This window comes from Prunus avium, chromosome 7 (assembly GCF_965620075.1).
Source record: "Prunus avium chromosome 7, drPruAviu1.hap1.1, whole genome shotgun sequence".
In the NCBI taxonomy this organism is placed as follows: domain Eukaryota; kingdom Viridiplantae; phylum Streptophyta; class Magnoliopsida; order Rosales; family Rosaceae; genus Prunus; species Prunus avium.
In genome coordinates this window covers 21,573,059-21,634,006 of record NC_142290.1, presented here as the reverse complement: position 1 = coordinate 21,634,006, position 60,948 = coordinate 21,573,059, and the positions used below count along the sequence as shown (strand labels likewise).

The 60,948-nt window shown below is 38.0% G+C and overlaps 5 protein-coding genes and 1 long non-coding RNA gene across 8 annotated transcripts; 2 read left to right on the top strand and 4 right to left on the bottom strand.

The window, feature by feature from the left end:
• Positions 1-433: 433 nt before the first annotated feature.
• LOC110748790 (uncharacterized) lies at positions 434-1,508 on the bottom strand. Its single transcript, XM_021948742.2, has 3 exons — positions 1,209-1,508; positions 1,063-1,119; positions 434-526 (listed from the first exon to the last, which is right to left on the bottom strand). Exons 1-3 carry the CDS (start codon positions 1,506-1,508, stop codon positions 434-436), a joined length of 450 nt encoding a protein of 149 aa, XP_021804434.1.
• Positions 1,509-7,499: 5,991 nt separating this feature from the next.
• LOC110748792 (transcription factor TGA2.3) lies at positions 7,500-15,819 on the top strand. 2 transcript variants are annotated; one of them, XM_021948745.2, is made up of 12 exons: positions 7,500-7,840; positions 8,064-8,234; positions 9,698-9,801; positions 10,756-10,832; positions 10,977-11,120; positions 11,355-11,432; positions 11,518-11,577; positions 11,782-11,859; positions 11,936-11,987; positions 13,475-13,746; positions 14,377-14,625; positions 15,277-15,819. In XM_021948745.2, exons 2-12 carry the CDS (start codon positions 8,137-8,139, stop codon positions 15,421-15,423), a joined length of 1,359 nt encoding a protein of 452 aa, XP_021804437.1. In that variant the 5' UTR covers positions 7,500-7,840; positions 8,064-8,136; the 3' UTR covers positions 15,424-15,819. The 2 variants fall into 2 exon arrangements, with proteins under 2 accessions (XP_021804437.1, XP_021804436.1); XM_021948744.2 differs by having other exon boundaries at positions 7,502-7,840; positions 8,087-8,234.
• Positions 15,820-19,219: 3,400 nt separating this feature from the next.
• LOC148293124 (uncharacterized) lies at positions 19,220-21,383 on the top strand. Its single transcript, XM_088244600.1, has 3 exons — positions 19,220-19,971; positions 20,056-20,144; positions 20,472-21,383. Exons 1-3 carry the CDS (start codon positions 19,669-19,671, stop codon positions 21,298-21,300), a joined length of 1,221 nt encoding a protein of 406 aa, XP_088100726.1. The 5' UTR covers positions 19,220-19,668; the 3' UTR covers positions 21,301-21,383.
• Positions 21,384-21,737: 354 nt separating this feature from the next.
• Positions 21,738-25,578, bottom strand: LOC110748775 (glutathione S-transferase zeta class-like). Of its 2 annotated transcripts, none has more exons than XM_021948726.2 (10): positions 25,429-25,578; positions 25,228-25,333; positions 24,999-25,055; positions 24,668-24,753; positions 24,407-24,478; positions 24,049-24,102; positions 23,856-23,931; positions 22,887-22,948; positions 22,555-22,614; positions 21,738-22,168 (listed from the first exon to the last, which is right to left on the bottom strand). In XM_021948726.2, exons 1-10 carry the CDS (start codon positions 25,450-25,452, stop codon positions 22,070-22,072), a joined length of 696 nt encoding a protein of 231 aa, XP_021804418.2. In that variant the 5' UTR covers positions 25,453-25,578; the 3' UTR covers positions 21,738-22,069. The 2 variants fall into 2 exon arrangements, with proteins under 2 accessions (XP_021804418.2, XP_021804426.2); XM_021948734.2 differs by having other exon boundaries at positions 25,228-25,327; positions 25,429-25,536.
• A 9,358-nt stretch (positions 25,579-34,936) lies between these two features.
• LOC148293123 (uncharacterized) lies at positions 34,937-36,233 on the bottom strand. The gene is made up of 2 exons (XR_015825806.1): positions 35,434-36,233; positions 34,937-35,140 (listed from the first exon to the last, which is right to left on the bottom strand). It is a non-coding gene; the product is annotated as an uncharacterized LOC148293123 (long non-coding RNA).
• Positions 36,234-44,878: 8,645 nt separating this feature from the next.
• LOC148293122 (uncharacterized) lies at positions 44,879-45,772 on the bottom strand. Its single transcript, XM_088244599.1, has one exon. The coding sequence runs from the start codon at positions 45,770-45,772 to the stop codon at positions 44,879-44,881; it is 894 nt and encodes a 297-aa protein (XP_088100725.1).
• Positions 45,773-60,948: the final 15,176 nt, after the last annotated feature.

Here is a 60,948-nt window from a genome sequence, read left to right as displayed (position 1 = left end):
CATTTTAATATCAACCTCTAGTACTAAACCACGAATAAATTAAATAAAAATCATTCCAACCAAAACCGAACTCTTAGAAAGTAAATACCATAAACAATTCATTAACTTAACTCGACCATGAAAAATCCTTCAGAACCGTTCTCAAACTAAATTCAAATATGCATAAAATACTATTTAGAAAACTGGAAATCATAAATTATCAATTCCATAAAACAAAACAATTAATAATCACAATCCAAGAGTTTCATAAAACTATTTAGAAAACAAATGTCCACTCGCACACGGTCCAAAGCACACACAACCCTCTGCGGTTTTGTTCGGAGCGATTCGTAGTGCAAAAGAACCTATTTGAGATGGCACAATTGAAAAATGTGTATAACTACTAACTATTTGAGAGAGTATATCAAGAGTTTTGAAAACTTTCCATACATGTTTATTCATCAAAACCCAAATCAATTTTGATCCTTGGAGTTGAACGCTTCAAGAAAAGCTTCTTCTCCCCTGATTTCGGCTGATTGTTGGTTCTCTATACACAAAAACCCAAAAAATCAAATCAATAATTCCAAAACCCTAAATCTAAATACAAGAAGTCTCAACGAATCAAACATCAAATTAACAAACCCAGAACCTGAAATCAACTTAACTCCATAACCCTAAACCTAATTTTCTCAAAATAGAATAACCAAATCCCAGAGCATACCTTGGTAGGTTTTGTTGAGTTGTTGGATTTCTGGGAAGGGAAAATGAGGTTCACTTCGTGTTCGTTTCACTACGACTAAAGAAGGGAAAACACCTATTTGACCGTATTTTGATGACCTTTTGTCTTATGCGTAAATATTTGTCAATTTTGCCGTTGAGGACAACTTTGGGCGGTGTATGCTTCTAGTGGGTTCCTCTTTGGGCCATTTAGCTTTTCTGCCTTGGGCTTTCATGGAGAGTTATTTTTAGAACAAAAAACCCATAACCTTAAAATCCCAACCAATTCTCAAAAGACAAAGAACATAACTTCTAATAACAATTTGAGAACCAGAAATCAAATTGAAAAGCCCAAGAAATGCTTACCTGTGATGGGCCAGCTTTTTTAGTGAAGCTTGATGGTCCTTCTTGGCCAAAAATTTTCTGAAAAAAGAAAAAACCCCAAAATTCTCTAAGGCCCATAACCCTAAACACAATTCTTCAACCGAATATCAAATTGAAGGAATACATACCTGTGGGTTTTCAAGGATGAATGCGTGCCTCAGTTGGCAAGCCATTGCAGTACGGCTGCTGTTGAAAATCTCTGAAATAGTCTGCCACTGAGCTGGCATTATTCTAGACAGCTCCCGAAGCTTTGTATCCTTCATTTCACTCCATTCGTCTCTTCTTATTTGGGGGTCGAGCCACTCAGCCCACAGAGATTGACATTCTCTGCGTGTTCTTGTTCCAAGAAATCTGGCTACAGCTTCCCATATGTGGGTGCCGTACCCGTACCTCTCTACAACCTCTATCAAATCTTGATCTTCTACCATAGTCTAGGGTTGGTTTGAGATTCTGAACTTCATCCTGAAAAAGAGAGAATGAGTCTTGTTTTGTCAGACGAAGAAATGCAGAAAAAATTTTGTTTTTGTCAGAAGAAATGCATAAAGTAAAAGAAAGCTCTAGTCTTTTAGAGAAAGGCTCTGGACTTTATATAACTTGTTTGACTAGCTCTGTGTTTATTTATTTATTCTTTTTTTCAATAACTGTTTTTTCGGGATGTGTGCGAAACATTTCATGCATAATGCCTCGCCAGTGTGAGTCTACGTAGCCTATGCTGCCATTGAAGGAGAGAGAACGTGGGCATTTAATAATCAAACTCAACACTAAACTTTAAATCGAAACCCTAGCTCTCTCGACTCACAGTGGGTGCATGTCCTTTAAGAAAATCCCTAAGGCCATTTTAGTACTTAACAAGGGATGAGACGGTCTCAAAAGACCCTTGGTCAACTATCCGGTCAAACTAGTCATATTGATCAACTGGGCCCACGGGCCCACGACCTCCGATTTACATTCTAAAGGTTCCTACAGGTTCGACAAGGTCTACTTAACACGTCCTGCAAGTTTGGTCTCGATCGAGCAGTCGGATCGTTCCCGATTGCATGATCGGACGGTCACCATTTTCTGTAACCTTAGAATCATTGATTTAGAGAATTCGGGACTCTGATTCTCGATCCGTGAGTTTCTACATGATCCTATAGATACAGAGAATAACATACTTGGAAATGAGGCCGATCCAAAGGTCCGAACATATCGAACCCGGATATCGCCTAATATGCGTAAATCTGAGACAGTCAAACGATAACGAAATTCGAATCTGAGCATATCATCGTGCTCGGGACGACAAGGGGATTATTTTAGGACATAGCGGCCCGCCACAGAGGGGTCCATGCGCCGGCAACGTGTGGGTGATTTGAGTAAATTCCGGCGATTGGAAAATCTCCAAACCACCGGTCAAGACTAATACCAATACGTTCAGGCGAACTTGGGGATCAACTTTTGTTCTTGGACCAAGGCCAAAAACTAACCGGGACTAGTCGAATCGAAGTCGAAATCGTCGATAAAAAATGAATTTAAGAATCGATCTATAAAACCTCACAATTAACCCAAACCAAGCACATAAACAGGCATAGCACAAAGAGTAGATGAAGTTTCATACCTAGTTCGACAATTTTGGCCGTTGGAATCGCTGGAAATCGCACGAACAGTTCTGACGACGAACAAGAGTTTTCAGCTTGAAGTTTCGAAGGTGGAAATGGGTATAGACGTGTAAAGGAGGAAGAGACGAAGATTTTGCAACTTGTGCCGTCCAATTTGGTGGTCGAACGGCAATGATATTGCCGGTTGAAAATCTGGCTGTGCGTAGAGGAGAGAGAGAGAGAGAGAAACGAAATATGACCTGTACTTAAATTTGAACTTCGCGATATTTACGGTTGTGCCACTACACTTCCGTACATCATAATTTCTTCGTTAAAACTCTGATTGGAGCCAACTACGTGTTTATGAACTCATATCGACGAGCTCTACGCAACCATGCCACTCGTTTCTCCAAAAACCTTCAAAATTTAAAAGTGACCAAAATGACCCTACCTCCCAAGGCAAAATTGTAAATTCCACAAATTAATTAAACAGTAATTCATTTGGGTTGGGATGTTACACTAGACCCCATCATCGACTACTTGGTGAATGAAAATTTTCCAAAAGACAAGTCCGAAGCTTGAAAGGTCCAACAGAAAGCCGTGACAACATGCAAGGCAACAAGCTCATTCACATATCATATTCTGATCCTCATCTCACATGTATAAAATATCCTCAAACACTTGAGGTGCTCTACCAAATTCAAGACGGAGAGTGCAACAACCACTCTAGAGGTAGGTCACTCGCCCATAAATCTCTAAGTGTAGGCTACTTCTAGCCTACTATACGCCATAATTCCATGGAGTATGTCAAAAGATGTGATTGATGCCAACTATACAAGCTAGTTCCTAGTCTACCAGCCGAAGTTTACCATTCACGGAACAGTCCATGGACATTCATGCAATGAGCCATTGACTTAGTGGGTCTTATGCCGGCAACACCTACTAAGAAGGACATGATGATCATCACTACCGACTACTTTATTAAATGGATCGAGGCCGAAGCACTATCGTCTACTAAAGAAGTTGACGTGGAGCGATTTATTTGGAAGAACATCATCTGTCGGTTTGGCTGCCCACAGTCGCTGGTCACCGACAATAGGTCGTAGTTCACAAGATTCTTTGCGAAGTATGGCATCAAACAACACTTATTTACTTCATGATATCTGCAAGGCAATGGCCAAACATAGGCATCTAACAAAATTTTGATGGACTGCCTAAAGAAAAGACTATAAGGCGTTGAAGGGAAATGGGTAGATACGCTCTCTGGAGTTCTATGGGCTTATCGTACTACCAAAAAGAGATCAGCTGGCGAAACCCAATTTTCCTTGGCATATGAAACAGAGGCGATCATTCCCCCTCATATCACTATCCCTTTCATGAACATTGAGGTGGGCAGCATTGGCCAAAATTCCAAGCAGATGAAGGAGGAAGATCATCTAACTAACTTAGGCATCGGAGGGCCTTTGGCCAACACCCCCCGGATGTGGTCTATTTACCTCTGTTTATTTTGCTTGGATGAAGGAGGAAGAGAGAGAAGGAAGCTAGAAGGGTGAAGAATCTCTTGCGAATATTCTCCCATGAGAAATTTGCACTATCAACCTCTCACCAAAATCCACCTCATTATACTCCACATACTGGACTTGCTTGTCCATGGGCCTTTTCTTAAGACAAGGCAACTCTACGAGGCTTTCATGTGTAGCATGGACTTAGGCGGAACCCGTATTCACGTGGTTTGTCATAGACACAGTTCATCCCTAATGCTTGAAATGTGTTTGTACCATATCTGATCATCCACTCATCCATTGACACGTGGATCGCTTAAACTCCCCAAATGCCCAAAGGCTCCGAACAATCGGCATCGGCTACCGATGATATTGTCTCAAAGCAGCAAAAGATCGCTACAGGCCCAACACAGCCTACAATCGGTATCCCTTACCGATTCTGCAGAATCAACCTCGAAGCACCCGCCCGAAATATCTAAGGACTCGTGTCAACCTCATAGGGCCCTCCCACGAGTCCCACATCGAAATTAAGTACTAAGAGCATACGAAATGCCCTCTATAAATAGGCCCCTCCACTACAATACAGGGGTAAGACTTTTCAGTTTGACTTTTATACTTTTATATGGTCAACAGCAAGAGCTCTTAGAAACAAACTTACTTTGGCATCAGAGGGTCTTAGGCTAGTTCCACACCAGTTCCATAGACCTTACGAGTCTCAACTCTCTTCTATTCAGGATCTGCATCCAAGGACAAGAAGAATCTGCATCTATCATTCAATCGATCTGCTAGATCGTCCTCACCACTTGTAAGTTGCACTCATCTCTATCTGTTCAGTTTTAGTGCCAACAAAATGAGAGTTCTAATTCAAGTATAAAACTGGAGGATTTTATAAGTTAATCAAAATCTACCTTATAACAACCTAAAATATTCCAAATTCCAATAAAAAGGTGACAAGCCCAGTAAAAAAAATTAATTTTGTCATGTTTCGATTTACCAATGGACTAGGCATTATTGAACCCGAATGTTTTTATAGGAACTTTTGATTCAGATCAGATTGTCACAAAGTATAAAAATAAATAAAGATTTTCAAACCAAATCAGATTTGTGGTTTGATATGGTCGGTACTTGAATTTTTCCAACTCATATGCCTACTCCTATACATAAATAACTGCGGGAGCAAATTACAAGATGCCACGTGGACAAGAAGAATATCTTTTATGTTAATTAATTGAGCTCATTTATTCGGTCAATTAGTTAATACTAAAAATAGGGATAATATCTTAAATATGGGATACTATCTTTATTTAATAAGATAATACCACCAATTTAGATATTATCCTAATTAAGAGTTATTATCATCATCAAATTAGGAGATTTGATCTCAATCAAATCCCTAATGGACTCAATCTCTACAATTTGGGGAAAGAATAAACTCCTTCCTAATAAGAGTTTATTCTTTGCAAAACCCTAGCCTCCGAGGCTCCTATAAACACTAAAGGTAACTCTAAACCTAGCTCAGAAATGCTGCAAAAACAGTCGAAGCTCCTCTCTCCCTCTCTCCTAGCCGACGGCATCCCTAGCTGCATCCATTTTTGTCTCTCCACATGGCTCCGGCCACCCGGTTCTCACCCTAGAGAAATCTCCGCACCCTTTTTAGCTATTATTTCACATAGATTCAATCGAATTAACTTAGGCATCGGAAGGCCGTTGGCCAATACCAGCTGGGTGTGGTTTATTTACTCTGGTCTTTTTTAAAGAGTGAGAAAGAAGTTCAAAGGGCGAAGAATCTAAAAGCGAATATTCTCCCCATATATTATTTGCACAAACAATAACAAAATAAATTTTGTTTATCTTTTTATTTATACAACATAATTTTCCTACAAAAGTAAATTTTTTTTTTTGGGATAAAGAAGAGAACAACACAAAATATGATTTGCAAAAGCGTCAACTATATCATAGGTGGTGGTAGTAAACAAGCATTTTTTGACTCGAAGATACCAATTTGGACTTTTGCTTTGAAAGGGTAGACAAGTCATTGCAGACAGTGAGGCAAAACTTATGAGATCTTCTAAATGGGCAACTCGAGAATTGAAGGCTGCTATTCGTTGGACGACAACATACATACATTTTATTCACATTTTTCCAACAAATAGACATACGCCCCTTAAACTTCACTAAAACTAGGAAACTACCATTACTTGCTACTACAACAGATTTTGGAGCAGTAGAAATCTTGTAATATAGAAAGGGTTGCTATTAAGGACTTGGAGTGGCCTAGTGGTTTGCCCTCCCCCTTATCACCCAGTTGTTCTGGGTTTGAAACTCCTCTCGAGCCCTTAGAATGGAATATCGTTGTAACTCAAAAGAAAGCGTTCTTACCGAAGCACTAAAAGCTTTTACTTCACACATTAGGGAGTTGAAGAGAAATTAGAATGTAAAGTTTCAAATTTTGAAAGCAACCACTCAAGTTCCCTAAATTTTAGTAGCTCCCGAGCTTACCTAATCTTGTAGAACAATTAGAAGCAATAATTGACTTGCTTGTTGTGAGTGGTCATGCATTCACATTTACAGCCCTATCCCTACAGCTACAATGTACAACTACAAGGACAACGTATTTTACAAAGCAGAATTCCACCTGCATAACTTTTTTCTTTTTAAAAAAAACATTAAATTCCCTTTTTTTTTGGTCACTGGTCTTGAAAAGTTTTCATGTAGGAAAGTTATCAATTGTAAGTATAAATAAAAATATATTGAAGAGAAAATCGTATTTTTTTTGGTGAAAGAGAAAATCGTATTCTCTTACTAAAAAATTTAATTTCCTATATTGCATGTAGTATTTTGTAAAATATGCACATTAAGATAAAATCTAACTTAATCATTAAATATAATTTTTGCTCTCATTTCATTAATTTTATGATGCATTTGCGTTGAGACTTCTGAACTAAAATGTGGTATGATTAAATGTTTGAAACTCAATTGAAATGAGCTTATAGTTCAAGTGGTTAAGAGCAATCATTTCTTCACTCGAGGTCCTGTAATCGACCCCTCCCCCAAAATCGCTTATGTAAAGATAGTTTGAAATCTGGTTACCAATTTAAATGAAGTGAATTGGTTAAGAAAAGAATAAGCTGAAAGGAGATGGGGCAGTGTGACATTTTGTCAAACTTTCGCGGAAGTTCTAGTATTTACATAAAATTGAGGAAAAGCTAATGCTTCAAAGCGGTAAAATAAGACAAAAAAGAAATGAAAGAAATTAAAAAAAAATGGCGAGCTTTGAAAGATGGAAAAAGTTGCAGAGAAGAAAAGGACGTATGGAAGAGATTGGGATGATCTGGACGTCACGCTTCTTCTACTCTCTCTCTCCAACCTCTTCAAGAAAATTAATAAAGTTAAAATATTTGCTCAAAATTCAAGGTGGGCCTGTTGAATTTTCCAGCCTTAGAGAGAGAAGTGATGGTATATAATACTATATTACGATCAAAAGGTCAAAGGGACTTGGTATTTATCCTGTTAAAGCTTCTCGGGTTAGGGTTTTGTTGGGCTATTCCTTCAATTTTAGCTTCTGGGTATTGCTTAATTTGTGGAAATTCAGTGTCTTGAGTTCTGATTCTTCATCTACTTTGGTGGAGTTGGCCTTGGTTTTACTTCAAACTTGGCGGCTTGTTCATACAGTTTCTACTATTGGTAAGCTTTGGGTTAACTGGGCTATGTTGTATTTCTGCTTGTGGGGTTTCTGAAGGTTCAATTTTCCCGTCAGGACGTGGCTTTTGATTGGGGTTTGGGTTCTATTTGTGTATATGTCTTTGTAAAGTTTTAATCTTTCTGGTAATTGGGTAGATAGGAGTTTGTAGTTTAGGAGCTTCAGAGTGTTGTGTTTTAGTTAATTTTTTGAAGGGGGTTGTTCAAGGGTCTCTTTGGCTTTGGGATCAGGTGGTTCTGGTGGTTTGTGGTGGTGGTGGTGATGATGATGATGTTGATCCATGGGCAGTAGAACAGTTAAAACTGGTGCAAATGACGGTAATAAAGTCGTGACCGAGATGCCGAGCTTTGTTCCTCCAGTACCCACTTCCAATCCCACGTCAGTAATCTCTTACACTGTAATTAATTTCCACTTATTTTTTCCATTTTTATTTTAGTATTCTTATGTTTTAAGTTTTCATAGGCAGTACAGCTCCTTTGGTTTTGAGTGGTTTGTCTTTTCTAATGGTAATTCTGTCTGAATTAGTTTCCTTGGGCTTTCAGTTAGTTTTACAGCCGCGGTCTGGCTCTGCCTCTCTGCTAGTAGAACATGAATTTGAGTTTTAATGTAGTACAAATGTTGGTAGCATATGCCGCTGAAATTAGAATATCTTGCTTTATTTGCTAGTTGGTAGTATCCGGAAAGGAACAGAATTATTAAGGTTTAACAAGTGGAATGGAACCACAATCACTTAAGTAATGTTAGGTCTTTCTCCAAGTCTTCTATAATGTAACCTGAACAGCGTATAACATCAGTATCTGAAGTTAATCCATCTTTTCCGCACCATGCACAGCTAAATAGAAAGCTAAGTTACAAGTTATCTTTGGGAATTTATCGGATTGAAGCTTTAACCAGCTCAAATTTGGTCAAATAGCGCACTGATTTTTTGGCATAATTGTGTATGAATGGTCTAGATAATGATTTGAGGAAAGGTGGCTGTATCTGTGATTTGTCAGTATATGTAGGATTGAGTAGTTAAACATAAAATACAGCCAACAAAGAGGACTAAAGAAAGAGCAACTAGAAGCTATTGCTGTATTATGGAGAGGAGGAGTTGTTCCCAATTTCTGTCAAAAAAATGTCTCTGTTCAATTAAGCAAACATAGTTACAGTATTTTTTAATATTACTGGAAATTTCCTTCTTGTCATGGTGGATTATCTTTTATTTAGTATTAATTTTGGGACTGAAGTCTCATTTCCTTTAGTTTATTTTCTACAAGAGTATGATTAGTGATCCCAAAATCAAAAAACAGGACATATGCTATTTAAGATGGCTCTCATGGCTTTTAATTTGTTAACAATTCAATACTGAAATGAAATGTCAAAATTATTGTAGATTTTCAGACAGTACAAGTTTCTTTGTTTGTTTGCATTATGGAGAGTTTTCTTATGCTCACATTTGTCTCTGAGTGGGCAGTTGGATTATGATTTGTGATGGTACTTTTTTGGCATTATCATTCTGGGTAACGACATGGATTTGATGGTTTGTTGGTTGAATTGCATTTTGTTCAATTTTGGTGCTCATGGTTATTAGGATCTGTTAATCATTCAATCCTGATATGAAATGTCAAAATTAGTGTATATTTTCAGACTATACAAGTTCCTTCATCTGGTTGCATTATGATTGAAGATGGTTTCGTAACATTCTCACATTTGTCTCTCAGTGGATAGTTTAATTACAATTTGCAAATATGCCTTTTTCGTCTTACCATTCTGGCTAATGAACATAGCTTTAATGGCTTGTTTGTTGAATTGCATCTGTCAATTTTGGTAGTCGTGGTTCTAACTATATGTGCTTTCAGTGGTACAGAGGGGAGCACCATTCGTTCATCTCGAATTTCAGACTTTGGAACTCTAGAGCAAACTCTTGGTTTTCGCATAGAGGATGCTGTTGACATTGGGAGAAGTATGTAACAAATATCTTGGTGTTTATCAGAAGTAGATTGGAATACTGGCATTTTTTTTTGTATGGATGTTTCTTCAAGTTACTGATTTCATTAGTATTTTCTGACGTTTTCCCTGATTCTAAGATTCATTTGCCCTATCGTGCGTAGAATGATTGTTCATTTCGTATCGTATCTATTAATTTTGCCACGGCTAACCTTTATTTTGTCTTTTCCTGTCCATACTCAGTAAATAAGGTTATGAATAAGATTTGCTTAGTGCTTTTTCTTGTGAATATTTTCTAGTCAACATCTAGGTTCTCATTAGAACGGTCAATTAATTGAGTTGTACTCCTACTTCATGCTTGAAAATTACTGTTATATTCGAAATTCTAATCATCTTTGGTTTTCTGAAGTGTGACTTCAGAGGCACATCTAACTTCTAGCGTGGGAGTAAGATACAGAAATATGATTCTAATTGTGTTTGTGTTTAAATTTTTTTGTGTGAAATGCGAGCATGTATATATATAAGTTGAGGGATTCCTCAAATAAGCTTTTTTGAGGGACACCCTTGTAGGGCTCACTCCGTTTTGTATTTCACTAATCCAAACTGTTCATTCAATGATTATCTCTACAAAAAATCACTTGAATTTGATATCATTTGACCACTCAATTGAATTATTGAAATTTAAGTGCTTCACCGTGTTCATTGATTTTGTAGGATACAATTAGATGTTGAAACGGTTTCGGATTTGTCTAATTTTTTGCAAGGATGATCTATATATGTAGACTTCAAAAATAGATGGTTTGGATCTTTGGAAAAAATTCGTAGGGGACCCTAAAGGGTGTCCCTCAATAGAAGGGGACTGTATGTATATATGTGCAGAAAGTTTCTGATCATATTTCATTCTTGTTGTACTATGGTATTTACTTGCTTCGGACTCCTTTTTCTGATTTGATTACTTTGGATTTCTTAGGTCCTGTATTTAATCAAAATAAATTAAGTAGCCAGGCACTGGGGAGTAGTGATGCCCAATTTGGCTCTTTAAATAAGGTAATTGTTTATCACCCTCTCCTAAAGTAAACAAAACAAAAATAAAATAAAATGATTGCAAGACCAATAAGGTTGAACACATTGTGGAATCCAGTCTTTTGCATCTTCAGATATAAACTTATCTGTTTGTATTGTGGATCTCAGCTGTTGCCACTGCAAAAAGAGGCACAACCAAATTTGCCTTCTGTATCTCGTAGCAATCACGAGAACTGGGGGGAGTCCAGTATGGCAGATGGAAGCCCTAGGACTGATACTTCAACAGATGACACAGAAGATAAAAATCAGAGGGTAACATCTCTTGGTTTCAGTTTTCAGTATCTGCTGCTTATAAATTCTGGTTCATCTCGTCTTTATTCATATAGTTTTCCTCTAAGAGTGCCTACTTCTTTAGTTATTTTTGTATCCAGGATTCAAAGTGACATATCCCTTATTTTTCCCGTACGGAAATTATTTTGCATGTGAGAACATTGTGATTTTCAGCTGTTTTTTGGTGGTGAATTTAATTTTTTTGTTTTTGTGCAGACTGAACTGAATCAAATGACTGGTCTTCTAGTTTCGGATTCGAGTGACAGGTCAAAAGAAAAACCTGGTGATCAAAAGGTTTGATAATTTCAACTGAATATATTATTAAAGTGTTGTCTTGCATGATTATCAACTTACCCTAGTTTGAATCAATGTTTTACAGACACTGCGAAGACTTGCTCAAAATCGTGAAGCTGCCAGGAAAAGCAGATTAAGAAAAAAGGTAGGTCACCAAATGTTATAAATTTATTATCTGTTACCCTTTTACATTGTTGTCATTATTATTAGACTAACTGCGATTGTTAGTTCAGTGCACTTATGTGTTAAGTGCAATCTTTCTCTATCTCATTATAAGTCGTAGCTACTGGGAAGTGACATTATATTCGTGTATGCCTTTACATTATTTCCATCTGTTTCTTCTATTCAGGCATATGTACAACAGCTCGAGAGTAGCCGGCTGAAATTAACCCAGCTTGAGCAAGAGCTTCAGCGTGCCCGCCAGCAGGTTGGTTTCCTATATGCATTTTTCACTCGGCAGACAATGGATGTTTTGTATCATACTAATGTTTTACATTTTGTAGGGAATATTCATTTCAAGCTCTGGAGATCAATCTCATTCGATGAGTGGAAATGGTATTTGAACTTATTAATCTCATCTACTGATTCTTACTTTTTCCTGGACTTAATAACCACAGTTGTGTATATTTTTGTAGCCTGCCTTGAAATGCATATATATGTTTAAGAAGTTTATTTATTTATTTATTTAATAGAAACTTTATAAAATCAAAGAGATAAACAAAGAAACAAGCAAGTGGATAAGGAATCCACAAGAGCAAAACAAAAGTAAACAGCAACCTCAAGACCAAAACAAACAAAGGAAAAGAGGACAAAAGCAAACAAAAAGGCCACCCAGGAAAAAAGAAAAGAGCAACACATCACTTCACAACCCCTAACTAATCTCGCATAATAGAAGAGACAGCCAAATCCTTTAAAAACAGGAGTAACCAAACCCATAAATTCCAAAACACTGCATGTACCAAGCAACCCCACAGAACTTTAGCTTTCTTCCCCCTACCCAGCGCATCAATCTTGTAGGATAACAGATGAAAGCAGCCTTTAGGAATTACCCAAGCAGCACTAACTTCCTGCAGAAGTAATGACCACACACACCTTTAAGGAGTAGGGACAGTGAATGAACAGATGATCCGCGCTTTCCCCGTCCATATTGCAAAGAGTGCACCAGTGAAGGGCACATAAAGGGGCGATGCCTCTGCAAAGTGTCACAAGTATTTACTTTTCCAATGGCAACCTTCCATAGAAGAATTTTAACCTTTGGGAGGGGGGTGGTCTTAGCCTTCCAAATTTGAGGGTAAGGAGGGAACTCCTCCGCAGAACCATTATCCTGAATGAAGGAACAAAAAGAATGGCATGAGTATAACCCAGAGTGATCCAACTTCCACCTTCTGTTGTCCCTCCTAGAGGGAACCAATCTAACGCCATCCAGGATAACCAGTAACCTAGTCATCTCATCAATCTCCCCCACAGTACATTTAGGGTTAGGTATTCTCTCCATCACCATGTGTGTAGTAAGTTGATTATTTTTGGTTAGATACTTCTACAGCTTCCTTGTCTTGGATTTTTCTGTTATTTGGGCATCCCGATCGTTTGCAATTGGGTCTGAGTATCTGGGGTTAAATGTTTGTCCTGTAGATTTCTCTATGTTTGTCATATTAAATATGGATGTAGTTGCTAACATGATAAATTAGATTATTTCATGTGTTTTATGTTCACTTTATTGGGGCTAGTGAAGCTAAGATGTATAGATATGTATATATATACATACATGTGTGTATAAATGTGTATATAATGAGGTCATATTCTCTTGCCAGACGGTCTGGAAACACAAGATTCATATGTTGTCAGACTGGATTTGGACCAGACATTTAGGCAAGAATCAAGCTAATCAATGGTCTAAAATCATATTCTGGCAACAGGAGCATTATATTCCTAAACTGCCTGGCATAAGAACACGCCCGTATATTTAACATGTGTATATATGTTCCCACTTAACTGATAATTGATGGTAAAACATTGTTGTTTTAATTGTTTGTCTTCTGTAGGAGCTCTGGCATTTGATGTGGAATATTCCAGGTGGCTAGAGGAGCACAACAGGCAGATAAATGAGTTGAGGGCTGCTGTTAATTCACATGCGGGTGACACTGAACTTCGTACCGTTATTGACAATGTCATTGCTCACTACGATGACATTTTTAGACTGAAGGGTACTGCAGCAAAAGCTGATGTTTTCCACATCTTGTCAGGAATGTGGAAAACACCAGCTGAAAGGTGTTTCATGTGGATTGGTGGCTTCCGCTCATCCGAGCTCCTTAAGGTGAAAATTAGTTTCAACTCTCCTTTGCTGTGGTTGAGTATTTGATACAGTTGTAATGCATTGTAGCAACTTTTCTCTTGATCTTCTTGGAACTTGAAAAAAAGAAGAAAAGGTTTTGTCATTTTAGTTTCAGGCGGTGTTTGCATAAATCCTTCTATTAGTGTATGAGATGTTATTTTAACATTTTTCTTCCTTGTTTTCTCCAAGTGTGATAATCTCCGGACATGAAACCATTTATATTGACATTCTGAGTTAGGGCTGTCTTGCTGACATGCTGTCTCTCCATAATACGTTATACATGATGGAAATAAGGGACATGTTGGATGTATATGGGTTCAAATCCACATATTCTATGTTGTGAGTCACTTGGCTATGCCCACAAAACCGTGTCCATGGAATGAACAATACATTTATTCCTTGATTGCAAGTAATGGAAATTCTTGAGTGCTCAAGTTTTAACTTAAAAGAATGTGTCATCAAAATTGATGTTTTATTCTCTTAAAGAAAATGAATAATGACCTACTCAAAATTAAATTTGAATACCATGTGGGCATAATGTATTTGTTCTGTCCTATATTTTTCTAATTGTTTTAGATCTCCGCATTTTAAACTGTATTGGCTTTGGTGCAGCTTCTGGTGAATCAATTGGAACCATTAACTGAGCAGCAACTGGTGGGTATTTACAACTTGCAGCAGTCATCCCAGCAGGCTGAAGATGCTCTGTCACAAGGGATGGAGGCATTGCAGCAATCCCTGGCTGAAACCTTGGCCAGTGGCTCACCTGGGCCATCAGGATCATCTGGAAATGTAGCAAACTATATGGGTCAAATGGCCATGGCCATGGGAAAGCTAGGAACTCTTGAGGGTTTCCTACGCCAGGTGAATTCCCTTAATAGTTGATTCCACTAGCTTGCTTATGCAGTGTGATCCCAGTGAATTTCGATGATTGCAAGAACTATAGATAAAACTCAATCATGAATATGCTGGTATTTCTGAGTGACGCATCTGGAACTTGCATGTAGTATGGTGCTGGAACTTGTGGGTGGAATGGAACCAAATTGTTTTTGTTTCTACAGTTTCCTTAAATAAATAAAAAAGGCTCTTGTTTTCTTACATTACTTGATTCTTCATTTGTTTTCGTCGGCTGTTCTACCTAAAGTTTCATCATTACAATATCTAGTCTTTCTTTATTCTTTTTCAAACACTAGAAAACTGTTGTCCTCTGAGTCTGTAGTCTCTGTATTAAAAAAACAAAAAAAACCTAGAGTTCTATTATTGAAGGCAATAACAATTTTTTGTTTCAAAAAGTTTGTTTCGTGGAAGACGTGCGGCAGAAATGGTTCACAAATTTGGGGACTTGGCTTGAGTTTAGATTGCTATGCCCGTTTGAAAATTTTTGCTTCTGTAATCTTGCCTTGGGGACTTGACTTCCCTTAAAAACATCTGAAAATGCCACTAGTTATTTATGTTTCTTTCATGTGTATGCTACTAACGTCAATTTTTTGTAATCTTATTTTGGTCAATTACCAGGCTGACAATCTTCGCCAACAAACGCTGCAACAAATGCATCGTATACTGACGACCCGACAATCAGCTCGTGCACTGCTTGCAATAAATGACTATTTTTCGCGTCTTCGAGCCCTGAGTTCTCTTTGGCTTGCCAGGCCCAGAGAGTGAGAGGCATTAGATTCTTTATCTGAAGTTGATCTTTAGGGTCCAACTAGAGCAATTATATGGTTAGATGATAGGAGGACTTCTGCTATTCTCTGGTGTTCGATACCCTTCGCGGACCTGGTTGAGGTGCAGTGAAGTTGCATGATTGTTCATAGACTCCATTAAAGTTGTGGTTGTCACATATGGTCGTCTAGATGTTGTATTTTATGTCAAAAAACAATAGTATGAATAAATCTGATTATGCAAGTTATTTAATAGAACTGAGAGGGAATAGAATAGTGCTATTGTTGTTGTAGGTTACAGATGTCAATTTGTATACCAAAAAATCAGATGATGTCAGACTGAAAGGTTTGCATTTTCTTCTTCTTTAATCGTGTATATACATATGTTGTCTCTGAATGTTATTGGCCTACGATGTTTCATTGGTTTGCCATTTTAGGTTTTACTGTATAATTTTCATTGGAATAAACTAACAGGTGGAAAATCGTCTCCTTTTACTAAATATGCTTTGAGTCACTATAATGAATCGCCGCCTTTCACTCCTAGAAGGCATATATTCTCTAGTATCAGTACCGGTGGCATGCATACTTCCTCTTTTTTTTTTACTATATACAAGTGATATTATGGTATGGGGAGGAAGACGGAAGTCCGCGTTCCGGATGGATTGTCTCTTTGAAATTTCCATGGGGCGTGAGATTATAAATGTTAGTGGGGAAATAAGCCCAGGGGTGGGAACATCAGAAGAGGGTAAGACACCACCAAAATGCGTATATTGAATTATTAAGGGGCTGTTTGGTAATGTTTTCGGAGAATGCGTTTAGATAATATTCTCAGAAAATGAGAACACAAAACGAGTTTGCATTTTCATATATTGAATTATTAAGGGGCTGTTTGGTAATGTTTTTGAGAATGTGTTCAGATAATATTTTCAGAAAATAAGAACGACAAAACGAGTTTGCATTTTCAGGATTCAAGAATGCGTCGGGTAACTTAATTGGAAAACAGTTTCATAAACAAAAATAGTGAAAACGTCTCATTCTCTCTCTCTCAATAACTCTCATGTCTTACGGCAAACCTCTCTTCTTTTTCTTTTTTCTTTTTAGCTTGATTATCAAAGCTATGGTATCCTCTCCATGCACATCGCCTAATGGGGCCACGGGTTTTGATGGGTTCAATTTCCAGATCTTTGGTGCCTCTCTAATGAAACCTTCCGTATTTTGGGCAATGATTGTGGTCTCTATGGAGGTTGAAGACAGAATTTTCATAGAAGCAAAAGCAGAGCAACGAAATAGAGAGAGAGAGAGAGGTTCTAAATCTGCATGTATAAATTAGAACTAAAAAATACGAATTGGAATCCTTGTAAAATAAATCTGCTTGCCCTAAGGAAGGGTGACGATGTGGGAAGGGAGAGAGAAGAATTCCTCTGTTTTTCTATTCGGTAGAAAAATAAGCGGATGTTGTTTCCTGTGTTTTCTAAACTGGAAAACAGAAACATGGAAACGTCTTTTTGTTGTTTTTCAACTTGAAGAGCAAATACTGAAAAAAGTTTTGTAAATTGTTTTCTGCATTTTGCTAAGTGCACCACCGAACACGTTTCGAGGCGTTTTCTCTTCCAGAAAATGAAAATGGGGGTTTGAAAACATAATCGAATGGGGGGCCTAAGGGTTCAACAAACTGAAAAATAAAAATAACACATAATTGGAAATGAAAAGGCGCCCCATACTTTTCCCATTTCTATCTCATGGGCACACAGGATCGAAATATGGGGTTAATATACGGTGTTGTTCCCCTTAACTATATCATAATTGTCAATTTACATCATAGACTTTTTTTTGGGGACAAATTAAGGACTTAAAACTATATGAAATTGACCAATTTGGGACTCGCCGTCAATTTTTTGAATTTCATCTAAATTTCCATCAATATTAAGGGCAAATTCATAATTTTTGTAAAAAATACTCTATATTAAATAATAATGAAAAGTCAAAAACAAAAATAAATAATAAAATAATAAAATAATAAAATAACAAATTAAAATAATAAAAAACCCAGCACCTCTCCCTATACCCAACCCAGCCGCATGCTCCCCTTCCCTAGGGCCGGCCCTGGGTGATTGAAGGCCCAAGGTAAAATTTTAAGAGTGTGCCATTTATAGATAAATTAATAAATATATTTTTTCATTAAATAATTAATTTTATTAAAATTAAAGATTTTACAAAAGGGAATGAAGAACATTTGGGCCTCATTAAAACCTTGTTTGAGGAAAATTCCATCGAACAAAACCCCAGACAATGGAAAAAAAAGTACCAAAACATTACATTCAGCAAAAAATTAAACTTCAAGTGTCCACATTCTTCACCACCAATATCCTCCACAATTTAGCAAACCAAAATCATATGCATCTACAAAATAACAAAAGATCATTTAAAATTTATTCTTATTGCAGTTTTAGAAGCAAAATCATCAATTATATTATCATATTTAATGTTTTCTAACATATCCATTTCAATGCATAATATTGCAAGAATTTTAATGGATGCGCATGATTTCTCAATTTCATATGTTTCTCTTGGTAACATTTGATGCTAAAATACTTTGTTTCTTTAATTTTTTTAGGATTAACTACATAAAAGTATCCAATTTTTAGGGGTCGTTTCAAATTAGTATCCAACCTTTTAAATTTTTTATCCGACCTTTCGTAAAACATACAAATTAATCATTATGTTAGTCAGACCGTTAGTGGAGGTGTTAAGTGATGATGTGGCTGCTCCAATGTGGCTTTTTTTACTGAGGTGAATACCACATGGATTAATAAATAAATAAATAATTTTTTAAAATTTAAATTAGTTAGAAAAACTCAAAAATTAAGAAAAATAAATTTCAACAGCCAATAAAATCACATCCCTCTCCAGATCCTCCATCTACCTCAACTGCACCTTCTTCATCTCCAGATCCTCCATCGGCACTCTCATTGGCTTCACCTTCTTCATCCTCCATCGACCCCAGCAACCTCACTTCTCATCTCCAAATCCTTCTACACCACCCATGACCTCTTCTCTAAGCCCACCCATTAATCCTGACGCCATCCCCATCCCAAGCCATCACCAACCCCACCCCCCCACCTCCTTCCCAGCCCTACCCCTTCACCGTCACCACCACCTAGCCATCCCTAAAAACCACCACCTAGCCATCGCCAAAAACCACCGTCCACCGACCACCACCTAGCCATCGCCCACCATCCATAAACTTTCTTCTCCGACCAAACAGAAGGGAAAATGACCTCATCTCTGTGCCAAAAATTTATCAAGGCACCCATGCCTCCTCCGCGAGTTTGACAGAGAGAGACAAAGACACAGAGAGAGAGGGAGATTGACAGAGATCCGACCCTTATCCCCATCGCCAGCCCCAGCTAACCTCCTTCTCTTTAGATCCGACTAGCTCCACTCTAGATTCGTCGCCGTCTTCGTTGCCAAGGCCACACCATCTCTTCGTCGCCAAGTTCTTCACCCGGCATAACCCACAAATCTCTCTCTATGGAGGTGACAGCTGGGTTCATCGTCGAAGGTGGGGGGCTACGTTTTTGGGTGGGTGGGAGAGAGAGAGAGAGAGAGAGAGAGAGAGAGAGAGAGAGAGAGAGGTGGAGAGAAAGGGAGGGAGTTGGCGGCGGTGGTTGGTTGGTGGTCTGGTGCTGCGTGGTTTGGGGGTGGGTGGGTACGGTGGATATTAGTTAGGATGGGGTGGGGTTACGATGGGGGATGGGGTACTTTTGTCCTTTTATTATTATTTTTAAAAAATTATTTAAGTTTATGTTATTTTAATCATTTATATTATTTTATATAGTTTATTTTAAAATTTTAAATTAATTTAAAAAATAAAGACTTTTATTTTTTTTTAATCCATGTGGCATCCACCTCAGCGAAAAAAGCCACATCGGAGCAGCCATGTCATCACTTAACGCCTCCACTAATGGAGTGATGAATTTGTATATTTTACGAAAAGTCAGGTATGCTCGTGAAAAATTTAAAAGGTTGGGTACTAATTTGAAATAACCCCTAAAGGTTGGGTACTTTTATGTAGTTAATCCATTTTTTTATGATTGCAATTTTAAGATTTGATGCTAAAATAACTATCAACTTATTTTGAATTTGAATAATTTTCATTTGGTGGTAAATCTACAACTAAATTTTCAAGTGAACTATCAGTTTGTTTAAGAAAATATTTTCAAGTGAACTAAATTTTCAAGTGAACATGAACATGGAGCGTCCAATGTGTGCAAAGCGTTGTGGCTTCTATGGCTCTGTCGAAAACAAGAACATGTGCTCAAAGTGCTACAAAGGTTATGTCAAACAAGAGAAAAGTAATGCTCAGTCGTCGGTCATGGTGGTGGCTTCATCAATGGACAAACTTGATCGAAGTGGAATTTCCTTGCCTTCTTTTCAAACTGCAGATGATCCAGTTTCTAGTAATAATAATAGTGGATCGAAGAAAAACAGGTGCCAAATCTGCAAGGGAAAGGTTAGAGTGCTGCTGTGGTGGAGTGTTTTGTGGAAAGCATAGACATCTCATGCAATATGGATCTCAAGAAGGTTGGCAGAGATATTTTGGCCAAGCAATAACAATGGAGACATCTAACAGGAATCGGAGATTTGCAGCCTGAGTCAGAGCATGTCCACTACCACCATTACCGGAGACGACGATGAAGAGGTCCATCAAAGGGTGAACAGGTATCCAATGAAATAACCGAAGAACCGCGACTCATTAGTCCCACATCGAGAAGAGACCGGGTCGTGGGTAGTTGTAGCTGTCCCACATCGACTCTAAACAAAAACTTCAATTTTTTTAACTTTATAAATATCTTCACCCCCTCCCCATCTATTTTATCTACAGTGATTTGAAGGTCCTGTTGCATTACTTGTTAAATTCTTCCTGGGCTACTTTTTGAAACCCTAATTGGGCTTTAAGTAGAGATTTTTATTTTAATCTCTAAATAGTTGGCCTTCTCATTAAACCCTCAAAGTTGGGCTTCTTTAAACCCCTAGGTTCTAATTAAAATATCTTAACATTTCTATTTGGACGCGTACAAATTTTCTTAACTCAATTATGGCAAACGTTAACGATTTTTTTGAGTCCCTTGCACAACTATTAGCCTCGAGTTCTAATCACAACGCTGCCGGAATTGCTGCTCAAACAGAATCGAGAAGTGTGGCAGAGGAAGGTGGAGAGAAGCGGAGAATAATTGGAGGACCCAAAACGTCGCCGTGGGTTGGAATTGGCAGCGCAAAAGGCTCTCAACGCAGTGAACGGAATCGTGAATACAAGATGCTTCAAATGGAAGCAATAAAGAAAACCCGAAAGTCAGTTATCCTGTCATATGCCGATTATGCTAAGTTCTTTGAAGAAATATTAGCTAATCTCAACGCTGCCAGAATTGCTGCTCAAACAGAATCGAGAGGTGTGGCAGAGGAAGGTGGAGAGAAGCGGAGAAGAATTGGAGGACCCGAAATGTCATCGTGGGTTCGAACAACAAGCCTCTCGACCAAACAAGAGAATCTCAATGCTCAGTCGACCACGGTGGCTTCATCAGTGGAAAAAACTGATCAGGGTTCCATCGCTAGAGGAATTTCCTTGCTTTCATTGCAAAATGATTCAGTTTCTAATACTAATGATAATAATAGTGGATCAAAGAAAAACAGGTGTGAAAGCTTCAACGGAAAGGTTGGAGTGTTGGGGTTTGAATGCCGTTGTGGTGGAGTGTTTTGCGGAAAGCATAGGTATCCAGAAACACACTCAGGCAATTTGGATCTCAAGAAGGCTGGAAGAGATGTTTTGGCCAAGCAAAACCCTCTTTGCAAGGGTGACAAGCTGCAGTGCAGGATTTAAAGACAGATTATCAACATTTTGCAGACTTGTATTTTGTGCACTTTGTTTTATGAAATATATAATGAAGAAATTGTTTGGTTACATTCCTACGTGATTTATTTTCATACCAATACATTACATTGTACATATCTCTACTGTTATATAAAGTCTGGGCAAAAGTCATAGGCTTCACCGAAAAAAGATGGACAAGAACAACCCTGAAACAAAAAAAATACACTCTTTTAAACAACCCCCAATAAGCACAGAGTCGCCTACAACAACATATGCAATGCAATAGTTGTGTACTAATTAAGCGATTAACGTTACCACGATTCTATTTGCAGTATTCAATAAGGTCAATCTAAGAACCAGTATTTACATATGTAATTGTTGACTAAAGTATATGGGTTCAATCTAAGAACCAGTACAACATATGATTAGTTTAGATGGTACTAATAGCAGTAATTGAACTCGGTATCCAGCCTTGTTCTTGTACCTGGATAAGTTACTGGATTTAGATACCAAAGATCATCTGTGATTACATGTTTGATTTTGGAAATAGAAATTGTTTGGCTACATGATTTTTATTCAATACCAATACATTATATTACACATAGAATTCGAGTGATGTTTCTCTTACAAAGAACTGGACACAATCGACACGACATTGTTACACCAGTAACCAACGTTTCAAATTTGATCTTATTTGCATGTGATCACTCTTATTCCAGTAGAGAGATGGTGCCAAATACAAAACTGCTTTGAGGAATATGGCGGAAAAATTCCAGACTTAATGCACAGCATCAGGTTGCCTTTCTGGTGACGAAGCTTCCAACTCCAGTAAAATCTTGTAGGATTCATACAGCCTACTTAAAGTGGGGAATTTGGACTGCACAAAAAATAAAGTAAAAAAGTAAAAACCAAAGTCACCTTGCATCTGTATTCTGTTTCCTTAGTTCATGCCATATTGTCATTTACTTGTGTGAGGCAGAAGGTAGCAAATATATAAGGACCCAAATAAGTAAAATGCCAGCAGATACCAAAGAAAATTATGTGAGAAAAATCAATACCTAACCCTGTTTTTCTGCATAATTAAGACATTCACATATAACCGGACCAGTCTTTTGGACCAAGGGAGGGGGGAATAACTATAGAAACAGTTAAGAGTTGCCCCTAAATTTGTTCGATAATATTTTCACGGAACACGCAGATAAACAGTGAACAAAATAAAGTTAACAACCAAAGCAAAGAACACAGAAGCAGACAAGAGTTTACCATGTTAATGTTAAACCTTGAAGTAGATACAACAATCTGTGGAGCTAAGAACACATCTGCCTGCAATTAAAACACTTCAATTAGTCAGAAACAGCTCAAGCGGCGGGAAAAAAAAAATCTTATATTGCTTCTAAAACTTCAATTAAAAAAAAGCTCATGCACAGACATCCAAGAGTCATGGAGATATCTTATTGTCACCATTTATGTCATCCGCCAATATGTTGGGTTAGAAAAATTGTTGTCAGTTCACATTGGTTTAAATAAAAGGAATTAAGATAGGATTGCAGTTAAAGAAATGTAGCAAAGAATCACAGAGCATTCAGAAGAGAGACCATATACACTTCATCTCCTGTGGCATATCTGCTAGCAAAATCCTTCAGCAACATCTCAAGAGCTACAGATGAGAAATAAACAAATAGAAAATGTAAGCATCAACTAGTAGCACTCTCGAGTAGTTTCACATCATGCATGTTAATATACATGTACTTTTATATATAAAAAAGCTTTAATACAAGCGAAGAAACAAAGTTATTTAACACTACCAGACATAAATGCACTCTGGTCTGCTCTCCCACACAAGCTGCAACTAATAAGTCAATCATCAAGTGATTTTGCATATCAAATTATTTGTTCATTTGATCTCTCTCAGTAATTTGCAGTCATACTTGTACATAGAAGACATAATAATAGGTGAATTGTCAATCTGCAAGTGGCTGTTGATAGCAGTTGCTATCATAAATCAGTGCTAGAGATTACAGAAGTTTAGGAATCATAAGGATGTCGTTTTGTAATGACATGAAAGAAGTAATACTAATTCCCATTGCCTAGGACGACTATTATCAAATGGGGCTTCAAATTGATCATTGCTGCTAAAAAACTTCTTATCTATCCAGATCCAACAACTGCATGGCCTGATATAAAAGAGGTGCCCTGGCATCCTTACTATTAAATCTTACCTTACTCTAAGATCATCAAGGTAGCTATAATATGCAGGTGACTTCATCTGAAAGCATAGCTAGCACAGATGACATAAATTGGAACTATCTCTTCTTTTCCCTTACTTCTGTATTAGTGTGCAATTTTGTTATGCATGTGTAAGAAAACTTCAAATAAACAGTGAGTATAATCCTTCTCAAGCAAAAACAGTAGAGAAGCACATTTAGAAATTAGAATATGTTACACAACAAGGCTACGACATACGACCAAACTCCACTTCATGGTGAAAGCTTCTCCTAATTAGCAGTACATGCAAAGAATTTATAATTAAAGGAATGAACATGTACATGCAGGTAATCACTCACCGAGTAAGCCTTTTTCGATAATCAACTGAGCAAATGATAGTGACTCTTCAGGACCAACCTTTTCCTCAAGATGTTTCTACACAAACAAATGATAATAGAGTATATGTAAATACAAAATCAAGGATGATTACATAGGTACGAATGTAAAACCAAATTTCATTTTATATATGCAGTACAAAGAAACAGAATATACCAGCAACGACAACTTGTGAAGAGGCTGTATATTAGAGTTGATAATGCTTGCAGCCTGTGACAATTTCACTAATTGGCAACTCAGCAAAGAAAACTAAGTCCATGAAGAATTCAATCTTAACTTCTACAGAGGCTCCACCTTTCTCATTACCAGAACAAAAAAAGAGTTTTACATCAGCCTGCGACATGCTTTAATTGAAGAAAAGAAAAAAGGACATGCGAACCAGAAATTTTTGAAAAAAAGATAGGGGCTTTTGACCCCATGAGAGACTTGTTTGCTAGTCAATTTTTAGTTGAGAAACTTTTTTATACCAAATTCTTTAAATTTGATAAGGACTTCACATTTAGGACCAACTTACCTGGAGATTAAGAGCTTTTAGCCGAGGGTCAGCAGGCAACAACGGTCTCTGTGGATACTTGTCCTCCAGATACTAATTGAGAATCACAAGAAGAGATTGTACTCAGATAACAAAACAAAAGAGACGTAAATAAAACCTTCACAAAATATACAATGATGGTCAAATATGAAGTAGAACCTAATGAAAGGCCTTCAGGTCTATGGTTACTTGGATGCAGATCACATGAATTAAATAATTCAGTTTCCAACAAATTACACTAACCAGTAATATTGCGTAGGAGTCTGAAACCACTATGTCACCATCGACCAACACCGGAACAAAATGAAGAGGATTCAAACGCTTAAAGTCTGCAACTCACCGATAAAAACAAGGCTTAGCTTATCAAATGTTGGAAACATAGGCAAGATATATTATGTTGTCAAATTGTGAATCATTACTACATGTTGAATAAGCATCCACCAAATCAAAAGATTCAAATTAACCGACGACATAACGTGCCAGACTATTTTGCAATAGACTATTTGCCCTGTTTTTATTTCAATATATAGAACATGAATGGCTTGTAATAAGCATAACATCGCTTCAAACCCACCTGGACTGAACTGCTCTCCTTCTGTTATGTTCACTGGTTTGTACTCGTACGGAAGTCCTATACATTCCATTAACAACAAATGAACAAAACCGAAAACAAGTAAATTCAATTCAATTAATATTTCAGACCAACAAAAACAAATTTCACTAAACTTGAGTGAAATTAATTTCTTATAAATAAAAAATTGACAGAAACAAACTAAAAGTCATTCGTAAAAGCAAAATAAAACCTTTAAGACTTAGAGCGAAGCGGACGCGCCAAGAGCAGGAGCTCTGCCAGTAGGAGTAGAGCAGGAGCTTTGAAGGAGAAGACGATGATGAATTTTCCGACTTTTTCTTCACCAAAATTAGAAACCAATAAATTCATTCATACATAAATAAATAAATAAAAGAGAAATGGAAATAAAAATTGAAAATGTAGTGGTACGTACCTGCTGCTCGCTACTGGCTTCCATAGCGTTGCTTGTCTGAAATCTCAGAATCAGATCATAGGAAGTCAAACTTTTATTTCCACCGAGCTGTCTATGTTTATTAAATTATTAGTTTTTGTTTTTTGTTTTTTGTAAGTAATGTTTTATAGATAATCTCCTCTTGCCCCAAAAAAACAAATTAAATTTCCCTCTCAATCTCAATTTGTAATTTTGCAGAATAATTTCATTTAGACCCTCTGTAGTTTGGCGTAATTACAATCAAACCCAACAAGTTTTGGAAAAGGTTTATACGGATTATCTTTTATTGGTTCCTTTTCTTTTGGGTGAAATATATGGGCAAAATCAATTCGAAGGGCAATATTGTCATTTGAATATTTAAATAAAGCGTACCTCCATGCTGCAAACTTGACCTCGAACCACTGAAGTACTCACCTTTGTTGTGTTAATTCCATTTAACAAAGGATTTTTAGCCATTTACCCCCTTGAAGTTGAACTATCAACCTAATCGAACTTACCCCCTTGAACTAAAAAATCTACCAATTTAGCACCCCAACTAAATGAATTCTCTAATTTCACCCTTACCGTTAGATTTCAGATTATTCCATCCAAAGTTTCGCCAAAATTGACACGTGAGTATCACATGGGACAAATTTGGAGGGCAATTTGGACCGAACATGAGTGGGACCCATATCAAAGCCAAATCATATCCATCTCCTTTAGAATCCCCAAAACCAATTAGGGATGCAACTCAAAACATTCAATGTAGTTAAGGATTTAGACTTCATATCCAAAAAGACCGTATATTTATGGCAGAGAAAAGTCAGAAAGGTGCGATTGTGGTTAGACACTAGGTTGGATTGAGAGAGGCGACTGCTACAAAGATGCCTCTGAAAGTCAGAGATGGTGGGGAAGCTCCTTTTTACAGTAAGTGACTTTTTCTCATTTTCTCATTTGTTTGATTCCTTTATCTTTTCTCTTCTTTCTTTTCTTTGATTTTTTGTCTGGGTTTGATATCGTATTGTAAGGACATAAAACAATTAAGCATGTGCTAGTGGTCTTACGTTTGTCGTGTGGTTGATGACAATGCCTGGATAAGATACGGTCAAGGTGCAGATGAGGCCTCCATGCTGGAGTTATATAATTATGTTGTACACTTTGGATATGACTTGAATAATGTTGACTACCCATTTCAAACATTGGACAAAGGGTTGGGTTCAGTTAAAGGAAGACAAAGATGACTTGGTAGCCATTAATTTGGTTAAAAGTAAACACCTTTTTGCCTTATACCTAGTAGTTGACCCCATATGAAAGTGAAGCAGTTTTCTTATTACCTAACTCAAATACTGAGTTCGAAGATGTAGATGTTGAGGTTGAAGATGTGAGGGAGTATGCTGAGGTTGAAGATGTGAGGTTGGAAGAACAAGAAGAATAGTTTAGAGTATATAACTAAATTTCTATTTTAATTTGGTTTTAGTTAATAACACTTGGACATATCTATCTTACATGACAACCTATTTTAAATTTGGTTTTAATTACCGATTTAAATGTAATTATGTTTATGATATAAGAGTTGTAAGCGCCTATATTTAAAGAAATAGTCTTTGAATTACCCAATGTGGATCCATTTCTATGATTGCGTAGACTTCTCCTAATACAAAACCATGTGCTTGATCGAAACTTCATTAATTAATTTATACGATTGACCCATATAGGCATTTGCATTCATTCTAGACTTCTCCATGAGACAAAAGAATTAGCATGTCCTTCATTAGTAGATTTCTACTTTAAAGTACAAATGCCTATGCCCTCAATTAGTACAAATTTGTACTTATGGAGGGCCATAGGCATTTATGAATTAGGATTGAAAACAAAGTTGATGTTTAATTACAGACGGTAGGTTTAGGGGAGTGGTACCAATTGTTCCAACTTCATTAATATTTTTACTGAAACCCTTTCTCTTAAGCAAAGTCCGTCCCTAGTACATAGCCAAACAGACAGCCTCAGAGAAGGTGTGTGGCTGGTGCGCGTGAACATCATGCTTTAATTCTTCTTTGAGACCTCGAACAAAGACATTTTTGAGCTACAGGGCTGACCACCCGTGGACTTGGCAAGACAATTTAATAAATTGGCTATGGTAGTCTTCCAAGGAGCCTGTGTGAGTAAGGTGGGTCAGAGCCTAGAGGTGTCAAACGGGCCGTGCCGGGCCGGCCCGGCCCATTTAAACTCGTGCTTTTAATATTTTCGTGCCGTGCCGGGCCGGCCCATTTAACTTATCGGGCCGTGCCGTGCCAGCCCATTTAGTAAAATCATAAATCCCAGCCCGGCCCAAAGCCCATGTCCAAATTGAAACGGGCCGTGCCGGGCTCGTGCCGTGCTCGGGCCCAAGAACCAACCCATTTAATTTGAATTTTTTTTTTCCCTTGATTTTTTTTCCACGAAGATGCCCAGTACCATTTTCAGTTTTACAAGTCAAAGTATGCTTGCAATAAATACACATAGCCTTTGGAAGAATAGTCCCATAGAATTTCACGCCTTCTTATCTCTCAATTTGAACCCAGAAGGTAGAATCTGCAAAACCCACACCAAAAAATCAAAAAATTTAGACTGTTGTTTTGATAAATAATTAAAAATAAAAATAAAAACAAAATCAAACCCTACAATCAATGTTTCTCACAAATTTTGAGCAACCAAACATAGAAACTATATGTTAAAGCTCTTACCTTGCAAATCCAACTCTGTAGAATTAGAGAATTGGTTCGTGCTGATGGTTCGCAAGCTATTTAGATGCCTCCAACATAGGTTTTGGTTTATGATGCTATATGGATCTTCCAAGTTCCAACACTGATTTGGGGTTTATATAATTAGGGATATTTCCTAACGATTTATGATATGAGAATATGCAGAAATCGAGAGGAAGATGAGGAGATGATGGTTTGTTTACTGAAAAGTACTTCACGCATGGCCTCATGCCTCTCCAAGTTCCAACCCTTCAACTGACTCCAGAGTCCAACAAAGTTGGTTCTGTTTGTTAAGTCATTATTAATGCTGGGGTGTTTCAACTTTCAACGAGTCCAACTTCCAAGTTTGTTTTTATTATTTTATATTTTATTTTCATTACTCAATTTTTTATTTGTTATTCCAACTTTTTTTTTGTCTTAAAAAAATGCAATAGAGGATTGAAGCGGGCTCGGGCTCGGGCCGGGCCGTGCCGTGGGCTTGGGCTCGTGCCGTGCTTGAAGCGGGCTCGGGCCAAGTCCATTTAATTTCGGGCCACGGGCCGGCCCGGTCCATTGGACCTTTTTTTAAATTCCAGCCCGGTCCAAGCTTTCATACCGTGCCGAGCACGGCCCACTAATATTCGTGCTCGTGCCGTGCCGTGCCTCATTTAAACGGGCTGGGCTCGTGCCGTGCTGGGCCGGCCCGTCCCGTCTGACTCAGAGCTGCTTCAAAGTCTGAAGAATCTCCAATGCCGAAATGTTGATGAAAAATATCAACAAAAAGTTGCCATGAGTGTTTGGGATATCGTTGTTCAAACAAACACATCCATAAAGAGGCACCTCCAGTGAGGTGAACAGCGGCAACCGAAACTTTATCGGCAGGAGGAACTTCATAATAGTCCAAGAAGCGTTCGACAGAGACTATCCATCCATACAGGTCAATATCATCAAACCGGTCAAGGTCGAGTTTTAGGGTTTTCATGGGCGAGTGGTGGAAAGGTGGATGTGGATGCAGGTATGTAAGTGTGGGGAGGGGAAAAGGAAGTGGAAGGAAAAGGGAGGGTAGTATAGTTGGGTTGATTAGTGGGTGGGCAAAGTATAGATGTGGTAGGGATGGAGGAGGTGTGTGGGCGCGTTAGGGATAGTGGTGACCCGTTTCTTTGGTTATTCTTAATTTTTCTTAATTTTTCCAATTATTTTTAGTTGTTTTAGTTGTTACCACTTAGTGAGTCAACCTGATACATGACTCGAAATCCGCACGGGAAATTAGCGGGTCAACCCGACATGACACATTTATTAAATGGGTCGGGTTAGGATTGAGTATTCTCGGCATGTATATGATCCTGATACGGCATGAACCCGACACGACTTATTACTAGCCCTAATAGCTAGGGTCCAGTTCTTGGCTCGAAGCAGCGAGATTGGTGGCGGAGTTTTTGTTTTTGTCCATGAATAGGAATGACTCTGATGCCAGAATTTGTAGAGTGTGCAAAAGTAAAGAAGAATATGTAGGAAGGGAAATTGTTTTCATTCATTCACTTGTCCAAAAAGATTACCTATTGGTCAATAAATACAACTACAATAGATAAGAGTAGAGGTGTCAACCATTTAATTTCGTGTTATTATGTTATTCGGGCTGGGCTGGTCCGACCCATTTAATTAAGTGAGTTGTGCCAGGCTAGTCCATTTATCAAAACCATCGATCCCGACCCGACTCAAAGCCCAAGTCCACATTGAACAGGGCCGTGCTCGTGCCATGCTTGACCCATTTAAATTTATACAAAAGAAAAAAATTATCATATGTTTATACATGTTTTATATGTAATATGAGACTAAAAATTGAGTATTTATTATAGTATTTATTTATTGAGGATTTAATATAGGACTAAAAATTGAGGATTTATTGTAGTATTTATTTATTGAGGATTTAATATAGGACTAAAAATTGAGGATTTATTGTAATATTTATTTCATATGAAAATATATGATTTGTTGGAAGAAGAAGCCACCAAATCAAAGTCCATATATGTAGATATCAAGAGGGGAAGGAGGTTAAGAGATGGTTTATGTAAAGTGGACCTTGACAACAACAACCAAAAAAAAGAGTTAAGTAGGCTAGTCCAAGCTTGAAGCCGACTCAGGCCAAACACGGCCCGATATGCTCGGGCTAAACAGGGCCCATATCGGACCGTGGGCCTGCCTATTCCATTGACTTATTTTCTGATTGACTTGGAATAGAGTTTTGGTTGGTGTAGTCCTATCAGGTTGGCCGGTGATGAGGAGGAGAGGCGAGTGTCGCCTGGTAAGATGGGTGTGGGTGGTTGTCGTGAGTTGGGTGGGTTGTTGATGTTGGTGGCTGCTAGGGTTGTTTTTACAATTTTTTTTTAATATTTAAAATTTAATATTTAAATTTCATTCAAGTTAGTTGGAGCTAAGTGATTGGACACGTTTAAAAAAAAAGTTATAAAAGAGACACGAAGGGACATGAAAAATGGGAACAGTGGATCCCATTGTAACATCCCACATCGACCAATGGAGAGGGGGTGATGTGCCTTATATGTACATGCCCACCTCCATCTAGCATGAGGCCTTTTGGGAGCTCACTGGCTTCGGAATCATGGGAACTCCGAAGTTAAGCGAGTTAGGGCTAGAGCAATCCCAGGATGGGTGACCCACTGGGAAGTTGCTCGTGAGTTCCCAAAAACAAAACCGTGAGGGCAGAGAGGGGGGCCCAAAGCGGACAATATCGTGCTACAGCGGAGCCAATCTCGGAATGTGACAATTTGGTATCAGAGCCATTCTGCCGTGTGGTGCGAGTGTGCCGACGAGGACATTGGGCCCCTAAGGGGGGTAGATTGTAACATCCCACATCGAACAACGGAGATGGGGTGATGTGCCTTATATATACATGCCCACCTCCATCTAGCACGAGGCTTTTTGGGAGCTCACTAGCTTCGGAGTTATAGGAACTCCGAAGTTAAGCGAGTTGGGGATAGAGCAATCCCAGGATGGGTGACCCACTGGGAAGTTGCTCATGAGTTCCCATAAACAAAACCGTGAGAGCAGAGAGGAGGGCCCAAAACGGACAATATTGTGCTACAGCGGAGCCAATCCCAGGATGCGACACCCATCCCCATGAACTATATATTGCTCGTTTCTACGGTATTGGTGGAAAAGCATATTTTGAGCAAAAGTTTCATCAACCTACTCATACTAAGTAAGATCATTATTTGTTAGTTCTTATAATGTAGAGTGGCTTCAAGCAAACAAAGCCCATAGTGCAAATATATATGTATATATATACTTTATGCAGAGAATATGAATTATTAACCAAACAATATATGTGAATACTTTATGCAAACATAACTTATCTACTGTGTGTGCACGTGTGTTTCTTCTTTTGGACCAGAATAAAACCAACGCCCACAGTGCAAAGAAGAAAGTTTTCAACATGTATGTACCTCTAATATAAGTTAACCAGAGATTCTACAGCAAAGATCAACTATTAGGAGAAATGTTGAATGAAAAATCAAGAGGACTGAGGCAATCAATGAGAAGACAATACAAAAAACTTATGAGAAATGAAAGCACAGAACTCAAATGGAGAAAGCTAATATGGAGAAAGTTATATATAGAGAAGGGAAATATAAAGATCGAGCGTTACTTCAAGAGGAGGTGATTCCAAGTAATACATATTTTTAAAAGAATAATGAATAAATAATTACTTAAAAGCAAACTTGAATTCCTTGTTACATTATCCTTAAGCCAAATTACTACTAAGATTTACATATGTACTGGAAATGCTAATAATTAAGTCCAAGATGTATCTAGAAATTAGACAAATTCAAATTCTGCAAAATTTTTTGACTAATTTGGATAATCAAAATATTTTATTATAATTTCCACAAAAAATATTGCTAATGTTATTAAAAAAATTTAATTAAAAAAAAAAAATCGATAATGGTACCAAGTGTGCCTGTATGGCAAGGCAATGGAAAGTGAAGGAGAACTTGACGCAAAGTACAAAGTGAGAGAGAATTAGATGCATTAATTGCTTACAAACCTCTACTAGGCTCGAATCAGAGTTTTCATGAAAAAACTATGGTTAGCGGAGGTACAGGGCATTTTTGGTATTTTGAAAAAAAAAATGATTTAAATAACGCGCCTTTCTTCTTCTTCCTCTCTCTTGCTCTCTAATAATCTTCAGCTGCTACCAGGGACAGACTTACTCTTTGACTAACATGGGCTATAGCCCAGGTGACTTTGTCTTTTTAAGCCTAAACTAATATACCTAACCCACCCAATGGACAGCCTGCATTGTACAAACAATCGCTGCTTTTTTTTTTTTTTTTTGGTTGGAATTTTAAAAGGTTTTAAAAATTTAACCGTTTTATTTATTGTGGGGGTTATAAATATTTAATATTCAGGTTTTATTTCTGGTTGGTGAATGCCTTAATTTTTTGGTTGGTGAACTTTTATGGTTGGTGAAGGTTACATGTGTTGAGGCCCAAAAAATCCACGGCTTGGCCCAAATGAATTCCCGGCCCAGCGCAATACCTTATTGAGGAAAAACCCGACTTGGAGCACACAAAAGTCGGCCATGCACGAGTTACACTCCACGTGCCATGCCAAATAAATAATCCGTCATGCTAGGAATCAAGATTAAGATTATAAAGTGCATTAGCTTTGCAAATCCATGCTAATTATCTCATCAAGCATAATGATTAAAAGCATGCCAAGCGATATGCCATGCCAAGTAGGAAATCATTATTGCACACCCAACCACGCTACAAGCTTAAGTGGGCCCAAGCCACTCGAATGCCCGGGGCTTGCTTGAGTGGGTTGTGGTATGGATGGTAATAAGTTGTCATGTGGCCCATTGATGGACTGAGAAATGCAGGTTCCGGGTTGCTTGGGAGCCTCGGAACTCAGGCCCATTTCTTAGGCCCAAAAATGTGGGTAAGCACAAGAGAGAAAATATCCTAACCAAGATATCCCAACCAAAAAGCCCAACCAAAATGGTCCACTAAAATTAACCAATATCGCCCAAAATTTGGGGAGATTAGCCCATTTGTTTGGTAGGTTGACTTGCCATCTTAGAAAGCCCATACAATTAGAAGTAAGCAGCAGCAAAGGTTCCAGCATTTGGCTAAAAGACAAAGCCACAGAGGAGCTTGGAAGACCACGTGGGCTGCTAGGAGGGAAGGAATAAGCTTTCAAGCAAAACATCCAAGCGACCAAAAGATATTGGTGTGTAAGGAGCCACCCTTCGAACCAGCATGTATACCTATTTCTTTCCTTCTTCAAATCTGACCATGAAAGAGGGAAGGAAAGAGAGAAAGGGGGATATCTGAAAATAGGAATGCTTCACAGAGGCAGTCGCGGGAAAGGGAAAAGAAAGGGAAAGGGAAAAACTTGATTTTATGCAAAGAAGCAGAGTAGATTTCACAAAAGAAGATGGTTGAAAGGATGATGAGAGAAAGGAAGGGAAAAACTTTGCAAAATAGGATGGAAGTCATTAGGGTTTCTTAGAAACAGATGACTTCCAGCGGCTATAAATAGGGCATCTTCCACCTCAACGAAAATCATCAACAACCAGAGAGCAAGCTTCCTCTCTTACTTTCAAAACCAACAATTTTCGTGCTTAGTTCATCTCCTTCCTCAGTTTTCCCTCTTGCCATGCTGTTCTGACATTTGACAGAGTCACTGTCAAGCTGCCAGAAATAGCACTCAAGCCACCCTTTTCTTTCTTTCCCTCATTCTCAACCAAACCTCTCTTCAAAATCCTTTCTCTTAATACCCATATTCCCCCAGGAACACTTAATTTTCTCTTTAGTACTAAACTCATGGCAACTTTGCTCCCATGCCACAAGCTTCTCATGCCAAGCTAAGATTCTATCTGTAAGCACCAATAAATTATCTGTAAGCAGCCATTATTTTTGTTGGTGGAGGTAACCAATATGTTTCCTAAGGCTTTACTATCCTTTCGAAATATTTTGGGGTCTGATTTTCGAACTCAGATACAAGGGATATTTTCTTCAGTTTGCTCCTTACGCCAGCCCAGCCCATTTGGTAGCTGCCAGAAGAAAAAGGTCCCTACAACATGTTTTTGGATGCCTATAAAAGGCCACTCCTCCTTCACATTTGAAATACACATAGTACACCATCAGAATATCACATACAACAATCACCACCACAAACTAATTCTCTCCTTTTCTACTTATATATATATATTCTCTACTTTATATTATTATTTTGGCAATGGTTCTATGACTTGGATACCCATATCCGTCTATGAACGTGCTCATAGCGGATCTTGAGTTTGTGTACAAGGGGTCGTATTTTGGAGTCTTGTAGACCGTCAGTACCTGCACGTAGGGAGGCTACAACGGCTATAGGACAGCGTCTTTGAAGTGCTTCACCGTACCAAACTCACCTTCTTACTTATTATTTATTTTCCTATTACTTACCTATTATTTTGTTTCCTTTAATTTCATTATACCTAAAAAGCTTTCCAATTTATTTATATGTTATTTATAATATGATGTTTTTGTATTTGGCTTTACAGAAAAGAAAACTACATTTTTTTATAACATTTTTTTGGTCGAAAACTACCCCACTTATTTTCTTATTTTTGGGTAGTTTATAATCCCTCTTCACTTCACACACCCCTGCATGTAGAAAATAGAAAAGTGATATGTAATAGATGTTTTTTGAGGGGTAAAACTCATTATGTCATACTGATTAGGTGTATTTTTTTGTTATCAATGAAATTCACTCGTACTATCGAGTTTAACAGGTGTGTGCATAAGGTAAATTTAGCTCACTCCAGTTTGAAATCCTGGGTTAGTTCCTTACAATAACCATTTATGACTGTTTGTTTTCTTGGTGATCAAATGTTGTCGTCCGGCCACCATTGTCCTTGCTTCTTGCATGAAACGTCTTCTCCTTCCTCCCCTCCATCAATGCCCCCAAAAATCAGAACCTGTAACATCCTACATTGCATGCAAATTCAATGTGGTGAGTCACTTGGCTATGCCCTTAAAATCGTGTCCATGGTATGAACAACACATTTATTCCTTGATTGCAAGTAATGAAATTCTTGAGTGCTGAACTTTCAACTTATAGAATGTGTCATCAAAATTCAAATTTAAAATTTGAATACTATGGGGGCATAATGTATTCATTTATGTCCTATCTCTTTCTAATTATTTTATATCTCTGCATTTAAAACCTATATTTGCTTTGGTGTAGTGCAGCTTCTCGTGAATCAATTGGAACCCTTAACTGAGCAGAAATTAATTGGCGGGTATTTACAACTTCCAGCAATCATCCCAGCAGGCTGAAGATCCTCTATCACAAGGGATGAAGGCATTGCAGCAATTAGGAGTGGGCATGGTTCAGTTCGGTCCGGTTCGGTCTTGTTTGGAGCTTACACCAGAATCGAAATTGGTAATATTCATTCGGTCCGGTCCTGTTCGGTTTTCTGGTTCTACACTTGCTTCTACTAGATCTACCAATAAGCACATACAACTGCTCAACAAAAGCACATCAAACAATAAGCACGAATCTACCAGATCTATCAATCTACCATATCTACCAACCTACCAATCTGCCATATCTACCAACCTACCAATCTACCAGATCTCAAACCGTACCAATCTACCATATTTGCAACCAATAAGCACGAAGGAGACGAAATTGATGAACGGCCGCGAAGACGAAATTGATGAACGGCCGCGGAGACGAAATCGATGAACAACCATGGACAATCACAGGGAAGAAGGAAAAAATAAAAAAGGGAAGAAAGAAATTAGTCGCAGAAGAAGAAGAAAAGAAAAGAAAAAAAAAAGAAGAGAAGAAGAAAAACAAAGAAGAAGCCGAGAGAGTGAACGCAGAAGAAGAAGAAAGAAGAAAAGAAAAGAAAAGGAAAAAGGGAAGAGAGAGAGAGAGAGAGTGTGAAGTCGCAGAAGAAAGAAAAGAAAAAAAAAGAAATGAAAAGAAAAAGGAGAGGGGGGAAGAGAGAGAGAGAGAGAGAGAGAGAAGAGTGAGCTTGAGAAGAAAAAGAGATGGGAAAAAGAGAGAGAGGTGAAGTAGGGTTATGGAATGGGCTTTAAAGTTTGCCTTTTTATTTGGGTTAATTAGAATTAGGCTTAAGTATGAGATATTTTAAAATGGATATTTGTAGAAATGTCACATGAACTTATACATCAGTTTCAATTTGTCACCTTAAAGAAAAATTTAAGCAAAATGTCACCTTAAGTTTTCAAAATCCATGATTTGTCACCTGACTTTAACATCATCCAATTTTTCATTCATTTTTAAGGGTATTTTAGTCTTTTCAATATGTAAACCCTCTTTTTTATATAATTTAAATATAAAGCTATGTAAACCCTCTTGCTTGGAAAGACAAAAATACCCTTCAAAATGGATAGTAAATTGGTGACAAATCTTGAATTTTGAAAACTTAAGGTGACATTTCTACAAATATCCATTTTAAAATAAATAAATAAAATAATGCAACCGGTCCGGTCCTGTAAGGTGTGAAATTGGAATCGGAATCAGAATCGGTTGGAATCGGTCCAGTCTAGTTCGGTGCCGGTTTGTTGACTTTTTTAGTCAATTGGTTTTTTTTTCTAGTTTTTTTTATTCAGTCCAGTTCGGTTCCGGTTTTCCCATCTCGATGCCCACCCCTAGCAGCAATCCCTGGCTGAGACATTGTCCATGTTGAAGATTTTAAGAAATATAACAATCTGGAAAAAAGTGACAGGTCGCTTCAGGGAAACGACCAATTGGTTTTAGACAGAGCCTCCTTTGAAGCCTGAAGTAGCTCTCGCAAACCTTACTGCCAAATTGGGATCTGTCAGTCGGTTCGTGTTGGGGTGCGGTTTCGAAGCTCCTTTTGATTTATTAGATGTGTCTCTTGCTGCCTAAGTGTTCGAATTACATATATCAACGTTAGAAACACTTCATAGACATGATTTAAACATAAAGACACACTCTTACATGAAGAGATGTGTCCTCATTGAAGTGATACCTTTTGATTAAGAGGTGCAATCCAAGAGATGCATGGTTTTCTGAATTTGAAGTTATACCAATTCAGAAAAGATACACCTCTATAAATAGAGGAGGATTATTGCAAAAGAATACACATTCAATCCTATTCATTCATAAACTCTCCTCCTTCTATTTTCATAAAACAAAAACCATCTAGAAACTATAATATGCAGCAATAGCCTCTAGACATTCTTGAGTGTCCTTGTGAATTCTAAAGTGTGTTTGGGGTTTGTCTTCGAGTGTGCAACTCATTGATAAACAACACAGCTATATCACTTTGTTGTATCCACAAGACTTATTTTGAGTATCCCTTTGTACCAAAGTTGTAGGGGCAAATAAATTTTAAAAGATAGTGTTTACATGCCTTGAAGCAACCCTTCATATTTTTCATCTTCCATAGCCATTCCCACAAGAGATACACATATCCAAGTGGCACCCTTGGGCCATCAGGATCATCTAGAAATATAGCAAACCATGTATATGTCTCCTTTTATTAAATTTCTATTGAGTCACTATCATGAATCATCTCCTTTTACTCTAGAAAACATATCTTCTCTAGTATCAGTACTGGGGGCATACTCTCTCTCTCTCTCTCTCTCTCTCTCTCTCTCTCTCTCTTTTATTATACAACTGATAAAAGGGGATGAGGGAAGAAGACAAAAGTCTAAGCTGGCGTTCCGGATGGATTGTTCTCTTCAAAATTTCCATGGGGTGGGTGAGAATATAATGTTATTGGGAAAAATAAGGTCGGGGATGGGAACAACACTCAAGAAGATAGGCACCACCAAAACAGGTATATTGAATTTACAAGGGTTGAACAAACTGAAAATTGAAATAACACATAATTGGAAAGGTTTATTTATGGATATGCCCCCTGTGCTTTCAAAGTAGTCTTAGATTATCACCTTTTCTTTGAAATGTCTCAATATACCACCTACACTTTCAATAAGTGTCTCACGTTAGCTATTCCGTCAGATTTGAGAGAAGTTCTGTTAGCTGATGTGGCCCCCACTTCTTTTCAATCTCTTAACAAGGGAGAGGAAGGGTTAGTCAGGTTGAGAAACACTACTACAAAAAGTGAAAAAGACAACCAGAAAAAGACGACGGTAAAACATAAAACCGTCATTGTGTTTAAAACGACGACGGTAACAAAAACACCGTCGTGGATAAGTGCCTTAAACAACTAAAAAATGGAGGTACTGTTGAATATTTTTAAACAACGACGCACACAAATAAAAAACCATCGTCTTTTTAAAAAGGTTTTCTTCAGAGTTAAAATCTGACCAAAAAACAACGACAGCAGGTATGAATCCACCGACCAGTCGCGCAGAGGAAACGACCGGTCGTGAAGGAACCTGTCTGGAAACGACCGGTCGCGCAGAGGAAGGGACCGGTCGCACATAAGGTAATGACCGGTTGCAAGTTGAATTTTTTGACGAATTTGACTCTGCGCAAGAAGAACGTGATAGTGATATTGGTGACTCTTGTGTAGATGAGATCGATACAAGACCCCCCTCTGCCCTGCCATTGCCCCAATCAAATCATGATACTGAGTCAAGTGAGGTATCTTCTGATGATCTGTCTGTTTCTACTTATCAATTACCCCCACGAACCACTCATGGGAAACCTAAAGTACAATATTCTCCTGATATACATGCCAAGTCTAAATATCCCATTAGCCATTATGTGTCAACTCATAATTTGTCTAAGTCATATGCATCATATTTGTGTTAAATATATAGTGTATGTGTGCCAACTAAGCTGCAGGATGCTTTATCTGATCCAAAATGGGTAGATGCAATGCATATTGAGATGGAAGCCTTGAACAAAAATGCCACGTGGGAGTTCGTTCCTTTACCAAAGGGAAAAAAGGCAGTTGGGTGTAGATGGGTGTTTACTTTGAAGCACAAGGCTGATGGGTCCATTGACCGTTACAAGGCAAGATTGGTAGCAAAAAGGTATACTTAGACCTATGGAGTGGATTATACAGAGACCTTTGCTCCAGTAGCAAAGCTCAAAACTGTGCGCATACTCTTGTCCTTGGCTGCTAATCATGATTGGCCGCTGTTACAATTTGATGTCAAAAATGCATTCCTCCATGGTGACCTCAAGGAGGAGATTTACATGGCTCTCCCTCCTGGTATCCCTGTAACCTCTGAAGAGGGTGTTGTGTGTAAGCTGCGGAAGTCTTTATATGGATTGAAGCAGTCTCCAAGAGCGTGGTTTGGGAGATTTGCAGCATCTATGAAGAAGTTTGGGTATGTGCAGAGTAACTCTGATCATACTTTGTTTCTAAAGCGTCACAAAGGTAAATTGACAGCTTTAATTATTTATGTTGATGATATGATTGTGACTGGAGATGATCAGGCAGAAATGCAAAATCTCCAAAAATATCTGGCATCTGAGTTTGAGATGAAATCATTAGGTGACTTGAAGTACTTTCTTGGGATTGAAGTTGCCAGATCTAAACATGGTATCTTTTTGTCCTAAAGGAAGTATGTGTTGGATTTACTTGCAGAAACTGGAATGTTGGATTGTAAATCAATTGATACTCCTAGTGAACAGAATCACAAGTTGGGGTTGTATCCTGATCAAGTTCCAACTGATAAAGAGCACTATCAACGGCTTGTGGGGAAATTAATTTATTTAGCTCATACACATCCTGACATTGCGTATGAGTGAGTGTAGTGAGTTAGTTTATGCACTCGCCTAGTGAAGACCATATGAGAGCTGTGACACGTATTTTGAGATATCTCAAAGTATCTCCTGACAAGGGGTTAATGTTTTCCAAGTATGGTCATATAGATGTGGAAGGGTACACAGATGTTGATTGGGCAGGTTCAACTACTGATAGGCGTTCAACGTCTGGGTATTTTATGTTTGTTGGTGGCAATCTTGTTATGTGAAGAAGTAAGAAACAAAAGGTGGTGTCTCGATCTAGTGCTGAGGCTAAGTATCGTGGGATGGCCCATGGTGTATCTGAGTTACTGTGGTTGAGGAGATTATTGAGAGACCTTGGTTTTGGGCCTAAGAAACCCATGGATTTATATTGTGACAATACGGCTGCGATTGCAATTGCTCATAACCCTGTACAACATGATCGTGGAAAGCATGTGGAGGTTGATCGAAATTTCATTAGAGAAAAGTTGGATGCGGAGATTGTTTCCTTCCCTTTCATCCGTTATGAGTATCAGTTAGCCGATGTTCTTACGAAAGCTGTTTCTACAAGTATCTTTCTCAACTTGCTTGACAAGTTGGGCATGCGTGACGTCTTTGCTCCAACTTGAGGGGGAGTGTTAGCGAGATATCCTATTCTATTAGGATATTTCCTTCTTATTCTATTAGGATTTTATTTATTTCCTTTTGTATAGATATTATTAGGATTCCACTTATTTCCTAGTTTAACCATACTAGGGTTTGTAACCTTATATTATAAATACCTCCTTTCGGAGAATGAAATATATCAGAAAATATTCTACCATATTGTTTGACTCAATGAACACCATAAACAAATCTTTAATGACATGGAAGACAATTGTAATTCAATACAAACTGCCATTTGAAAACAGAAAAACACGATGCTTAAATTCACTAAAAATGACATTTTAAGCAAATAAAATGACGATAATGGAATAGTTAACGTAGTAAAACTATGACGCTTGTGGAAAAAGTAACGTCGTGTAGACAATGGAAACTACAACGATAGTTAATGTCGTGGTACGGTAAAACTACATTGGTTATTATATAATAACAGTTGTTATTACATCACCACGACGATATCATTACAGTCGTGTAAAGTAATGAAACCACGATGGTAAATAAATAATTAATGTCATAGTACGATCTAAACTACTTCGGTTATTATAAAATCACAGTCGTTGTCATTACATCACTACGCCGGTTATTATTTAATTACCGTCGTGTAAACTAGTGAAGCTACGGCGGTAATGAGACAACTAATGTCGTTTTCATTGCATAACCACATCAATCTTTATATAATCATTGTCGTTGTAATTACTGGACCACGACGGTATAAAGACCGCCATTGTTATCTGAAACCACAACGCTAACTATAAACGAACCGATGTCATACTAAATAAAGATGACACTTGTCACCTAAAACACGTCATTTGACCTTAAGCATGGCCGATCTTAAGATTTTGAGGGTCCTGTGCGAAACTTAAATTGGAGCCTGATCGGTGCATATTCATATATCATTTTGTTCCCTTCTAACTTATGATTTGATTATGTTTTTGAGTTAAACTTGTGCTTTTAATAAATTTTGTGTTTGTTTCAGTGTTATAAGCTTGAGACTCATTAAATGCATTTTGGAGACAAGTTAGCTCATCGGTGTCTGCAGATCAGTCAACTTCACGAATTAGACTGTACTTGCTCAAGAAGAACCAGATGATGACCCATATATCATTGGAAAGATGCGGAAGTCTAGTTTCTGGAGAATTTTACGGTTCATGATTCCGAGTCTTCTAGAGAAAGTTATGCAAGTTTTGACAGCTTAAGGTCAAATTCGGCAGCATCTGCGTTACTGGGCCAAAAATGACATTTGAAGGTCTTTCCGATTTTTTCTTGAGTTGGGCTGCATATGCTTGGAAAGATAATTCAAAGGGTTTGAAGATCCAGATTTTTCCAGATTTTTTAGGAGGGAAGATCAAGCCCAAAAAGAAAGGAAAGAAAAGAAATGCATTGTCAGTTTCAGTCTATTTTCGGCAGTCAACTTGCAAGGCCCAAAACATACACTTGTACTGCTCAGATGGGAAAACTTTCTTCATAAAGGTTGTTCCAATGGGTGTCTATTATGACATATCCAAATTTGAGCCCCATTGGATACACATTGAAATCTCAGGCCTTCATACACCAAGCCTGGTTCAGAAGAATCGTTTTTTTCCAGCAACCAAAAGAAAACCCACATGGGTTGGCAGCAAAAGGCAGCCACAATTGAACACCTTTGAAATCCCATGTGAAGAAAGCTTGAGGTGCAGCAAAAGAAGTTTGGGATGGAATTGATTCCAACCACACTAACATAGACAAGATGAAGTGGGAGTTATGGATTGTATTAAAAGAGGAATGGTGGTGTTGGAATTCATCATGATGTTCCTCCCTCTTAGCCCTATAAATAGAGAAGTCTTCAAGCTTCATAAAACACCCTCGAGGGGGGGAGCTCTCAAACACTTCTCTAGAGCTCCCCTCCTTTCTCTCCCTCAAATTCTCTTAATTTTGCTTTCTAGTTCTCAATTCTAGCTTTCCTTTTGCTTCTTAGTTGTAATTTATTTTTCTTTGTAATGTAAATTCTTTTATTAAGTTTTCAAGTTTAATTAGTTTTCAAGTTTCAATTATGGTTTTTGTTCTTATTCATTATGCTTATAAATTAATATGCTAATTTGAATGATTGATCACCATTTAGGCTTGCATGTTAGCTATCTTGGTTTGAATTAAGAGTAGACACCATGCTTTAATTCGAATTGAACTATGAATAGGAAGAGTATGTATGGACATTCGACAACAGGGATTAGATACATACTTGGTTGTTTAAAATGTTCTTCTATGCTTAATGGATTCCTAATGCTTAGTTTAGGTTAGATAACAGATGATCAAATTAGGGAATTAGGAATACAAGGTTAGGACCAGACACCATGGCTTAATCATACTTTAGCTAGAATCAATCCGTTAATCTAGTTGAACTTGGGAACTTATCTGCTTGAGTTATTTTCTTTTCTTTCTTTCTTGTTTTATTTATTTTCTTTCTTGTTTTTCTGTTTTGTGTAGGAAAACTGAATTGGATTATTCAATCACCAATCCCTGTGGAATCGACCTTGCACTTACATATGCTACCGAATAGCTCGTGCACTTTCGAGTATCACAAGTTGAGGATGCAGCTGAATCCATTTTAGTTCAGCTGAATCGACGCAACAGAGCCCTCACATAATCTACTAATACTATTAAAAAAATTCCCATGACTTAATGTCATAAAACAATTTCATATTAGTATGTTTGGTAAAAAAAAAAAAAAAAGAGTTCAAGAGAAAGAAGAAGAGGCATGAAGTCTTTAATTTTTTTTTTTGTTTTCAGTGGAAGAAAGTACTTTTTTTTTAGGAGAAAGCATATGGGGGTGTTATATATTGCTGTTAGTTTAGTTGGATATGTCCCCTTCTTTTTTTTCACGTGCTTATTTTTTTAAAAAAACTATTTTAAAATTTGTTATAATGAAAAAATAATATAATATAAATACAAATGGAATGACATCACTGAAAGTCGAATCTAGGCCTTGTACCAAGGGATTTGTGCTTGAAACGAACTCCAACAAATATTCTTTTTAGTCAATGTACACTGGAGTATATATTACAGTTGTAATAATATTAATATATATAATATAAAGTAAAAAAATATCGGGGTCCCTGTGCGGTGGCGCCACTTACACCATAGGGCCGACCTTGACCTTAAGACGACGTTTTATTTATTTATTTATAGAAATCAACGTGTAAGTTGATGTAAGTTGTCGTTTTTCGCAACATGTGAAAACTGAACTGCACTAGAACGACGATTTTTGCTCAAGAAGAGTCATGTTGTTCGTGAACAACGATGGTGAATTACTGTTGTGGGTTGGGACTCAAAATATGACGAGCGATTTCACAACGGTTTGAAAACCGTCACCACAACGGTGAATTCCCGTTGTTTATTTCGTTTTTTGTAGTAATGATATTGTGGCTTATCCTTAACCTTAATTATGACTTGAATATTTATATATATATATATATATATATATATATATGTATATATGTTCTTTAAATTTCTTTTAAGCTCCTTAAAGCCCATAGAGACCGATCAAGTCACAATTTTGAGTACAGGCAATAGATGAACAGTATTCTGATAATTTTGTTTAGACTAAAGAAAAGGACTGTCTATTAAAAAATAATTCCAACATGCGTGTTTAACCTTTCTAATTAGTCTACTTCCTGATTGCAGACGGGGAAGAACTCCACTCGATGAAGCCCGCATAGGTGAAAATAAGAAATTTATCAATGTCATCAAGAAACTAGCTAAGCATTTCTTTGATCAATAGGTATTATCGGTAATACATTTATCCTTGATCAAATGATAAATGTTTATAGGAGTTGGAAGTTGGAACAAAAGTTCTGAGATGTTGGTATATGTACTTTGAGAATTTTGTTAGAATCTTTATTTCCCCTTTCGATTTTCTAATCTGCGTACTTTGAAATATATGGAATGAACTATTATTATTATTATTATTATTTATCCGGTTTGGCAATTCTTTGTGTCAATTATTCCCACTAGTCTTGTTGTAATAATCAAGGACCCGAGTAATTAATTAAAGCTCGTGCATCATGGAAGTAATGCATGAATGCATCAAGTAATTTGGATAGGAATAGTAAAAAAGAAGCACAACTTTTTATTCCCACAGATAGTCTTAGCTACTACATAAATGCATGAAATGCATGAGCAGCAGCTGTATGCAATATTATTGAACTCAAATCACAACAAGAAAACTTAAGAAAAAATGCCACTTTCGCAGGGAACGCGAATGCATTTAGCGTATGCAACAAGCCTTTTAAACCCATAGGTGGCCCTGATGGGACGAGTGAAGTTTTGTGAGGGTTTCCAGCGACTGTACCCACAAAAATCAAATTAATTTCACAAGATGATTATCCTGCAAGCGGCTCTTCTTCTTTCTTGTGCTTGAAGTTGTAGAAACTGACACCAGTGTAAACGCCACCTTCCTTATGGTAGGTAATAGTTCGTGGGTGTGGGCAAATAAGAGTGTCTTGCTGAGAGTAGTAGAAGGGAATGTTGCATGAAGCCTTCGTTGCTAGAAGGCTCACTCTCACCTTACTCATTGGCGGCACAACAACCAGGAACCGACTCTCAATTGTAGTTTGTGATGTGTGAGTTTGACCCCACTGGTAGGCTCCGTTAAACTTACTCAAAACTCCGATGATGCCTCCGTTGTTGTGGTCTACGGCGAATAGAGTGTCAGAGGTGAGGGTGGTTGGGATGAGGGACGTGAAAGCAACGCTGTCGACACTGGTAATCCAAGTGCTGGCCTTAGTGTCTATATAGGAGAGCAAGATGAGTGCATTGGCCGGTTGTAGGGTGCAGTTTTCAGCTTCTCCGGTGGCCACAAGGAGGTCGATGTTGCGATTATAGATCCTGGCATGGGCGAGGCAGAAGTTGAGATCAGAGATGGTCCGGGATAGAACAAGCTCTTTGACTGTGAAGACATCAAATTTTTGGGTGTCTGGCGTTGCTTGGCATGCAAAGAGGCATGCCTGGAAGTCGTTTGCAGAGAATAGCTTTAAGTAGTGACCGAGTTGTACGTGGCGCAATCGGATTAGGGCGATGCTGCTGTTGTTGTCAGCTTGGGGTTGGACAAGTTGAGGCTCGTAGAGAGTACAAGACCAAAGGGATTGATCTTCCTGTGGTTTGTCAGCCCCGGCCACAATCCACCAATGGTCTTTGTCCGCCCTTGCCAAGTATTTGTTGTTGTAGCAGGATCTTATATGTACTAGACGGCGGTTGCAGCTGGTTGCGGCCTCCATTTGGAACTGTGCGTATGGGCTTGCAACGTCCTGTCCGGAGAATTGGAGAATCCCATGCAGCTTCTCGATGTCTTGGTGTATGTAGCGCAAGTGTTTCTCGTTCTTTTTTTATTTCAGCGCAAAAAACCTGGGCAGTTGAAATGCCATTTCTGATCTCTCTCGGGTTTGAGTATGATCAGTGGCGGATCCAGAATCCATAACCCAAGGGGTCATAGTGTAAATGTTCCAAAAGAAAATTTTAGAGAGTTTTTCCTTTTTTTTAATCTATTTTTTCAAGAGCTGCTGCTGCTTTGTTTTTCTAAAGCATGCAGCATTTCTATATATTTATATTGACTGTTAAAATAGTTTTTTTGTTTGTTAGATAATCTTCTATTTTATATTGGCCCATAGGATAAAGTTTTTAAATAATTCACACATTACCATGAAGCCAAACCTCATAAAACTGATAAAACCAAAACTAGCCCATTAAACCCATCGACAATGACAAGAGGCAGCCCAGTGTTGAACATTAAACCCACCGTTTCACTAAAGGAGGCTAATCACAAAACGGTGTGTTTCGTTTATAAGGGCACCAAGACAAGCCAGACATCTTCTTTGCTGTGCCTCCTCTGCAACTCAGAAAACCTTACTAAAGGAGGCTCCCCTACCCCTACCAAGCTCTGGTGCGTTCGGTCTCTGCTTCGTGGAATAGAGCCATCACAAACTCAGAGACAAGTTGGGACTTTCATCGAGCACCTGGTGTGCACACAAGGGGTCACTCCGCAGCTGTCCAAGGGGTCGTCCATGGAGTCCACAACCAAATTTCAGGCATTCCAAGGGGTCGTTAGACCCCTCTTGTTCCAACGTGCGTCCGCCTCTGAGTATGATTGAGTTTCTCAATATGTGCTGGGTTTCATTTCATAACCAAGGTCAGAGAAGGAAGCAAACTAAGCACCACATCGGCTGAAAAAATATCTGTAAACAAAAGCACTAGACTAGACTAAATATCTCTCCTGAAAAACCATAATAGGAGGGTTTGCAAAACTAGACTGTGTAACTTTAAAATGCCAATTTAAGTCCCAGCCACTGCATGCACACACATTTCCTTGATAGTTGCTGGCCAAATTTTCTTTGTTTTGGTTTTCAATAAGTTCGATTTCCTTGAGCATCACTGATGTGTAAATTCTTTTTATAGTAAATTTGGCTTTCCCCATCCAAATTGAATTTTCCTTAACTGCAATCCATCACTTTTTGTTCCTATTAATAAAATTCATTTTTTATAAGTAAAAACCAATTAGGATCCAACTCATCAAGCTACCTTCTCAAGCTCAAGATCTAATTTATTATAATTTTTAAATTCCCAAAAATACCCCCACGTCTTTACAATTGTTGTTTTCTCCAATAATTGTGTTGAATAAGTCAAACAATATGGTAGAATATTTTCAGATATATTTCATTCTCCGAAAGGAGGTATTTATAATACAGGTTACAAACCCTAGTAGGGTTTAATTAGGAAATAAGTGGAATCCTAATTACATAAGATCTACACAAAAGGTAAAATAAATAAAACCCAAATAGAATAGGACTAGGACTCGCCAACACTCCCCCTCAAGTTGGAGCAAAGACGTCACGCATGCCCAACTTGTCAAGCGAGTTGAGAAAGATACTTGTAGAAACAGCTTTCGTAAGAACATCAGCTAACTGATACTCTGAACGGATGAAGGGGAAGGACACAATCTGCGCATCCAACTTTTCCTTAATGAAATTTCGATCAACCTCCACATGCTTTGTACGGTCATGTTGTACAGGATTATGAGCAATTGCAATCGCAGCCGTATTGTCACAATATAACTCCATGGGTTTATTAGGCCCAAAACCAAGGTCTTTCAACAATCTTCTCAACCATAGTAACTCAGATACACCATGGGCCATTCCCCGATACTCAGCCTCAGCACTAGATCTAGACACCACCTTTTGTTTCTTGCTCCTCTACGTAACAAGATTGCCACCCACAAACATAAAATACCCAGATGTCGAACGCCTATCTGTGGCTGAACCTGCCCAATCAGCATCTGTATACCCTTCTACATTTGTATGGCCATACTTGGAGAAAATTAACCCCTTGCCAGGAGTTACTTTCAGATACCTTAAAATACGAGTCACAGCCCCCATATAATCTACACTAGGAGAGTGCATAAACCGACTCACTATATTTACAGCATACGCAATATCTGGACGAGTATGAGCCAAATAAATCAACTTCCCCACAAGTCGTTGATAACGTTCTTTATCAGTTGGAACTTGATCGGGATATATCCCCAACTTATGATTCTGCTCACTAGGGGTATCAATCGGTTTACAATCCAACATTCCAGTTTCTGCAAGTAAATCCAAAACATACTTTCTTTGGGATAGAAAAATACCATGTTTAGATCTGGCAACTTCAATCCCAAGAAAATACTTTAAATCACCCAATGATTTCATCTCGAACTCAGAAGCCAGATACTTCTGAAGACTCTGTATCTCTACATGATCATCTCCAGTCACAATCATATCATCAACATAAATAATTAAAGCCGTCAATTTACCTTTATGACGCTTCAGAAACAAAGTATGATCAGAGTTACTTTGCACATATCCAAACTTCTTCATAGATGCAGCAAATCTTCCAAACCACGCTCTTGGAGACTGCTTTAATCCATACAAGGATTTCCGTAGCTTGCACACCTCACCCTCCTTAGAAGTCACAGGGATACCTGGCGGAGGATCCATATATATATTTCTTCCTTGAGATCACCATGGAGGAATGCATTTTTGACATCAAATTGTAGCAGCGGCCAGTCACGGTTAGCAGCTAAGGATAAGAGTACGCGTACAGTGTTGAGCTTAGCTACCGGAGCAAAAGTCTCTGTGTAATCCACTCCATATGTCTGAGTATACCCTTTTGCTACCAATCTTGCCTTGTAACGGTCAATGGAACCATCAGCCTTGTGCTTCAAAGTAAACACCCATCTGCACCCAACTGCCTTTTTTCCTTTTGGTAAAGGAACTAACTCCCAAGTAGCATTCTTGTTCAAGGCCTCCATCTCAACATGCATTGCATCTACCCAGTTTTGATCAGATAGAGCATCCTGTAACTTAGTTGGCACACATACACTAGATAATTGACACAAATATGATGCATATGACTTAGATAAGCGATGAGTTGACATATAATGGTTAATGGGATATTTAGACTTGGCATGTATATCAGGAGAATATTGTACTTTAGGTTTCCCACGGGTAGTACGTGGGAGCAAAGAATAGATAGGCATATCACTAGAAAGTACCTCATTATCACAACTTGATTGAGGCAATGGCAGGGCAGAGGGGGGTATATTATCAATTTCATCTGTACGAGAGTCACCAATATCACTGTTATGTTCTTCTGAGAGAGGCTAAAAAATACCACAATTTTGGTCTGGCGACCGGTCGTGGCTTTCCTCGCGACCGGTCGCTTCGCTCGTATCGGTACTGTTATCGCTCGTCGACGCGGGCGACCGGTCGCTTCCTATGTGCGACCGGTCGTTTCCAAGCAGATTCATTAGCGACCGGTCGCCCACTTCTACACGACCGGTCGTATCTAGACAGGTTCGTTCGCGACTGGTCGCGTCCTCACAACGACCGGTCGCTTCGCTCGTATCGTTACTGTAGTCCCAGCTCGACGCGAGCGACCGGTCGCGACCTATGAGCGACCGGTCGTTTTCATCCTGTTCTGGAAAAATTTCCTTATTTTCCACTCCGAAACTCTTCAATTCACTCCCCCTCTCCCCCTGAGTTGAAGAGGAGGGAGACACATAATAGGGTACTTCTTCATGAAATGTGACATCCAAAGTGACATGTACCTTCTGAGTAGGCGGGTGATAACACTTATAACCTTTCTGAGTCGTAGAATAACCAATGAAGACACAGCGGAGAGCACAAGGATCAAGTTTACTCCTTTGATGAGAGTAAACATGAACATACACAACACACCCAAATACCTTCGGAGGTAACTTAGAGACCGAAACCGGAGGAGTAAGAGCACATAACACATCAAGTGGAGTCTTGAAATCAAGAACCCGACTAGGAGTACGATTAATCAAGTAGGCGGCGGTTAAGACACCATGTCCCCAAAGGTGATGGGGAACAGACATATCCAACATCAGAGAGCGAGCAACTTCAAGTAACTGGCGATTCTTCCTTTCAGACACACCATTCTGTTGAGGTGTAAAACGAGTGGTAGTTTGGTGAATGATACCTTGATCACGAAAGAATTGGGCCAAGGTATGATTCACATATTCACCGCCATTATCAGTGCGAAATACTTTAACGCGAGCATGGAACTGAGTAGACACCATGGCACAAAAGTCAGGAAGAATAGAGACAACATCATGTTTAGTCTTCATCAAATACACCCATGTTAAACGAGTGCAGTCATCAATAAAAGTCACAAACCAACGGAAACCATGAGAAGTCACACGAGCAGGACCCCAGACATCAGAATGTACTAACTCAAAAGGCAAAGCAGCTTTATTATTACTTAAGGGAAAAACAGTACGGTGGCTCTTGGCCATTACACAAGTCTCACATTGGAAACTAGACTCATCACATGAACTAAATAATGAAGGAAACAAATGTCTAAGATAACCAAACGACGGATGTCCTAAGCGACGATGCCATAACCAAAGTTGGTGCTTGTCCTTGACACTGCCACTCAGAGCTTTATTAGCGACACAATCACGAACTGCTGCAGCTGGCAACTGTAAGTAATATAACCCCCTATCCGTTTACCATGCCCAATCTTCTCGTGAGTCCTGAGATCCTGGAAAAAACAATGGGTAGAATAGACGGTAGCAGAAGCGTTAAGTGTATCAAGTAAACGCCCAACAGATAACAAATTGCAATGAATATTGGGAACCAAGAGTGCATGAGACAGGGGTAAAGAAGGAGTAAGATGGATGGTACCTTCACCGGTAACTGGGGAAGGTAAACCATTAGCACTAGTAATATATGGGTCACGAGGGTTATGCAACAACTCATCAAACATTTATCATTATAAGTCATATGATCAGAAGCACCAGTGTCAATTATCCAAGTAGTATAACCCATACCTGGCATAGTATCAGAAGCACACAGATTTGCAGATGGAGTTGGGGGACGGGCCTCATCAGGAGTCACAGTGTAAGTGGCCTTGGGACCATACATACGAGCTTTGTAGTCAGCAAACCAATCAGGGTAACCATGCTCCTTAAAACACTTTTTAGAGTAATGATCCCTATTACAATGGCGGCACTTAGGCGGACCTTCAAGAGAGGTGGAGGCAGAAGGACGAAACCCAGCAGAAGATCCAAACTTTTTTTGCGGCGGGCGACCGGTCGTTGACGTGCTGGATCCACCTTAAGAGCCAGCGATCCTCCTCCAAGCATAGCGGACTGACGGGTATCTTCCTCCATGACCATGGCATAGGCTTCGAGAGGGGGTGGAACAGGACTAAGAGCAAGAATACGGTTACGAACACCATCATACGGTGGATCTAGCCCACCAAGAAAATCATAAACTCGATCGGCTTCAATTTCTTTCAGACGACGAGCCCCATCAGTAGAACAATTAAACTCATGCGGACGCAGACAATCAATCTCTTGCCAGATAGCATGAAGTTTTTCATAGAACACTTTCACAGATTCACCATTCTGACCTATAAGTATGGATTGCCGTCGGAGTTGAAACAAACGAGAACTATTCTGAGTCACAGTATAGGTCTTCCGAGCAGCCTCCCATATATCAAAAGCAGTATCACCATGTTCGAACAAGGCACGAACTGGTTTAGTCATGGAATTTAGAAGCCATGACTGCACCAGACAATTATCTTCTTCCCATTCGATATAGTCAGCGGAGTCTTGAGACGGAGCAGGCTTCTTCCCATTGATCCAACTTGCCATACGACGACTAGTAATCGTAATACGCGCACCACGAGACCAAGAGGCATAATTGGAGCCATCCAATTTGTCAGATGTAATCAGGGTAGAGTAATCACGCGAGGGACGTGCCTCATTCGGTGTAGATGCACTAGTACTAGTCATAACTATGGAATCATCACCCATGATAGATAGCAGCGGAAACAAACACAACACAAAACAGATACGATAAACACAACCCAGGCACGGGCACAAGAACCCTAAAAGAAATTAGGGCACAAAGTAGAACACAGCACAAGAACCCTAAAAAGAAATTAGGGCACAGAGTAGAACACGGGTGGGCACAACACACACAGGTCACCAGAAACCAGGCTCTGATACCAAGTCAAACAATATGGTAGAATATTTTCAGATATATTTCATTCTCCGAAAGGAGGTATTTATAATACAGGTTACAAACCCTAGTAGGGTTTAATTAGGAAATAAGTGGAATCCTAATTACATAATATCTACACAAAAGGTAAAATAAATAAAACCCAAATAGAATAGGACTAGGACTTGCCAACAGAATATACTTTGAACATATTGTTGTGTAGATACAGCTGCACCAAAATGGATTCAGTTGCATCCTCAACTTGTGATACTCGCAAGTGCACGAGCCGTTCGGTAGTATAGCGTATGTAAGTGCGAGGTCGATCCCACGAGGATTGGTGATTGAATGATCCAATTCATTTTCCCTACACAAAACAGAAATGAAAAAGAAAGGAAATAAATAAAACAAGGAAGAAAGAAAATAACTAACTCAAGTAGATAAGTTCCCAAGTTCAATTAGATTAACGGATTGATTCTAGCTAATGTATGATTAAGCCATGGTGTGTGGTCATAACCTTGTGTTCCTAATTCCCTAATTTGATCATTTGTTGTCTAACCTAAAATTAAGCATTAGGAACCCATTAAGCATAGAAGAACAATTTAAACAACCAAGCATGTATCTAATCCCTGTTGTCGAATGTCCATACATACTCTTCCTATTCATAGTTCAATTCGAATTAAAGCATGGTGTATACTCTTAATTCAAACCAAGATAGCTAACATGCAAGCCTAAATGGTGATCAATCATTCAAACTAGCATATTAACTTATAAGCATAATGAATAAGAACAAAAATCATAATTGAAACTTGGAAACTAATCAAACTTGAAACTAAAGAAAAGAATTTACATAACAATGAAAATTAAAGTAGAACTTGGAAAGACTTAAAGGAAAATTTCAGCACAAAGATCTCATTATAACAATTGAAAACTAGAAAGAGAAACTAAGAGAATTTGAGGGAGAGAAGGGAAGGGAGCTCTAGAGAAGTGTTTGAGAGCTCCCCCCCTTGGGGTGTGTTTACAAGCTTAGAGAACTTCCCTATTTATAGGCCTAGGGGAAGTGAAAATCTGAATTCAATATGGCTAATGCATACAACACTTGTTTTATAAAATCTGAAATGGTTGATGCACTTGTATTAGAAAATCTAAATTGGGTGATGCACTTGTATTAGAAAATCTTGAATTGGTTGATGCACTTCACCAATAGATCCCACCAGCAGCCCTAGCTCATCTTCATGTCACCATGACCAAGCTTCCAACCAGAAATGATAGCTCATACCTAGCTCACCATGACCAAGCATCCAACCAGCACATGCTGAGGTCAGCATGACCAGCAACTTCAAGGGCTTACAACTTGGGCTTCCCTTAATCAAATTAGGACTTTAAGCACTCTAAATTGAAGTTCAGAATGTCTTCTTTCCAGCCATATGTTATTTGGGCTAATCCAAGGTCGGAGGAAGAAGTTAAGGCCGAAACAAATTGCTAACTCATTTTCCGCGCTGATAAGATCCATCCTGAGCATGGTTCTGTGTTTGCTAGGTAACGGACTCCAGATTTATCCAATGGGGCTGAATTTTGGATATGTTATAGTACACACCAATTGGAACAACTTTCATGAAGAATGTGGCCTCATTCGAGCTATGTAGGTTGTTGAAACAAAGCTTGCAATATGACCTACGGAACTGGACTGGCAGGGGGCTGTAGCCAAAATGAGTTTTTCTTTAAGCTCTTCATCCATTCATCCAAATTAGGCCTTAACATGCTTGAATTGCATGAATTATGCTCTCTAAAGCCATCATTATTACCTAAAGCTCAATGAACTGAAAGATAAACACAAAAAGGATTAAAAGCACAAGTTTAACTCAAAAACATAACCAAATCATAAGCTAGAGGGTACAAAATGATATACAATTATGAACCGATCAAATACCCCCAAACCTAGATTTTGCTAGTCCTCAAGCAAAACAAAAGGAAAACGAAGAAAAATAAAACAAAATAAGAAGTTAACTAGACCACTTTCGTAGGTAACTCGATTGCATTGAGCGTATGCAACAAGCCTTTAAACCTCTAGGCATCCCTAGTAGGAGGAGTTGTGTCTCCTGAGGGTTTAACAGTTACGATACCCACAAACGTTTTTCTAACTCTACAAAACAAAATGGTTAGAAAACTTATTAGATTTGTTAGTCCTTAAGAAAAACAAAAAACAAAAAACAAAAACAAAACAAAAACAAAAACGTTAACCTTCCAACCGAACAGAAATTTTAAACTTCATAGACATGGCTCAACAAGGAACAAAACAAGCACTAAGGAAGTTCCAAACATTATTCAAGTGCTACCACAATCTCACAAAAATCATGCTCAAGGTGTGTGTGTGAAATAGCCATGAAGATACAACTCATGCTTCTCAAACAACGATATGAATTCCTGCAAGAATGAACACAAGTTTACCAAGCTAAACCAAAATCAATAGGACTTTACTCATGGATGTAATGTAATGGTTAGAAAAGGAATGGATATTGGAACACAAAGTCTAAGGAACAAAGTAGAGCATATCATGTAAACAAGATCATTGACATTTGAAATGTAAGGCACATAAATTGAAAAGTTCACAATACCAGATTTTGCAATTGAATCACTTCACAATTTGATTTTGACATTTACACACTTTGTATAAAATTTGGCCCAATTTTGCGGCTCTTTACCCTAGATCACCTTGATTTCTCCTTATATCACCCTAGGGTCGTGACTACATTGGCCACACTTCTTTTCTCTTTTTCTTTTGATTTTTATAGCTCATTTATTGCCTTGAATACATTACAATCTCAAATACAATCATACTCTACATGTCCCCTAGATGGTAGGATATTTAATGGATGATAAGGTGATAGAAAGAAATGGCTAAGTGTTTGGGCACAAAAGGGTTTACAATGGAATATGTATTGTATGGGTTGATGGAGGAAAAAGAAAGAGGCTTAACAAAGATGGCCTAAATCATATCTTAGTTATAAACTTGACATTCCAGTGAATCACACAAGCAAAAATGCATACAATTGGGTAAGACATGCAAGAGTTGTATAATCATGGCTAAAGTGCATAAAAAGCTCAAGCATAATTATGTGAGACTTAGCTAGCAAAAGAATAAGATTCAGACCTAACACAATGCTTATCAAATTCCTAAGAGCCATATTAGAAGTTAGACTCAAGATTTATCATTGGTGTGGGAAGGAAAACTGAAAATGACTCAAAGAAAAGAAACATAAGCTAAAAAACTTGTTGTGTAGATACAGCTGCACCAAAATGGATTCAGTTGCATCCTCAACTTGTGATACTCGCAAGTGCACGAGCCGTTCGGTAGTATAGCGTATGTAAGTGCGAGGTCGATCCCACGAGGATTGGTGATTGAATGATCCAATTCATTTTCCCTACACAAAACAGAAATGAAAAAGAAAGGAAATAAATAAAACAAGGAAGAAAGAAAATAACTAACTCAAGTAGATAAGTTCCCAAGTTCAATTAGATTAACGGATTGATTCTAGCTAATGTATGATTAAGCCATGGTGTGTGGTCATAACCTTGTGTTCCTAATTCCCTAATTTGATCATTTGTTGTCTAACCTAAAATTAAGCATTAGGAACCCATTAAGCATAGAAGAACAATTTAAACAACCAAGCATGTATCTAATCCCTGTTGTCGAATGTCCATACATACTCTTCCTATTCATAGTTCAATTCGAATTAAAGCATGGTGTATACTCTTAATTCAAACCAAGATAGCTAACATGCAAGCCTAAATGGTGATCAATCATTCAAACTAGCATATTAACTTATAAGCATAATGAATAAGAACAAAAATCATAATTGAAACTTGGAAACTAATCAAACTTGAAACTAAAGAAAAGAATTTACATAACAATGAAAATTAAAGTAGAACTTGGAAAGACTTAAAGGAAAATTTCAGCACAAAGATCTCATTATAACAATTGAAAACTAGAAAGAGAAACTAAGAGAATTTGAGGGAGAGAAGGGAAGGGAGCTCTAGAGAAGTGTTTGAGAGCTCCCCCCCTTGGGGTGTGTTTACAAGCTTAGAGAACTTCCCTATTTATAGGCCTAGGGGAAGTGAAAATCTGAATTCAATATGGCTAATGCATACAACACTTGTTTTATAAAATCTGAAATGGTTGATGCACTTGTATTAGAAAATCTAAATTGGGTGATGCACTTGTATTAGAAAATCTTGAATTGGTTGATGCACTTCACCAATAGATCCCACCAGCAGCCCTAGCTCATCTTCATGTCACCATGACCAAGCTTCCAACCAGAAATGATAGCTCATACCTAGCTCACCATGACCAAGCATCCAACCAGCACATGCTGAGGTCAGCATGACCAGCAACTTCAAGGGCTTACAACTTGGGCTTCCCTTAATCAAATTAGGACTTTAAGCACTCTAAATTGAAGTTCAGAATGTCTTCTTTCCAGCCATATGTTATTTGGGCTAATCCAAGGTCGGAGGAAGAAGTTAAGGCCGAAACAAATTGCTAACTCATTTTCCGCGCTGATAAGATCCATCCTGAGCATGGTTCTGTGTTTGCTAGGTAACGGACTCCAGATTTATCCAATGGGGCTGAATTTTGGATATGTTATAGTACACACCAATTGGAACAACTTTCATGAAGAATGTGGCCTCATTCGAGCTATGTAGGTTGTTGAAACAAAGCTTGCAATATGACCTACGGAACTGGACTGGCAGGGGGCTGTAGCCAAAATGAGTTTTTCTTTAAGCTCTTCATCCATTCATCCAAATTAGGCCTTAACATGCTTGAATTGCATGAATTATGCTCTCTAAAGCCATCATTATTACCTAAAGCTCAATGAACTGAAAGATAAACACAAAAAGGATTAAAAGCACAAGTTTAACTCAAAAACATAACCAAATCATAAGCTAGAGGGTACAAAATGATATACAATTATGAACCGATCAAATACCCCCAAACCTAGATTTTGCTAGTCCTCAAGCAAAACAAAAGGAAAACGAAGAAAAATAAAACAAAATAAGAAGTTAACTAGACCACTTTCGTAGGTAACTCGATTGCATTGAGCGTATGCAACAAGCCTTTAAACCTCTAGGCATCCCTAGTAGGAGGAGTTGTGTCTCCTGAGGGTTTAACAGTTACGATACCCACAAACGTTTTTCTAACTCTACAAAACAAAATGGTTAGAAAACTTATTAGATTTGTTAGTCCTTAAGAAAAACAAAAAACAAAAAACAAAAACAAAACAAAAACAAAAACGTTAACCTTCCAACCGAACAGAAATTTTAAACTTCATAGACATGGCTCAACAAGGAACAAAACAAGCACTAAGGAAGTTCCAAACATTATTCAAGTGCTACCACAATCTCACAAAAATCATGCTCAAGGTGTGTGTGTGAAATAGCCATGAAGATACAACTCATGCTTCTCAAACAACGATATGAATTCCTGCAAGAATGAACACAAGTTTACCAAGCTAAACCAAAATCAATAGGACTTTACTCATGGATGTAATGTAATGGTTAGAAAAGGAATGGATATTGGAACACAAAGTCTAAGGAACAAAGTAGAGCATATCATGTAAACAAGATCATTGACATTTGAAATGTAAGGCACATAAATTGAAAAGTTCACAATACCAGATTTTGCAATTGAATCACTTCACAATTTGATTTTGACATTTACACACTTTGTATAAAATTTGGCCCAATTTTGCGGCTCTTTACCCTAGATCACCTTGATTTCTCCTTATATCACCCTAGGGTCGTGACTACATTGGCCACACTTCTTTTCTCTTTTTCTTTTGATTTTTATAGCTCATTTATTGCCTTGAATACATTACAATCTCAAATACAATCATACTCTACATGTCCCCTAGATGGTAGGATATTTAATGGATGATAAGGTGATAGAAAGAAATGGCTAAGTGTTTGGGCACAAAAGGGTTTACAATGGAATATGTATTGTATGGGTTGATGGAGGAAAAAGAAAGAGGCTTAACAAAGATGGCCTAAATCATATCTTAGTTATAAACTTGACATTCCAGTGAATCACACAAGCAAAAATGCATACAATTGGGTAAGACATGCAAGAGTTGTATAATCATGGCTAAAGTGCATAAAAAGCTCAAGCATAATTATGTGAGACTTAGCTAGCAAAAGAATAAGATTCAGACCTAACACAATGCTTATCAAATTCCTAAGAGCCATATTAGAAGTTAGACTCAAGATTTATCATTGGTGTGGGAAGGAAAACTGAAAATGACTCAAAGAAAAGAAACATAAGCTAAAAAACTTGTTGTGTAGATACAGCTGCACCAAAATGGATTCAGTTGCATCCTCAACTTGTGATACTCGCAAGTGCACGAGCCGTTCGGTAGTATAGCGTATGTAAGTGCGAGGTCGATCCCACGAGGATTGGTGATTGAATGATCCAATTCATTTTCCCTACACAAAACAGAAATGAAAAAGAAAGGAAATAAATAAAACAAGGAAGAAAGAAAATAACTAACTCAAGTAGATAAGTTCCCAAGTTCAATTAGATTAACGGATTGATTCTAGCTAATGTATGATTAAGCCATGGTGTGTGGTCATAACCTTGTGTTCCTAATTCCCTAATTTGATCATTTGTTGTCTAACCTAAAATTAAGCATTAGGAACCCATTAAGCATAGAAGAACAATTTAAACAACCAAGCATGTATCTAATCCCTGTTGTCGAATGTCCATACATACTCTTCCTATTCATAGTTCAATTCGAATTAAAGCATGGTGTATACTCTTAATTCAAACCAAGATAGCTAACATGCAAGCCTAAATGGTGATCAATCATTCAAACTAGCATATTAACTTATAAGCATAATGAATAAGAACAAAAATCATAATTGAAACTTGGAAACTAATCAAACTTGAAACTAAAGAAAAGAATTTACATAACAATGAAAATTAAAGTAGAACTTGGAAAGACTTAAAGGAAAATTTCAGCACAAAGATCTCATTATAACAATTGAAAACTAGAAAGAGAAACTAAGAGAATTTGAGGGAGAGAAGGGAAGGGAGCTCTAGAGAAGTGTTTGAGAGCTCCCCCCCTTGGGGTGTGTTTACAAGCTTAGAGAACTTCCCTATTTATAGGCCTAGGGGAAGTGAAAATCTGAATTCAATATGGCTAATGCATACAACACTTGTTTTATAAAATCTGAAATGGTTGATGCACTTGTATTAGAAAATCTAAATTGGGTGATGCACTTGTATTAGAAAATCTTGAATTGGTTGATGCACTTCACCAATAGATCCCACCAGCAGCCCTAGCTCATCTTCATGTCACCATGACCAAGCTTCCAACCAGAAATGATAGCTCATACCTAGCTCACCATGACCAAGCATCCAACCAGCACATGCTGAGGTCAGCATGACCAGCAACTTCAAGGGCTTACAACTTGGGCTTCCCTTAATCAAATTAGGACTTTAAGCACTCTAAATTGAAGTTCAGAATGTCTTCTTTCCAGCCATATGTTATTTGGGCTAATCCAAGGTCGGAGGAAGAAGTTAAGGCCGAAACAAATTGCTAACTCATTTTCCGCGCTGATAAGATCCATCCTGAGCATGGTTCTGTGTTTGCTAGGTAACGGACTCCAGATTTATCCAATGGGGCTGAATTTTGGATATGTTATAGTACACACCAATTGGAACAACTTTCATGAAGAATGTGGCCTCATTCGAGCTATGTAGGTTGTTGAAACAAAGCTTGCAATATGACCTACGGAACTGGACTGGCAGGGGGCTGTAGCCAAAATGAGTTTTTCTTTAAGCTCTTCATCCATTCATCCAAATTAGGCCTTAACATGCTTGAATTGCATGAATTATGCTCTCTAAAGCCATCATTATTACCTAAAGCTCAATGAACTGAAAGATAAACACAAAAAGGATTAAAAGCACAAGTTTAACTCAAAAACATAACCAAATCATAAGCTAGAGGGTACAAAATGATATACAATTATGAACCGATCACATATATTTACTGCAATTCAATTTTCATTATTATTCAAATGGTGTTTTAAATTGGCTTAAATTTAGGAATTCTTTAGGGTAAGTTTTTTCTTTATAAAAGAATCAAATTCAGAATCTAAAAAATGTCACATTTTGAGCCTATTGAATTTATGAAGAAACATTTAATATACCTATCATATTTTAGGGTAAACTAATGTACCTATTATTTGTACCTATTTTCTACCTATTTATTATGAATAATATACCTAATTTTTTAATAGTATACATATCTTTGTAATTGTACCTATTTTGTGTACCTATGATAACATACCTATTTTTTTGTTACTTAAATATTGTACCTACTTTTTTAATGAATATTCTACCTATCTTTTGTGAATAATCTACCTATTTTTTTACATGAATAATCTACTTATAATCTGCATACCAGTTTTTGTGTGTGAATAATCTGCCTATTTTTTAAAAATATAAATAATCTTCCTTTAAGTCAACTTTATTAACTTGAGCTTAAAATTTGTGGGGATGATCTAGGGGTGGCATTTTATACCGAAAAACCGCAAAAACCAACCGATAATTTACCGCAATTGCGGTAAACCGAACCGCATTTGCGGTATTTAGAACCGAACCGCATTTGCGGTTGCGGTTGCGGTATTTGATTTTCAAAACTTGCGGTTACCGCAAACCGCGAATATCTTTAAATAATATTGTCTATATTATATTGTATGTAAAATATATTTCGTACAACATATTTCATACAATATTTTCTACAACTTGTGCAAAAGAGGATGAGATTGATGATGAGGGTGCACAAATTGGTGATGATGTTGATGTCATATTTCAACTAGTGCAAAAGAGGATG

Excerpts from the sequence above, each read along its gene's own strand:
- LOC110748790 (XM_021948742.2), bottom strand. The coding sequence starts at position 1,508 with ATGGTAGAAGATCAAGATTTGATAGAGGTTGTAGAGAGGTACGGGTAC. Across the intron at positions 1,120-1,208 it reads TCATCCTTGAAAACCCACAG|AAAATTTTTGGCCAAGAAGG; the intron begins GTATGTATTCCT and ends TTCTTTTTTCAG. Across the intron at positions 527-1,062 it reads AAAAAGCTGGCCCATCACAG|AGAACCAACAATCAGCCGAA; the intron begins GTAAGCATTTCT and ends TTTTGTGTATAG.
- LOC110748792 (XM_021948745.2), top strand. The coding sequence starts at position 8,137 with ATGGGCAGTAGAACAGTTAAAACTGGTGCAAATGACGGTAATAAAGTC. Across the intron at positions 11,433-11,517 it reads AAAAACCTGGTGATCAAAAG|ACACTGCGAAGACTTGCTCA; the intron begins GTTTGATAATTT and ends AATGTTTTACAG. Across the intron at positions 14,626-15,276 it reads TTGAGGGTTTCCTACGCCAG|GCTGACAATCTTCGCCAACA; the intron begins GTGAATTCCCTT and ends GTCAATTACCAG.
- LOC148293124 (XM_088244600.1), top strand. The coding sequence starts at position 19,669 with ATGAACATGGAGCGTCCAATGTGTGCAAAGCGTTGTGGCTTCTATGGC. Across the intron at positions 19,972-20,055 it reads GGTGGAGTGTTTTGTGGAAA|GAATCGGAGATTTGCAGCCT; the intron begins GCATAGACATCT and ends GACATCTAACAG. Across the intron at positions 20,145-20,471 it reads GTCCATCAAAGGGTGAACAG|ATATCTTAACATTTCTATTT; the intron begins GTATCCAATGAA and ends GTTCTAATTAAA.
- LOC110748775 (XM_021948726.2), bottom strand. The coding sequence starts at position 25,452 with ATGGAAGCCAGTAGCGAGCAGCAG. Across the intron at positions 25,056-25,227 it reads CTTCGCTCTAAGTCTTAAAG|GACTTCCGTACGAGTACAAA; the intron begins GTTTTATTTTGC and ends TGGAATGTATAG. Across the intron at positions 22,949-23,855 it reads TATCGAAAAAGGCTTACTCG|CTCTTGAGATGTTGCTGAAG; the intron begins GTGAGTGATTAC and ends TCTCATCTGTAG.
- LOC148293122 (XM_088244599.1), bottom strand. The coding sequence starts at position 45,772 with ATGGAGGCCGCAACCAGCTGCAACCGCCGTCTAGTACATATAAGATCC.